Source organism: Mustelus asterias, chromosome 1 (assembly GCF_964213995.1).
Source record: "Mustelus asterias chromosome 1, sMusAst1.hap1.1, whole genome shotgun sequence".
Taxonomy (NCBI): domain Eukaryota; kingdom Metazoa; phylum Chordata; class Chondrichthyes; order Carcharhiniformes; family Triakidae; genus Mustelus; species Mustelus asterias.
In genome coordinates, this window is record NC_135801.1 from 145,581,192 (window position 1) to 145,642,139 (window position 60,948).

At 41.3% G+C, this 60,948-nt stretch overlaps 2 protein-coding genes across 2 annotated transcripts in view; both read left to right on the top strand.

The window, feature by feature from the left end:
- The window catches only part of st8sia3 (ST8 alpha-N-acetyl-neuraminide alpha-2,8-sialyltransferase 3), a 10,596-nt gene extending 279 nt beyond the window's left edge, over window positions 1-10,317 (top strand). Inside the window, exons 2-4 of the mRNA XM_078224579.1 lie at window positions 3,925-4,047; window positions 5,077-5,634; window positions 10,032-10,317. Coding sequence (XP_078080705.1) covers window positions 3,925-4,047; window positions 5,077-5,634; window positions 10,032-10,317 — 967 coding nt within the window. The remainder of the gene's footprint in view (window positions 1-3,924; window positions 4,048-5,076; window positions 5,635-10,031) is intronic.
- Window positions 10,318-22,953: 12,636 nt separating this feature from the next.
- onecut2 (one cut homeobox 2) lies at window positions 22,954-42,120 on the top strand. The gene is made up of 2 exons (XM_078224794.1): window positions 22,954-24,289; window positions 40,981-42,120. Exons 1-2 carry the CDS (start codon window positions 23,167-23,169, stop codon window positions 41,271-41,273), a joined length of 1,416 nt encoding a protein of 471 aa, XP_078080920.1. The 5' UTR covers window positions 22,954-23,166; the 3' UTR covers window positions 41,274-42,120.
- The last annotated feature ends 18,828 nt before the right edge of the window (window positions 42,121-60,948 follow it).

Consider the following 60,948-nt stretch of genomic DNA (forward strand, 5'->3'; position numbering starts at 1 on the left):
CCCACATTGTTTCCCAATTGATTAGCTATTGGTTCTAGACTTCAAATCCAAAATCTATCCCCCCCCCTCACCCCCTTCGGTATTATTTCTAGTAATAATCGTATTGTCCGAAAGAGGCACGCAGCTCCCTGCAACCTGGCAGGCGTACAAGCATCTTTCTGTGTGTGTGTTGATCCTGACATGTTCGTCTCTCCTTCCTCCCCCCCCCCCCCCCACCCCCTCCCAACTAATTCCCCTCTCACCCACCCCTCTCTTCAGGTACCACGATTAAATCGGCATGTTTTAGATCTATACCCCGCCTATCACGTCGTTTCATGGAAAATAACAAGGTTTAGGGGGGGAGGGGATGGGGGGGGGGGTGGTGTCACTCTACCAGATGTTTGCGGCATTCATGGATTGTAGCCCATTGCAGAATGATGTGCAGCTGTCTGTCGCTTTGTTATCCGCACAGTGGCCCTTGCTGGGCCTGGAGCTGAAGCTCCACGGGGTGGAGGGGAGCGTTGGGGGTCCCTCCCTACCTCCCTTCCCGGGGGAGGGGGGGGTTCCTCTGGGGGACAGATTATTTCCCACAGCACCGTCATCCCGAATTTAAGAGAGGGCTAAATGCTTCATTCGGAAGTGTTGCTGTATGACTGTGTGCGTGTGTGTGTGTGTGTACATATATGTGTGTGTGTATATGTATATATAAATAAAACAAAATTACAGTTGTCTAGGTTCCATTGTGATGACCAATATGCTCAATGTTCTATCTGTAAAACAAGTAACATCTACGCTGTGCAAAAGGCTGCAGGGTTGCTGGTATTGGCAGGCAGGACCCGCACAATTTCTGCACAACTGACTTGAACATTCACATTTACAGACGAAATGCAGAGCTTGATGGGGGGAGCGTCACGAACAAGTAAGCATATTCCTTCACAAAATACAAGGGATCTGATTTAGTGCCTTATTTTTTTGTGAGGCCCTTCCAAGGGTGTAATTAATTGCCTCGCCCAGGCACAATTCTAATATTACCTATTCTATGCCTTTCTTAAGACCTGTTATCAAAATTCAAGTTGAAAAAAATTACTGATAGCACAACATTCTTCATCTTACATGGATATCAAAGGATATGTGTTTTAAATATTCCTGTAAGTAATTCGGGGTTTTGGAGTGGGGGGGGAGGGGGGGCGGGGACGGTTGGACGGGGTGGTGGGGGGATGGTTCTTACAGTTTCTGGAATTGAGATGCGACTTTTCAAACGAGCTATGATTGTTTCTCCAATCTTGTATGCCCCATGGTGCTGATCGACAGTGAAGGTTCCTTTACACAGACAGCAACTTACATTTGTATAGTGCCTTTAACGTGGTTAAAATATCTCAAGGTGTTTCACAAGGAAGTAATCAGACACAAAATGACATGGAAACACTAGAATGGGCATCTCAAAGCTTGGTCAGGGAGGTAGGATTTAAGAAGAGTCTTCAAGGGGAAGAGGTATAGGGGAGGGGTTCAGAGCTTGGGGCCTATTGGCTGAAGGCATAGCAGCCAATAGAGGGGGAAGGAAACCAGCATGCACAATGGGTCAGAATTATGACAATAAACCTTACTGCAATCTCAGTAAAAGAGAGAAGATTCGACTACAGATAAATATTTTAACAAAGCCAGTAGAACAATCCAGTGTAAAATCAAGCAAATTTAAAATTAACAACTCGATTAGCAGAACAGGTGATGAGTTCTATTGGTCAAAAATAGAAATGCAGTCGATGATATTAAATCCATTTTTACTGAGCTAGCTAAATTAATGGAACTAGTTTGAGCACCATGCATTTCAAAGGCCCTTCATAAAGAAGACTTGTATCTATATAACATGTTCTACAATCTCAGGACATCTCAAAGTGTTGACAGCCAATGAACCACTGAACTTTTGTAACGTAGTCACTGTTGTAATGCACGAAAAATGGATTCATGACTCAACATATTGACACTGTTTCATATTCACCTATTGTTAATTTGGTACTCCTCCACCTTCCAACACCTTCCATCCTTTTGCCCTTTTCTAACATTCGGAGAATGGGACTGCAATGGTCAGATCAGATTTGATTTTTTTAAAGTTTATTTATTAGCGTCACAAGTAGGTTTACATTCTCACTGCAATGAAGTTACTGTGAAAATCCCCTAGTCGCCACACTCCGGTGCCTGTTCGGGTATACTGAGGGAGAATTTAGCATGGCCAATGCACCTCACCAGCACGTCTTTCAGACCGTGGGAGGAAACCAGAGCACCCGGAGGAAACCCACGCAGATACAGGGAGAACATGCAGACTCCACACAGTGACCCAAGCTGGGAATCAAACGCCAATCCCTGATGCTGTGAGGCAGCAGTGCTAACCACTGTGCCACCCTGCTGCCCATAGCAGATTTATGACCATCTAATTCTGAAACTTATTTAGTTGTAACCATTCTTTGACATTCCTATTCTTCCTGGTGTATTCTCTTTATTTATTCTACACCTGCACAGCTCCCACAAAGGGATTACATCAGGAAAAATAGGAAGGTGTTGGGTAGAGAAGTACCAATATAGCAATAGGTGAATAAGAAACAGCCTGGAATTAGAAGAAGTGTACCTAATTGATAAATCCCCTGGGTCCATCCTGACTGTGTTGCAAATTATGTACACAGTGGAACTCTGGAAGATATCATTTATTTAGACTTCAGAAAGCCAACTAAACCACAAGAAGGAGCAAATAAAACTGAAAATCATGAGAGTACTTAGAACTAGGTTAAAATTTGAGTAAGAAGTATGGAAATGAAAACAGTAATCAGAGGATAGGAATCAGAATACAAGAAGGTTCTAAAGAAGAGGAGGCTAATGATCAATGATTCAATAGAAAAACAATTAAAATAAAATCTATTACGATATGATACTTATCTGGCTGGTGAAAATCCATGTCTGCTAATGCTATATGTATATATATAAATATATATATGTACTACGTAGAGACCATATATGCAACCGGTGAGTACAATTTTGCTGAGTGTGATCAGATGGATTAGGTGCAAAGGGGAATAACAAGATTGACCATAAGTATCAACTGAAAGATTAAAGACATGCAGGTTCTATAGTGAAGAAGGAAAAAATGTGAAGGGGTAAACTTCACTGAGTTTGAAAAAATAATACATGATGTCAAACATTCCAAGTGAGATGACTTGGATTAAAATTGGTGTATTAAATCATATTTATATTCTTAAAAGTTGAAATGCTTGGAATAATCCAGTTTACTGGCAGAGTCAAAGATGCTGGGAGCTTTCAGAATGCAAATGGAAACAAAAGTGAGTAACACCAGAAAAGAGAGCTTGGCTCTTCGGAGCGACCTGTTCCTTCCTTGGCTTTCTTCGCGTTCGTGGGACGGGTATTTAATTCTGAAAAGCTGGGGAGAGCTTCTCGGGATTAAACAAAAGCAAATTGGATAATGGAACCTGTAGAGTACATCCACTCTCCAAGAAAAGGCATTATTGCATGGAAAAATCAGTGGCGGGAAATGTACAAGGAATATCTCCCAGAGGGACAGAGTTGAAAGTTACTGACAGAAAGAATTAAACTGCTAAAATAGTAATTTGCCTGTCTAGGGGTAAATTTTAAAATATTAAGAATAATTTATTGGGGTACAGAAAATGATTTCGAGTACTTGAGGCCTCTGAATGAAGTAATTTGTAGGATTTTCAGCCAGAACTTGGCTCTGATAAGTAAGTTTAGGTGTTTGCTTGGATAGTTGCACAGGGATGGCAACTGGGGTCATGCTTTTCTCAACAAGTTAGTATAAATGATCAAGTCGGTGAAAGGTTGACAGCGAATTTGGCTCTTTTGTCAACTGAGCGGTGTAAATTCACGAGTAGTATCGATAAACTGACAGGGCAATATTCTAAACCGTGGTGGTGATTTTCCCTGCAGGTCACAGTTTTCTTTGAAGTTTCTGGATCCTTCTTTTGTGCCAGTTGGAAGTGGCCTTAACGACAATGTTCATGGCAAACCTGCGAAGTGGACTTTCAACACAACATCTTATTTAAAACAAAGGCAAGCCACTCTGAAAAGTGTAAAGTTCCAAAGAACTAGACCGGAAAGATTATCATTACTTTCTCTTTATTTCATACTTTCAGAAGTTGCAGAGTTTCTTTTATGTCTGAAATGTACAGACTCCCTGCTCTCCCCCTCTCCCCATCCAATAATGTTCAGATAAAATCAAAAAACTGATACAATTTTCATTATGGCGGAGGTGGGTGCCCTCCATTATGGAGGAGATGGGTGGATTGACAACATAGAGGCTCAGGCCTCATGGGGACATGGGTTCAAACCCCAACACCAAACAATTAACAAATCTGGAATTGAAAGATAATCTCAGTAATGATGACCATAAGACCATCATCAAATGTCCTGAAACCCCATCTGCTTCACGAATGTTCCTTTAGCAAAGGAAATCTGTGGCCCTTAGCTGATCTGGCCTACATGTGACTCCAGATGAATGTGATTGACTCTTTACTGCCAAGCCATTAAGCCCAAGGGGCAATTGGGGATGGGCAACAAATGGCGACTTTGCCAGCGACATGTCCCAGGAAAGAATTTTTAAAATGTTATGTAGAACTATTTCGAGTCACTATTAGAGATAAGACCGACCAGGGGGGTGAATGAGATGTTTCACTTTACTATCAGTAATAGGCATATTTCAAAGTTACAGCTTCTCAACAAGAAAGATTTTAATAATTAATGTGTGTGTGTGTGGGTGTGTGGGGGGGTGGAGGGGAGGGTGATAGATAAGTTTGCAGATAACATGAAGATTGACAGGTGGTTGATAGGGTGAGGAAGAAAGTCTCAGGTTGAAGGAAGATATAGATGGGTTGGTCAGATGGGCAGATCAGTAGCAGATAGGATTTAATCCTGAAATCCTTCTCAAAGGGCCTTTTTGTTTCCAAGTTTTTTTTTCTACAGTTTAAACTTACTGAGGAATGTGTTTTTCCCCTGCAGTCCTAGAAGTGTGCATTCTGAATTCAAACCCATTGCCGAGAATGAACTGAAGTAACTCGTTCTTTTATCTTTTTTTTGTTTTAGGAAAGACATCAGTCGTTATGTCGACATTTATAAAAATTTTACCTTGGTTAAGAAAAGTGTGCGAGTTGGACAGTTGCTGCACTATGACTATTCCAACCACAAATACGTGTTTTCAGTCAGCAATAGTTTCCGATCATTACTCCCCGATGTGCCCCCTATCTTGAAGATGCACTACAACACTTGTGCAGTGGTGGGGAACAGTGGGATCCTCATCGGCAGCCATTGCGGAGCTGACATCGATAAGTCCGATTTCGTGTTCCGCTGCAATTTCGCGCCAACTGAATCTTTCGAGAAAGACGTTGGCAGAAAGACCAACCTCACGACCTTCAACCCGAGCATCCTCGAGAAGTACTACAACAATCTATTAACAATCCAAGATCGAAACAAGTTTTTCCTGAATCTTAAAAAGCTGGATGGAGCCATCCTTTGGATCCCCGCTTTTTTCTTCCACACGTCCGCTCCGGTGACAAGAACGTTGGTAGATTTTTTTATAGAGTACAGAGCCCAACTGAAGGTTCAGTTGGCCTGGCCTGGGAATATAATGCAACATATCAATAAGTAAGTATGGTTTAAGGGGAATTTATACGAAGATTCAAATTGAAAGTGGGCAGCACTTTTGACATTACAGGGGGTGGCACAGTGGTTAGCACTGCTGCCTCACAGCACCAGGGACCTGGCTCCGATTCCCGGCTTGGGTCACTGCCTGTGCAGAGCTTGCACGTTCTCCCCGTGTCTGTGTGGCTTTCCACCCACAGTCCGAAAGACATGCGGGTTAGGTGCATTGGCCATGCTAAATTCCCCCTCAGTGTACCCGAACAGGCGCCAGTGTGGCGACCAGGGGAATTTCACAGTAACTTCATTGCAATGTTAATGTAAGCTTACTTATCATAGAAATCATAGAAACCCTACAGTGCAGAAGGAGGCCATTTGGCCCATCGAGTCTGCACCGACCACAATCCCACCCAGGCCCTACCCCCACATATTTTACCCACTAATCCCCCTAACCTATGCATCCCAGGACTCTAAGGGGCAATTTTTTTAACCTGGCCAATCAACCTAACCCGCACATCTTTGGACTGTGGGAGGAAACCGGAGCACCCGGAGGAAACCCACGCAGACACGAGGAGAATGTGCAAACTCCGCACAGACAGTGACCCAAGCCAGGAATCGAACCTGGGACCCTGGAGCTGTGAAGCAGCAGTGCTAACCACTGTGCTACCGTGCCGCCCATTTTTACTTGAATAAATAAACTTTACTTTAGTTCTATAGATATTCTAAGGATAGTTCATGCTATTAATTCCAGTTATAATCTTTGATAACACAAATGCTGGTGTCACTGTTTCTCATTTTAACCTGTTGATGTTTTCTCTTTGTTTGCCCCCAATCTTAGAGTAGTCCAACAGTACAGAAGAGGCCCTTCAACCCATCAAGTCTGCACTGACAAAACTACACTAAATCTACACTAATTACATTTTCCAGCACTTGGCCCATAGTCTTGAATGTTATGATATTTCAAGTGCTCACCCACATATTTGTTAAAGTTTGTGAGGTTTCCCGCCTCTACTACCCTCCCAGGCTGTGCATTCCAGACTCCCACCACCCCCTGGGTGAAAATACATCGCCAAATCCCCTCTGAACCTCCTGTCCCTCACCTTAAAATAATGTCCCCTCGTTATTGACCTTTTAGCTAAGGGGAGCAGCTGCTTCCTATCCACCCTGCCCTAACCCCTCATAATCTTATACACCTCAATCAGGTCTCCCCTCAGCCTGCTCTACTCTAAAAAAAAACAACGCAAGCTTATCCAGTCTCTCTTCATAGAAATCATAGAAATCCTACAGTACAGAAAGAGGCCATTCAGCCCATCGAGTCTGCACCGACCACAATCCCACCCAGGCCCTACCCCCATATATTTTACCCACTAATCCCTCTAATCTACGCATCCCAGGACACTAAGGGGCAATTTTTTAGCATGGCCAATCAACCTAACCCGCACATCTTTGGACTGTGGGAGGAAACCGAAGCACCCGGAGGAAACCCACGCAGACACGGGGAGAATGTGCAAACTCCGCACAGACAGTGACCCAAGCCGGGAATCGAACCCAGGTCCCTGGAGCTGTGAAGCAGCAGTGCTAACCACTGTGCTACCGTGCCTTTATAGCTCAAAAGCTCTATCCAAGGCAACATCCTGGTGAATCTCCTCTTCCTCTCCAGTGCAGTCACATCCTTCCTATAGTGAGGTGACCAGGACTGCCCAAAGTCCTCCAGCTGTGGTCTAACCAAAGTTTTGTACAGCTCCAACATAACCTCCCTGCACTAATAACCTATGCCACAACTAATAAAGACAAGGGCGGCATGGTGGCACAGTGGTTAGCCTCACACGCCAGGTTCGATTCCTGGCTTGGGTCAGTGTCTGTGTGGAGTTTGCACATTCTCCCCGTGTCTGCGTGGGTTTCCTTTGGGTGCTCCGGTTTCCTCCCACAGTCCAAAAGAAATGCAGGTTAGGTTGATTGGCCATGCTAAATTGACCTTAGTCTCGGGGGGATTAGCAGGGTAAACATGTGAGGTTACGGGGATGAGTTGGGATTGTTGTTGGTGAGGCTCGATGGGCCAAATGACCTCCTTCTGTACTGTAGGGATTCTGTGAAATAATCTATGAAGTGTCCTGTATGCCTTCTTAACTATCCTATTAACCTATCCTGCTACCTTCAGGAATCGATGGGCAAGCATTCTGTTTCTATGAGCTTCCTTGTATCCTGCCATTCATTAAGTACTCTGCTGTCTTGTTATTCCTTCCAAAGTGAATCACCTCACACTTTTCATGGTTAAATTCTATCTGCCAATGCTCTACCTATCTGATCAACCCGTCTATATCTTCCTGCAACCTAAGACCTTTTTGCTCATCATTAACCATGCTGCCAATCTTCATGTTATCTGCAAACTTACCTACCAACCCTCCCCCCCGCCCCTCCCACATACACACATGTTCTCATCTATATTGTTTATGTATATTATATATATGTGTGTGTGTGCTTGTGGGTGTGTGTGTATCATGAACAATAAGGGATCTAGCACTGATCCCTATGGTACACCACTGGACACCGGCCTCTAGTCACACAAACAGTCTTCGACCACCATCCTCTGTTTGCTATCATTCAGCCAGTTTTGGATCTAATTTGCTGAGTTACCTTGGATCCCACTGCTTCAACCTTCTCAATCAATCTCCCATGTGGGGCTTTGTCAAAGACTTTGCTGAAATTCATACAAACCACATTAACTGCACTGCCCTCATCTGCATACCTGATCACCTCTTCAGTCAAATTTGTTAGGCATGACCTCCCTCTGACAAAGCCAGGCTGACTATCCCTGATCAAACTTTGCATCTCCAAATAAAGATTAATTCTGTCTTTTGGAATTTTTTACAATAGTTTCCCTACCCCTGATGTGAGACTCACTGGTCTGTAACTCCCTGGTTTATCTCTACTACCGTTCTTGAAAAGTGGAACCACTTTAGCTCTCCCCCAATGCTCTGGCATCTCCCCTGCCGCCAGAGAGGAATTTAAAAAATGGGTCAGAGCTCTTGTTCCTTGGGTTTGGTTCTGTACTTACTTCAACCATATTAATTGGTTACATTCTCCAAAAAACTGTTCAAAACCTTGCTTTCAAATGTATCACTCATCCCATATCGACCAGAAGTCCAGAAACAAAGCTGCTGTGGTAACTTTTTATTCGCCTGACTGTTTACCACGAGAAGTGACATTTGTATCATAGTGAACACCATTTTAAAAAATCATGTTAAAGCTAAAAATAATCACAGGCGTGGGCATTAAAAAGCATTTTATCCGCTAATCGCTCAAATATTTCTCCACATGTTCCAATGCGGGCAGAGCTCAGATCGACCCGCTCTCAGAGCCTGCACAGAACGATCCCCCAACTCCAATTCCTGGGCGCTGCTCGTCACGCGAGCCTCTTTTCTAGACCCCATCGTGGACCATCCATGACATTCTCCCCGCCCTCTTGCTGTATCCAAATACCCTGAGCATCTAATAAGGCCCTGGCACCCTTCCCTCCCCTGGACTCACTGACCTCCAAGTTCCACCACCCGGGAAATTCTACTTTGTTACCTGGTCGCAAGTTAAGCTACTGCCCAATCCACAATCCAGAGAATACATATAACCGTCCCCAACCACCCCCCCCCCCCCGCCCCCACCATCCCCCACCATTCTCTTAGAATGCGGTACAATTCTGAATATTGGACTCATGAACTATTAAGTGTTTATTTAACCAAGGTAGGACAGGCAAATCATTCACCTGCTAGAAATTTGTACAATCATTTGCAATGCTGGATTCAGAATAATGTGTTGAATGTTTATGCAGTCATACCCATGGCGTCCCCCCTACCACCTCCCCCCCCCCCCCCCTCCCTTTAGTCATGTAACCCTTGTCTTAAACGCAGGTCCCAGACTTTTCCACACCTTCTCAAACCATGGCTACATCAACCACACTACGGCACAGGAAACCGAGATGGTTTACACTCGGAGAGAGAGGGGGAAGTGAGAATGTTATCAAAGGTTTGAAGTCCTAATCTATCTTCCGGTGATAAGGGATTTTGTGAGTGCCGGATATTAAGAAAGAGAAATAATTCGTATAGAGAACCCACACAGAGCGTTACACTGGGAATATAAGAATGTAAAAGAGGCAGTGTGGGAACAACGGTGGAAAACAGTGGACGCGGGGGTACACGAAGGGAAAGTGATAGAAAGACGTAAAGGGAAGGAGTAGAAGATACATTAACGTACAAAGCCTGGGGGGTGGGGGGTGAGGAAGGAGGGGGGGGGTCAGAAACGATTCAGAAAGCGAGAACTGTTTTTCATGAAAAATAAATCCACTGTACATTCCTTCCGTTCTAGTTGAAAATTTGTTTTGTGAACTTTTCTGTTGCTTTATCGTTAAACAGATATTGGAAAACCAAACAACTGGCGCCAAAGCGGCTAAGTACGGGCATCCTGATGTACACGCTGGCTTCTGCCATTTGCGAGGAGATTCACCTGTACGGATTTTGGCCTTTCGCCTGGGATCCCAACACAGGAAAGGAACTGCCATATCACTACTATGACAAAAAGGGGACCAAATTCACTACCAAATGGCAGGAGTCCCACCAGCTTCCCGCAGAATTCAAGCTGCTGTTCAAACTACACAACGACGGCTTGACCAAGCTGACTCTTTCACATTGTGCCTCTTAATGGGATGCTTTTTTCGAAGTGCCAAGTCCTTCCTTTGTTTCCATTTTTGTTCGGTTTATGTTTCAAAGTGCATTTTGTGCCCAACGCTTCGTGGAACACAACTCCCAAGCAATTCCAAATCCTGTGCCACTGAGCTGTTCATGAGTTTTCGTGTAATGTGGTAGTAAACATTTATTTTATATTGGGAAGTAGCCGGAAACGAAAGCTTGGACCTTGACGCTTGGGCCATTCCTCTTTTTAAAAAAGTAGCCGAATCAACGTATTGGACCCACATGAACCTGTTTGTAGATATCAACTTACAACCAGAAATTGGTGTATTGGGTGAGAGAAAATGGCCAGGCTCTGTCAATTTATTGGCGGCAAAGTCGGCCTTGGGTTATTTTCAAAATCGGGATGTGGCACCTAGTCAAATTATGGATACGTAATCAATGTTGGCCTTGCTAGCGACACCCATGTCCCGCCAATAAATTATTCAAATGAAATAACCCTCCTCTCGAAACCCGCTCAGGTTGTTTTAGAGAATGCAGTGGGAAAAAATAATAAAACGGGCCGAAAATATATCGCAGTGATATTTGCCCAGACACTTTTATTATCTGATCTTTGGCCATGCTAAATTCTCCCTCGGTGTACCCGAACAGGCGCCGGAGTGTGGCGACTAGGGGATTTTCACAGTAACTTCATTGCAGTGTTAATGTAAGCCTACTTGTGACTAATAAATAAACTTTTTTTGCCTGTGTCAATGGTGCCAAGATAATAAAGCCACACCGTCTGCATTTCCAATGCGCTCCTTACTTCAGATCCTGCTATCTTATTTCGTTTTAAGTTTGAGGTCAATTTCTTTAAAAAAATTGTTTAGCCCGAAGCAGCTAGCGAGCTCCACATATCCGGGCTGTTCTAAAAGAGCCAATGGCCCGTAAAATAATTAATATCCCCAATAACAACGGTCCACGCAGAAAAAGAGTCTCAGCAAAACTCTTCTTATGGAGTTCAGTGGGACCCTGGAATGAAACGGTCCAGTATAGGAGAATGCAAGAGGGTTGCAAATTAATTGTTTATTTAAACATGTCCATAAATGGAAAGCATTTGGTAACTCTCCAGTCCTGTTTATATAGAATATCTTATATGGTTGTCAAAGTGGACACGCAAGTCTTTTGTATGTATGTGGCACTCATTTTCTATCATCCAATGAACGGTAAATGTACTACTTTTGTACCGGTACTTAAAAAAAACAGACGTTTAATTTCCTTCACAGCTTTAAAAGAGACAAATGAATATTGGAGTTATACTGAATACGTTTTTATTTGCTGGTTTAGCAACTACAAAGTTGTTATTCATATATGTATATCCTGCCGCCGTGTTAAAGCAGGGCTTTCAAGGAGGTAATCGTGAATCTATGTTGTATTGCGAAATTGAAGAATTTTATTGATTCTTGTCTGTAAATATTTTTCTCATGCCTGCTATTGTTCATCCATATTAAATTACTTATTAAATTCTGTGAGAATTCTGTTTCCATGGCGTGACCAGTTGTTGATGACAGCATATGACAGACATTTTAGTCAATGCTGAGCGCACCTTTTGGGTGGTAACACCGCAGAGAGTTGCACAAAAACGTGACAGAAAGTGTTTTTTAAAACTCCTTTTGCATTTACAGTATTACGAACAATTCTGCTTTGCTTTAAGTGTATAATTATCATGGCTTGAGTCCTTTGCACTATTATGAAAATGTACAGGTTAACATATCTGAACAACTGACAAAATAAAGGCAATGACCAAAATGAAGTTTCCACCAATGTTCAGACACCAGAGAGCGAGAGAGAGAGTGCCCCAAAATAAATGTCGAGCTTTGGGATTTAAAAACAAGAAGCAGCGCTCCTCGTGTTCTCAACGAGTTAGAAGAACCCGAGTCTGATTGACGTCGGTACATAATTAAAAACTACTGTTTTAATGTTGCCTTAAGCGGGACGGTATAATAACATCTCAACATCGACTTGAAGGGGGGGAGAGCCGGGTTATGTGTTGAATATTAATGTTTTTCAAAGTTATGTTTAATTGCAGACTTTCCGACTTCATGTTTTCGTCTGAATCGGGGAACTTCGAGCTCTGGGGGTTGGATATGGTAGATGGGTAGAACTATCAAGCAAACTTGGTTAGCTGCAAGCCAACTTTAACCCATAAATTAGTCTTACGAAGTACGCCGTCTCTCCCGAGATACAGTGTGCCCACGTACAAGGGATCATCCGATTTTGTGACTCTGTCGGTCGCGCAATTCCACTTTCCATATACGCACCCTAATTGTATTTGAGCGTCAATCTGAAGTTGCTTAATATTGTCCTGTAAGTAAAGCTCCTCAAAATGTTTTCTTTATTTCTCGCTGCACTCCACTTGCTACTATCCTTGCTGAGAGAGGGGAGAGGAGAATGCTGACTGTTGCTTTCTCTCAGTTCAATCCTTGGTTTACTGAGTCAACCACGGCCATCTGATCAATATTTCAAAAATCCATATCATTAAGCAAGGTTCGCGCCTCCCATCAGTGTACCGGCCTTGCACAATGAGACACACGTAGAGGTGAAAATCGCCTAAAACCCGGAGGTGGAAGTACTTTGTTTTTTTCTCTCTCTTCCCTGTTCCGCCTCACCAAAAATATTTTACCAATGCTTAAAATAATTCCTTATCTCGGAAAGGAAGAGACAAGTCCCATCGCACAATCTACAAGAATTACAACATGAGTGGTACCAAATGACAGAAACAATGATTTGACTTCTATTTCTCAAAAACAGACCAGTTCACACGCGCTTTATGAACGTTATTAGTGTCGGGAAGTCTTTAATTCAAGGATAAATTTGCAAATGTTATTTATTTGTAAATTCGACCGGCCCCAAGTCTCTCTTCGATATCATTATTTAAATTATTCTTATTAGAAAGTCCCGTGATTAGTCGCTACTAAAACTAACACACCATGTGATCAGCAAATGTCCATCTGTATCTTATAAAGATGTAGATAGGTGTGTTTTACTTAATTATACCTGATATATTTTAATAATAAGTATAACATACAGCAAGGGTATGGACTCCTTAGTATTCCCGCACTAAAGACTGTAAGGCTAACATAATGTTTTCTCCTTTATAATGCTAACCGGATCAACATACTTCACATGTATTTTCAGGTCGGGTTAAGATTGCAGCTGACAGATACTTTCTACTCGCTCTGTCTAAAGCGCCGCACCTGCTAAACACATACGCCGGATTAGTAGGAATAGAATTACTCAGCAGAATTTGGTTTAAGTTCCAACCACTTTCACTGTCATGCATTAACAATGGTGAACATAGGAGCCAGCACTGCGAGAGGTTAAAGCTGCAATATGGGGACAAACATCAGGGAAGTTCATGCTGTTTGTGAACAGTTAATCAGCATTGCTGTCGACAACAATCTGGACGAGGGAGAACTACAGCACTTGGACAAGGAGAGAAGCTACATTGGTCGAATAAACTGGAGGAAGTTGATAGCATATAATAGCTTATAAGGTATAACATTGAGAAACCAGTGAGCAACTTATTCAGCATTCCTCGGCAAGTATGGGACACACACACACACGCGTGTGTTTATTCAACGTGAATGCTATTAAATCTTCAGCGTTCTTGCGGGAAAAGTTTCTCAACAGCTACACAAATCCTAAATTACAACACTCGATATCGCTTCTCGCATTTCCCTAAGTATAAAATGTACATGAATCTTGTAACTACCAAGTCGTTTTTAAAAAATACATTTTCTGTGGATGCGTTGCCATTTAAATCACAAATTAAATGCCGCCCTTTGATTTACGGGAAATCTGTTAACGGGGGGAAACTTCTATATACTTATGTAGCACTTTCGTTCATTAATAAATGATGGGGAGGGGGACGAGGGGGTGATCTCTATCAGTTATGCTGCATTTGGGTCAGCGAGTCTGTATTCCAGTTGGTGGACAGGTGGGCTGACCATGTGTAGAGCTGTACTCACCTTTGAGAAATTTTGTCTGCGCTTCATTTCTCGATTTAAAAAAAAACTGTTTACCACACAATATACACAAAATAATCTGAACTATTCTTCGCCTAAAAAACTACAATCAGACCAGTGATGGGCAAAATATATTTCACGTCGAACAAACTCTTGTTACTTATTCGGAGGTTTTACCGGTTGAAGATTGTAAAACCAAAGGATTACCTGCGCAGTAATAAAAGATACCGAAATCTTCAGGTAAACCTGGATGTGTGCCTTTCACATATTCGCAAGATACAAGTAAAATTCCACAAAAAGTCTTTCTTTTTGGAAATAACATAGGACTAAAATAATAGATGTCAGATTTGAATGAGCGTTTCTAACAATAGGACGGCATAGTTTGGACATTTCTAATTATTGCAATGCAACTCGAGGACTCCCTTTCCATAACCCCAGTTGCTTTTTATAGCGACCCGACCATCAATAAGTTACACTAAAATAAATAGGGCGTAATTTTCGTTATAGAAATTTAGGTTGAAAAAAACAGCATCCCTTCAATTAACTAAATTATGCACATTAAGGTGGATAAATATTATAAAATACACGCACAGCTAATATGCTAGTATAAAAATCATGGAAATGTGTAGGCCCTTTCAATAATTTAAATCCATCAACCATTCATCCAGAAACAAGTTATTCTGGTTACTTTTGAGCATGCTATTTCAGAACGAATCTCTTGGACAATTTGTTCTGCAGAGATCCGGATTATGTTCTGTGGTGTGGTTTGAATGGTGTAGCACGGCTCCTGTAAAACAAGCAGCCTGAACACTGCCAAACGTTGGTAAATGTTCCCATATGAAAATGAATTCAGGACCGATCAGTTTCTTAACATTTCACAAACGGTCGTTACTTATCCCACCAGCCGTGTTGCAAAACTGCAGCGCAATTAATAAACGATTAAACCGAACCTCAAAATGGATCAGACAAAAGTGGGAGAGAGGAAAATTCACTGCACACAGTGCGAGTAAACTTTAACTTTTCCCAAAATGCATAGATCTAGATGAGAATAATTAAAGACCCCAGTGACGCAAAGTGCAGCGCGACAGTAGAACCGAACTAACTTCCAAAACCTCCCCATTGGTATCTTGCAAACGAAGTTGGTCTAATTGGGGTTAGTCGATGTTCACTATCTTAGTCTGCATTTATTTAAAGGGAGCGTTTTAAATAAATTGCAAAATGCTGTTATAATGCAACCATCAATCTCAACAGAAGGTCGTCACATATCCGTTGTAAATTAAGTTATTATTTTCGCGAGGCTTCAGACCATTCTCATTACTTGATTGAAAATGTATTTAAATGATATTTACCCCATGCCATTAAGCCGGATGAATCCGAGATTTTTTTTTAAAGTCCAATAAAAAGAATGGAAGTAAGTAGACCTCTCTCGGTGCCTGGCAGTAAAAGAACTGCAACTCCTCCATATTTTGCGGATTGCATCTGTCTTACACACTGATCGATAACATGAAATCAAAACTTATGATTAAAACAAGTATTGCTTCAGGCGTTAGAAAATGAAACGAAATTCTTAAGGGTTTTGATTCTACATAAAAAGCACAAGTGTTAAAATAAAAAATGAATGAATGAGGTCAAAGTTCCTGCAGCTTTCAAAGTTTAATTCTTAATCTTCTCTTAGTGTCCTTTGCCAGGCAAGGACGCGTTTTCCCTGTTTAAAATTATACGGGAAGTGTATTCTTTAAAGAAAATAAAAGTTTTGTAAATTCTTGTCACGGGGAGTGGTGGGGGTGGTGGTGTGGGGGGAGGGGGGTGGGGGGCTGCGGTGTCTACAAGTTGTCTTTAAACAATTCCTTAATGTCTTTCACTCCAGTGTTAATGATTAGATAATCGCAGTACCGTGTAGAAGAGAGCTAAGCATTTAAACGACAGAGTTCCAGTTCCTCTAGGTCATTCCTCCCATCCACTAGTACCTATTTATAATAGCAATTCGTTATCCGTCGATTTAAAATGCGAGAAAGCCACAATGTGTGGCGATTAATCATCTTTGCAAGTGAACGGTTCTCGGAAGATCGGATGTCTGTCCGCACCAACTTTAGAAAGTCTCCAAGTTTTTAACTTGTCCACCAAATCATTGCGTTCTTACCAACATCTGTTGTGTTAGCACTGGGGGGCGAGATGGCGCGTGTCCTGTCGCACGGGACCACTGCACAGTTCTTTGTACAGAAATCCAATTTGCCTTTTTCCACCTCCCTTTTAGTTGATAATACAATGAAACATTACAATCCAACACAGTTTCTGGATCTGTCGTAGTTTCATGCTTGTGTTTGGCTGCAGGAAGGCACTGCGTTTCTTGACGAGAACGAATATTATTAAAAGCGCCGCCGTTAATAACATGGCAATATTCCCAACTATTGAGTCAAGGCTGATAATATTAGATTATATATTTGTCAGATGATATTGGTGCCTGTGTAGTGTTGCACAGTGTTAATGCAAACAAAACAAAATCCTCAGGTATATCAAGTACTTGAAATAATTAGCATTAGTTCAGTTCTGCAATGCGTATTTACTCCATCTATATCTTTACAAACATAAAGTTCCTTATCATACGGTTGTGTACAATCCCGACCGGCTTCCACGATTAAGCTTGAGATTTCAAACTATTTGGAAGTCCTTTATTTTAACACCAATATTATTACTTAGTTGGTGTGTGTGTGTGTGTGTGGGTGGGGGGGGGGGGGGGGGGGGTTGACTACTTCCTGACAACACAATCTCAATGTGTTAATTAGAATGAGAATGAAGGGCCAAATCTAAAATACAGCGAATGCTAATCTTGCAGGTTAATTGTTAAAAAAAAGGATGTAATACACTAACTGCGAATTATATTTTGTTTCAATTCATTAATAATCACCTGACTTACAACATGATACCTCAGGTATATGGCATGCAACTTTCCCGGAGCTTGTCATTAGCTGAGAAATAGTTTACATCTTGCTTGTCGGCCTTTATAAAACTTTACACAAACTTTGTGACCTTGGCTGGAACGTCTTCCTACTCTCTATTTCTAAAATGATTACTCACTGCGACTATATAAAATGCAATAAAACATGGCGCGGGGGAAACTGCAAAGGGTAGGTCAGTTCAAAAAGAAATAAAAAATGAATGGGACCCAATAGACTGTTCGATTTCCTCGTTGTCAATATAACAATAAAGGTTAGTTAAAAACAAAGCACGAAATGCCAGCTTCTGAACTCTCAACTGTCTGAATCTCACCAGAAGCACAAACTCTGGTCGGAATTGAACTTAAATAGCACACATGGAAGAACGTTCTCTCAACACTGCCAGCTCCAGATGTAAAACAGCTTTGCATTCGGGCGGCCTTTTAAAATCAACTGCGACTTCGGCTTCCTTTTGTCAGGGACAATAAAAAAAGATTTCACGCGTAGCTGCCTTTTGACAAAGGTACCTCACGCCAAAGGTTGTCTCCATTGCTTGACTTCTTAACAATGGGTTGTTAGGAAAGCTTCTTCGGCTTCAGTGCTGGTGAGGTTTTAGAAGTTCTGGCCCTGTACTCGTCCAGCACCCGGTTATCAGCCTTTGCAACAAATAAACAGGGCAGCGAGCGGAGCAACCTCCGTTTATTTAACCGGTTTTAAAGTACATTGGGAAGAGAGAGAAAATCCCCCAAAATGTTCAAAAACTTTGCACATTCCGAGGATGGAATTGTGTTTCCTTTGACCAGGGTAAATCTTACACAAGGCATGTGTAAATCCTCAGTGCCAAATAATGAAATAGTTTACGGCCCTGTTTGCTTTATATTTGCCCTAACAATCTTGGAGCGGCGTCTCAACTGTTCAAGTGGAAACATGCTTAATCGGTTCAGTTAAAAATAATTGAACACCCTTTTAATTCAGAAAAAGGTTTAGACATGCTACAGAATTCTGCTTGGCAATTGGCAGAAGATACTTTTTCCAAGAGTTGAATTGATTCGAAACATTATTTTTTTCTCTCTCTCTTTCTCTTATCGTGTCCGTGCTAACTGATTAAAATGAAAGACGGAATGAAGAGCTGGGAATTCCTGACACTGAAAAACTGCCCCCCGCACTTTTAATGTTTGCGGAATAAAACACACATCTGATACCAACTTCACAACGGGACAACGCAGACAGCTTTCAAAGCACAAATAAGATAGTAGGCGCATGTACAAATAAATGAAATATGTGTTTTTATTGAAGAATACACGCGAAGTTGGGTTAAGTTTGGACAGATTGGGGTGGGGGGGAATCATTTATTTAATTGCACGCACCAGCAAGGACATTTTAAAATTCATTATTAAACATTTCACCTGATCCAGTCCCCCCTATACCCCCCCAATCCCCAACCCCCCTTCGACTCCTTTCGCTTTCCTACTCAAATGTTTTCACTTCAGAAAGACTGTTTATGGGGAGGGGGTGGCGGCCGGCGGGCGGGGGGGGGGGGGGGGGGGGGCGGTGGATCTGCGTTCTCTGCTGCGCTTATATTAAATGATCTACACCTCGCAGTTCAATTGTAATGCTCATTAGTTAATAGAAACACAAGGTTTTACTTCTCTGGAGGTAGCCAATGAGGACAGCGATGTTACAATTTAACGTCAAATTGCAAAGGAACACGGTGCACTTACCACAGGCCCCGTTGGTATAGTTAGAACAGTCATATATATATATATATATGTTTTGAGTTCTTCCTGGTGCTGATAAGCGCACAGATGCATGCATGGGCTGACTATTTGCAAGTAACGCTGGCATGGGGTCTGCGGCAAACTGAGCCCAATCAATACCCATTGCACTCACATGCCAGATGGTTTCTGAGAGAACCAAATAAAACATTTCAGATCGACCGACAAGCACTCATTTTTTTTAAAACTGTAGGACATTCTGCACTAACACAATTGGCAATCGCTGTGAATATGTTCAAATGAAACAAATCTGTTAATGTGCATTTGTAAATTGCATTTAGAGCTTTGCTTCGTGGTTATTAAAGACCTTTTTTAAAAAAACTATTTAGTCAAGTTCTTTTTAAATGTGCTGCAGACGGGGTTGGATTCCCAGACGAGTATCTCCTCAAATTAAATGAAGGCAGGCCTCAAGTGAAGTAGAGGATATTAAACGGGCTAATAGCCATTTTTATCAAGATGAATATTCGTCTTATTTTTATCGTGCTGTCAAAAAAGGGTGAAAATTCAAGGCTGGTCTATTCCTGATTTACCTTCAACTATGCTATGCAATTTTGAACTCATGCTCGATTTGCCAAGGTGTATTTCTTCAACCAACGCCCCTGCGATGTTTCAGCAGTGAGCTGGGAGCGACCCACCTGAGCTATTAACCTATCTTCGCCCTTCCGGATGTTGGCTGGCCCGCTGTAAAGGTGCAGCATCTCCTGCTTTTAATTCGGATTTCCGCCTGTTTTGTTGGCTCTCTTTTCAAAAATGTTTTTGCCACACTTGGCCAACTTTCAATTGAGCAAAATTTTGTACTCGAGATCATTAGAACAGTTCAGAGAAGCACTGGAATCAACTCGGGGAATGTTTGTGCTTAATCGGTAAACCTATAGCACAACGTGCAGGAAACCCTTCGTTGTAGGGATTGATTATTCCAACAAATCGAACTTCATTGACCATATGCTAATTTTTCACTTCATATCGAAGTAGGTTTTAACTTGGAAGGCGACAAACTGGGAGATATGAAGTTTAGTCACCACAATAAATGCAATGAGATGAGATCTTATATCTGGAAAACTGCATGGAAGCACTCTCCTTCGACTGCACATAAAATGCTGAACATAAAGGGGAGGAGAACAGAATGGTGAGGTAGATCGTTTGGAGAGAGGGAGAAAATGGAAAAACATAGGAATGGATAAGGAGAAATGAAGGGTAGAACAGGGAGGGGATAGTGTAAAGAAAGCGTGAAAGAGAGTGTGGAGAGGAAACTATGCAGAAAGGAGGTGAGAATTTAGAGAAACGGGGGTGGAATATAAAGAAGGGTACAATGTGGAGAATGACAGAAAGAAGGAGGGAAATCTGAGGACAGTAATGTGAAAAAGGGACGAGAGTGTACAGAGAGATTGTAGTTAGGAAAGGGAAATTATGAAGAGAGTAAGGGGCGAATATAGAGGGGAGAGAGAAGCGAATATGGGGAGAATACATAGTAGGGTGTGGAGAGAATATATATAGTGTAGAGAAAGGGAGATGAAATAAAAGAACAGGGTGCGAAGAGAAATAACAGTTTGTGAAGAAAGGTAGGAAAGAGAAAGAGTATAGAGGAGATGTGGGGTCAGTTATTCAGTGAAGTGGAATAAAAGCTTACTTTCAGGAAACAAATATTTAAATCTTAGCAATTAGATTATTTGAGCTGTAACATTAAACACCAAAAGTGACAAGCTCATAAGACCTCGATTAAATTCGATGTCCTGTATTTCCTTTGAAATGTGCAGATTAATGCCATGTATTCTAGCCAATGTTGCATTCTCACTCCGAAAGTAAACCTTAACAAACATATGCGGACGCACCAGACTGGTTGAGTTAGGATACTGCCCTTGCTGTCATGACAAAAAAAAGTTCGCCTGCCACAGGCTGTCCATTCCTCGCCTCTGCGTGACTTTTTTGAAGTGTGACTGACATTGTGACTGACGTTAGGCGCACAACGAGATGCACTCAAATCTTTGTTTTTTTTTACACACACTGAAAATGTTCGATTGTTGAAACATCAAAAAAGTCAATCTCTCCATCCCCCCCCCCCCCCCCCCCCCCCACGAACAGACAGAACAGGTACCGTCCTGACAACTTCTCCCTCCTTTCTTGCAAGTTTCTGCCGGCAGCTGAGCGCTCAGCGGATGGATATTTATCCGTCAGAGCCCGCTGCTCTGCTCTGACGGATGATCAAAAGAAACGGGGTCACGCATCTCAAGCTCCTCTTGTCCATCCCCTTGTCCTTAATTGCTGCCCCCTTGAACAATGGGCACATCTGCGCAACCTCCCCACCTTCTCTGCAAGGTCAACACTTTGAGGTGGGGGGTTGGAGGGAGAGCAGATCAAATGCTGGGCTACGGTTTCCGACTTTGCTTCATTTTTAAAATTCTTCCTTACTCTCAGTGACAGCACCCCCAACCCCACACCCCTGACTCGCCCACTGAAAAGGGAAATGGATAATTTAACAAGTCTGAATGAAAATAAACCAACTAATATATTTGATTCAAAAAACAATTCGTTTTAAATGATATATATTTTTAACAAGTCTTGTCTCATCTTAATCAACAGTAATCAAACTTACTCGATTTTTTTTAAAGAAAAGCAGGCCACTATTTTCTTCCACTGCCTCTCAAATCCAGTTGCTTTATGCACATCATTAATAAGATGCGACTGCATTGATTTACGATTTATCTATGGTCTGCTTACAACTTGTATCATTTACATCTAGCCGAAACCTGACTGGAGCAGATGTTATCTTCATGTCAGAAGAACACAAAACAATAATACTTTTTCAAGCCACAGATTTATGACAAAATGTAATAAATTGAGGAGACCACTTCGATCTGGTCTCTGTCGCTTTACTTGAAGAACCTCGCCGGTGGAGTTTGCTGAATGTTTTGGAGGTAAATAAGTTGTCAGCCGTTATCAGGCCGAAGATTGGGAAGGAGTGATTAAATTTGAATGGAGTCCTCAGAACCGGGATGCCTACAGTCATTATTTAAAAATAAAACACATTGCCAAAGAAATGGAACATTTCACCCAGGAGGGGTTAAAAAAAACAAATGGAATGTTTGAGGGCCGTTTCACGGGGAAAACTGAAGGTAGCAGGCAACAAATTGCAATGGATTTCAAAGTGTTTTTTGGGGGTGGGGGGTTTATAAAAAAAAGGGAAGCGTTGCATTTACTGTCATTTTCACGGTTTTAATTCAATATATCCGAGACATTTCCAAAATCCGCAGACAGGAAAAATATGAAAAATATTTTTAAATTTAAAAATGTTGTTTTCTTAAATAGAAACGCGTTATCAAATTGATCTATAGACTTTGTAAAGTTACAAATACTTATTCTGTGCCTTCCCTCTGTGTTTCAAAGTGTTAGATTAGCATAGCAAATTAATTAGCAGTTGTCAAATTGACTAAAGTAAATAAGTTTTTGAAAATGACTATTTGTGTTACATACCCCCAAAAAATGACGTCGAATCAGAGGGCCTAATAACGAGTAAGAAAGTAATCATTGGGGCTAAAAGTGGAAGAGAAAGCTGACTTACTTGGTACCCGGAAGTTAATCTTGTTTAGAAGTGGGGGAGGGAAGAAACTGCTCAGGCCGCTGTGGTTGAAGGCTGGTTGTCGGGGAGGGGAGGCAGACTGTACACAACCCGTCAATCGGAGCTGATAAGCGGACATCCCGCCCCTGACCGCCGCTGCCAGTGGACAAGACTCCCAGAGCTCTCTCTGACCAGGCGGGCGGAAAGGGAGAAGGCGAGGCTGCTATAGGCTCCAGGCTGCTGTCCATCAGAGATATCCACCCACCACGCACACACACACACACATACACACACACCCTGAGCTTAGCAATTTAGGTTGAACCAAGAGAAACGCGGCTGGCTCCAGCTGTCTAAACAGTCGACGTAGGAGGAGGACAGGTTCGGACATGGCGAGAAGCAGCACTGGCCCGTCTCAGAGAATCGGTGGTGATCTTTGCAACCCGTGAGGCCTTAACATTTTTTAATCTTTTTTTTCATATATGTGTGCGTGCGTGTGTATATGGATGTGCACATATGACATCTATACATGCATATATATAGCAAAAAAAATTGCCAAGCCGAAAGAAACAATTAGGATTTTTTTCAATGGACTGAATGAACAACGCGTATAGATGTATAGCCAAAGAAGTATATACCATGAACCCGGAGATTACAATGGACAGCATTGGGAATTTGCATGGTGGAATAAGCCATGAGCAATCCACGGGCGATCTGATGAACAGTCACCAGCGGCAGGCAGTTTCAGCGGCTCACCGGGAACTGACGAGTAGGTCTGCCATGGTTTCCAGCATGGCTTCCATCCTGGACGGGGCTGGGGATTACCGGCCGGAGCTCTCCGTCCCGCTGCACCCGGCCATGAGCATGGCGTGCGAGTCACCGCCCGGGATGGGCATGAGCAGCACTTACACCACCCTGACCCCACTCCAGCCCCTGCCTCCCATCTCCACCGTGTCGGACAAGTTCCACCACCACCACCCGCATCACCATCATCATCACCATCACCACCACCACCACCAGCGGCTGGCGGGCAACGTGAGCGGCAGCTTCACCCTGATGCGGGACGAGAGGGTCTTGCCCGCCGCCATGAACAATCTCTACGGCCCCTACCACAAGGACATGTCCGGGATGACACAGAGCCTCTCCCCCTTGTCCAGCAACCCCCTGGGGAACGGCCTGGCCTCCATCCACAACAGCCACCAGAGCATCCAGGGCTATGGCTCCAACAGCCACGACAAGATGCTGGCCGGCCCCAACTTCGACGCTCACACGGCCATGCTGGCCCGGGGCGAGCAGCACCTGTCCCGGGGGCTGGCCGCCCCCACGGCGGGCATGATGCCTCACCTGAACGGCATGCATCACCACCATCACCACCACCACGGTCACTCGAGTCACCACCAGTCTCACGGGCCCGTGTTGGCTTCGAGCCGGGATCGGCCTCCCTCCTCCTCGGGCTCCCAGCCCAACAGCTCGGCTCAACTGGAAGAAATTAATACCAAAGAAGTCGCACAAAGAATCACGGCGGAACTCAAGCGCTACAGCATCCCGCAGGCCATCTTCGCCCAGAGGGTGCTGTGCCGCTCGCAGGGCACCCTCTCTGACCTTTTAAGGAACCCCAAACCTTGGAGTAAACTTAAATCGGGTCGGGAGACCTTCAGGCGGATGTGGAAATGGCTGCAAGAACCTGAGTTCCAGAGAATGTCAGCCTTAAGGCTTGCAGGTAAGTCAAGAGCGAACAATGCAATGTGGGTCCAGTTTATGAGGGAAGAATTGGTTTAGTTACTGCTACTGAGATAGGGGTGGGGGGGGGGGGGCGGGGGTAACAGTAAGGGTACAGAGGAACCACAACCATTGCTGTTAATATTTGCTATCCTCTCAGTTCCTCCACAAGGGGATATTGATTGGAGCTGTCTTTTTCTTTGTGGTCAGCTGCACCCGTTAGCAGCACTGAAAGGTGCTGGTTCTCCATTGCACCCACTGCGGCTCTCACTTCAGCCTTCCCCTTGGTGTGATGTTCGCACAATAGCTCTGTAATGAGGCAATTCCACATTCCCTCAATGGAAGGACACACCCACAACAGTAACGTGGAACGGCATCAACATCCGATTACCATTCAATTAATGCACCTTAAAATCCACTGAAGGATATAGCGTTCATTCTCTCTCTCCCCCACCCCCTGTGTTTGATGAACAGCCGTAGTTACACTATGCAAAATCCTAGCCTGTTTAATTCATGAGAGGATCACCCCCCCCCCCCCCCCCAAACATACACACATCCTTTGTAACACCGCAGCCTTTATTCTCTTAACTGTTGTAGAGAGATCTGGAATAACTAAAAACAGACCATTGTTGTCTGCGCCCTCGCTCACGCCTCAGCTCTGCATCGGACTTGAGATATTGGACCGATTTCTCACACCATACGGTTACTTCTCAAAGGCAATGGAACGTCTCCTGCAACGCAATTATTTCTTCACAGGATTCTGCCGCTGGGCTTTTTTGTTGTTGTTTTGCCCTGTACAAATGGGTGAAGGAAAGTGTAACTAGTCTAAATGCTGCTTCAAGGCTGGAGAAGTTTGCATGGTGCCCAGTGACTAATCCCTGAGCTATTTTGCATCTATTTAAACGAGTAGCTGAGAGAGTGCAGTGTGATAAGTGAAGGGTCGTTTTGTTGTGGTGAATCTCAGCCATTCAGTGTCAGTGGAGAGTGGGAAGCCGGCGGAATCGCATCTCTGCCCTCTAGCGTCGGCACTTGCCTCTCCAATCTCAGCCCCTTCCCATTGTGTCTGTTTGAACGCATAAAATTGTATATGTCTGCGGCCAGGGACTGTTTAAGACAATTGAAGTCAATGAACATTCCTAAATGTAAAGGCCGACCAAGGGCATTTTGCCCCTTAAATCTCCTTTAAGGCTTTATTATACATACCGCCCTACAAAACAAATGAGTGGAAGTTAACATCTGATTACAATGGGGGAGCATTCATCACGAGAGTTAATTTCATTTCAATATATATGTAGAAAATCCGCTCTTACTTTCCCCCGATAAAATATCACCGTCCCGAAACGCACGGCGCGGAGACCAGTCATTTAACCTTCGCGCCCCAGAAGGACAATGGAAGGAGCATGCATTACAATATCTAACTCGATTGCATGTCTTTATTGGACTGCGTAACGTGATCGCACCAGTGAATATGCACATTCTGAGGAGATAATTCTGTTTTAAATTGAGGGGGGAGCTTGGGGGGGGGGGGGGGGTGCAAGCAGTGATTCGCGGCTATATTAGTTACCAGCACAGATCAGAGGAAAATGCACCTCAGGTCTGTACGATGTCTTGACTTTTATATATAAGAAAACATGCAGGTATAAACTTCATGCTTATGTTTATTTACCTGAAGAGCATTAACAGCCGTGCATTATAGACACTGTTTGTTTTCATGTCGCCCGCTGTCAATATCTGCTTGGACAAATCACAGGCGATGTTGGATACCGAGGTCACGTGGTGTAATTGCTGTAATTACTTTTTCCAATTAAACTTGGCTTTACCTTGTATTTAATTGATAACTGTATCTTGATGCAGTAAGCCACAATACCGCGGTGCACTGTGTGCGTGACTGCCTGCAAACATTTTTTCCCCTTACATTTATACTTTATCATATAATTTACCACAAGGTTAGGAGATCCTTTTATCTTTCTTTAAAAAAAGGGTAAGAAATTTGATTGCTTTTCAAGATTGCAACACATACACGGGAGAGAGGGGTGGATATGGAATTATTTTGAACCATTTAGTATGCCCTGCCAGGCAAATATGTTGAGATATTTGAGATCAAAATTGGCGAGTATCACCGTACTGGAATGAAGTATATACAATGGGTATGTGTAGGTGTTGAGCAACCTGGGTCTGTCTGAATGATGCTGTAGCTATTAGTCTATCTATTCTCCCGACCTGAAACGGTAGGAGAGACATTTTGAAGCAGTTTACCTATCAAATCGTGTTTCGGATTACATTTTCGTTTTTTTTAAAAGACTAACACTATGATTGCTAAACAAACAAAAGCATCAAACCATAAAACAAAGCCACGCATTAGGGGCTGACAGAGAAAATAAAATAACCATACTGCAATTTAGCATTCGCATTTAATGCAGTTGTGTTACTTGATTGCGCTATTATTAAGGAATTTCGCTCCACAACCCTCGCGATCAATCCTGATTTGAATAATTAAACTGGTTTTTTTTGCTCGGCTGATTTGGCATTTGCAGACTGAATCGCAAACAAAAACAAAAGAACAACAACTTGGGCAATGATATATTTTTAAATAGTCCCTCTCATGTGAATCAACCCGCCGTGGGAGCCGCGTCCATTACCCTAGAATAAACGACTTCAGATGCTGCTGCCCCACCAATGCTGTAGCACGAATCGCAAGGTATATATTCTCACAACACTTCATTAACTCCGGGCGAACGCAGAGTAGGAGATTACAAGAGCAAAGGGACAACAACAATTCATCCAGCCCACTTGAGGCGAGCAGAGTGTGAGATCTTCCTCTAAACGATGTTGCTGCTAATTTTTGAAACATTTTATTTGTTAAAATGGTTTTTTTTGGGGGGGGGGGGGGGCGGTGCCGTAGCTGAGTTCTCCTTTTCTTTTCCTAAAATCAAAAACATTGTCCAAAGAGATGATATGCTTTACTGGCAGTGCTTTGAAAAGAAGCCCAGAAGCCGCAGATATGAATTATTAATTAAAATCTCTGCACGGCTGGTTGCTAGCTGCAACGTCACCCTTGCCTTGGTTTTAACTAGGCAAAAATCTGGGCACTCATTCACCGCTGGAGCTGATAGCCTTGTCAACCACTATCTTCCTCTCTCGCCACGGCTTCATAAATGATTTATAGTTCCAACTCCTGCTGGAGGAGAATGACAAATAAAAAAGGACCTGCTTCTTAACTGAGGATAGACAACAGAGCCTGGACGCCGAATACAACTCGAACCGCCCCCGACCTCCCCCCACCCACTCCCAACCCTCCCCCCGCAATAAATTCGCCGCATCCCCAACACCAGCGTGTTTGTGTTAATCCCGTGGTTGTGTTTCCAGTCACTGGGGCCAGTTATTAGTTTGTTGGCGCTGCAATTGGCAAATTAATAATTGAAACCCTCCCTAGCTCCTGATGTTTGCCTCTGGCAGCCCCTGGTGTGAAAGAGTAACACCTCCCTAATATTCATGAATGCAAAGGGATTCCTGAGAGCAGTCAGGGCATCAGGGCAAGGGAAGATGTGTGTGTGTGGGGGGGGGGGGGGGGGGGCGGGGTAGGAGGCGGACTGGAAGGAAAGATATGGAACCGTAGCATTTATTTTTATCACAGCATTTCAATAATGTGGTTATGTCACTATATAAAAAAAATCTGTGTCTATGGACGTGGATCGATGAGGATAATCTTTAGAAGATTAAAAGGGCATTAATGCTGGTAACAATAACACAAACCTGAGGACCCGGTTAGACATTGATTTGGAACCTGATCCGACGTTGTTCCAGTAAAGCTGCCATAGTCTTCCTGGCATTGTCGTCCACATTATATTCCCTTTGTCTCCTGATAGTTTGAGCTCCCCCCTCGCCCCCATTTCAAAGGCATTTCGTTTGCACAGCCAATGACAACGATAGCTCACGTGTTCTTTTTAACTGTAGTACTATCTATTTTAGGATCGATTTTGTTTTGCGTGTTTTTGTATTACGATTAAAGGTGTTATTGTTCATTTGGCTAATGTGGGGCAGGTAGCGATTTAAGGAATCTCACTAAAATATTCATAAAGCAATTTTGTCAGCACGATAATACAGAAAATCGACTTCTTTTAACAAGAGAGGAAAAGATCCTTTAATCATTCTTCTCGATTATTTATTTCTTTTGCAAAGGCGAAGTTGAGGTTATCAAGAGTCGAGAATGATAATCACACGTGAGCTCAGCGACAGTTTTGCACTCCAACGTAAATTAATTTCTTAAAATTATAATCAATACTCCGGCCAAACAAATCCAGCCAAGAAGATTTTTTTTTACTGTCTTTCCGTCTGATCTTAATATGCAAACATTTTACAATTAAAGCCTATCTTGCTACAAAACTTCATATGCATGCAGGAGAATGTTTAAGTGACAGGAACCTAATTAGCACAGCAAAAATGCAATTCAGATGAACAGCTGGTATGTGGCAACCTCGCTGGCTCCTTAAACGCTCCAGCAGCATGCAGATTGCATTCCAAAGCCCTGATTAAATCCAGATTCCAGCATGTCTCAGTTTAAACTTCTTACATTTAAGCATTAATTAGATACTTCTGGGACTTCCAAATAGGTATCGTTAAGAATCGGGCGGCAGTGTAAAAAGAGATTTATGCTGGAGAAGGGGGCGGGGCGGACTCTGCCCTCATGTCATCCTGTAAAACCGAAGACAGTTTCCAAATGCTGTGTGCAATATTATTTAATACTGGTGCAGAAACCTCAGCGAAGACTTGGGCGTATCTGTTCTGATTCTTTTCACAAATGACATAGAAATGATCAGTCCCCTGGTAATTAATAATTTGCCTGTTAGATTCGAAATGTTAAAAAAATACATTATTTTGACTCGTGAACAGAATTTATTCCATCAATCCACTTAATACAAAACCTTGCTTGACCATCACAGATTGTGTGTCGGTCATTTTAGCCTCTCCTATATTCTATTTATAGTACCCATAATCAGCCGCCCCCGAATTTGGAAAATATAGTCTATTGTATAATTTTAGAACAGCCCTATGCACCTTATTCAAAATGTGTGTGTGGTGTATATTTCATTGCAACACGGTACCTACACAAATGTAGATGCCCTGAGCTAACCTGCTCCTTCCCACCGCCCAACTGGCGTTCTGTTTATTCTTCCAATACAAATCATTACTAATTGTTTGAAATTCTTTATGACCTTTTAAAACCGCCTCTTTCTGTACCCATATATTAATTTGTCATGAAATGCCAGGAATTGTATCATATATAATCCACAAAAACATGTTAAAAATGTACATGGGAACCGCATATAGAAACGATTTGCATTTTCAAATTATACAACTAAAGCTTAATTTTCAAACATAGAACGCATCTGTTCAGAGTTGTTTACAAATATCTCTTTGCTGCAGCCTTTGGTGTTTTTTAACGAAACGGTTGGCATTTTAAGCAGAGCGGAGCGATGTCAAACATTATGCACGTGGGCTATGCATTATATACAAATTTTAATGGCATAATTATATATCGATATTTATTGTCCTCCCGGGATCTTCCCTTATCACAAGGACATGTAACACAATCTGAGGAAACAACTGAATGCATTATATAGATGGCCCCGGTATTGTGCTAATGTCAGTTTCTTAACTCTGGCCCAACACAGCTGTGGAGATGCCGGCGTTGGACTGGGGTAAACACAGTAAGAAGTTTAACAACACCAGGTTAAAGTCCAACAGGTTTATTTGGTAGCAAAAGCCACACAAGCTTTCGAGGCTCTGAGCCCCTTCTTCAGGTGAGTGGGAATTCTGTTCACAAACAGAACTTATAAGACACAGACTCACAGCTTGACTTTACATACACTGTGTCCTGACCCTGTTTGTGCACAAGGTGAGATAATTAAAACGTTTTCCTGAAGAAATACTTGCATTAAAAAAAACTAGTAGAGTGCAGTTCAAAAGTGTAGAGTGGAGTCAAGTCCTTATCACATTGCGTTAACATCACAATCTTTGCATTTTAGGTGATTTAAGATAATGCGCCTCTTCATGTAGAATATAGTTCTATCCTTGACATTGAAGATTTCGAGATAAAGATCAGCCCGTGTTTATTCTGACAAACTCGACAATCTTTTCAGGATTGATTTATGTCGCAGGCAAGTTTTTTGTTCATGTCGCCTTCTCCACGCTCCAGTTCTGAATGAATTCTGGGGCTTTCTGTCGATGGCTTATTTTTATTTCATAATTTCGAAATTGCTGGCGAAACGTGCTTCCGATTATCAATCCCCCTCCGTTTGTCGGGCGGGGCTCCAAGTTCTGTTTTATTTTCTCTTTCTTTCCAAGAGCTAGATCATAAGGAACTTTGCTCCCTCATCACCGGGTTAGTGCAAACAAGCCTTTGTTTTATCTGTGATGTTGGTGACTCGCTGACATCGATTTTCATTTTGTCACAACCCGAGTAAAAAACAATGGCGAAGTCGCTCAGTGAAGCTCCCCATTTGAGGTTTCATCTGCAGCGACATTCATTTGATATAGGAATAGGGAAAACCTTCGCCATCGATCGGCATTGATCCAGCCTTTCCCTTTAAGGAAACCGCACGTTTAAAGAAGCTCTTGCATAGATTTACTGTTTACCCGGATGCTGTTCTTTTTAATACTGTATTGTCATTCGATTTGTTACTGCTGGGAAATACAAGAACACCTAAAACAAGTGTTCCACAAGCAGGAGGCACAGACAGGGCAGACAATGACAGAGGGGCATTATTACCACAAGGACTTTCAGAGTAGGGCAATGCAGCAAGATAGATAGTGAACGCTCCAGCGGACATTCTGGCGTCTTATTACATTTAATCCTTGTGTGATTTTACTTTATAATAATTCTGTATACATTGCAGATTCCAGGCATGTGTTATATAGGTCGTCTACTGCGCATGCCAGTTGAAATCAATATATGTGAGAGATAATATACAACATTTCTGGAATCCACAATGTACATGTAGTATAATCTTAAAATAATTTGTCGCTCAATCATATCGTTCACTTTAGGTGTATAGTTACATCCAGGATAGATCTAAATATATACTCTGTCAGAGAGCCAACATTTAGATATTATGATGGAACATTGTATTATAGTTTAATTTTCTGTATATAACATGCTTGTTTTGTTGAGTATTTCACAAATTCACACATTTTTTTCTGTCCCTTAACGTACATTCTGCAATATATGTTTTAGTAAGTCAGTAATGGAAATGCATCACTTAATTACTTTATTTCATTTCGGACTTGAACCTCCCTTCCCGCTTGTCGAAGGAGAGTTAACGAATAATTTAAAACTGAAAACATCAAGACTTAACAGGCGCATTTATTATATTTTGTTAGCAGACTTCACTGTAATGTCATGCCCTTTAAAGCTATGTGTTTAGATCATAGAGTCATAGCAGGGCTTTACACCACAAAGAGAGACCCTTCGGCCCATTGTGTCTGTCGGCCATCCAGCACCTATCTATTCCAACCCCTTTTCCCAGCACTTGATAAAAGCAAATTACTGTGGACGCTGGAATCTGAATCCAAAAGGAGAAATGCTGTAAATTCTCAGCAGGTCTGGCAGCATTTGTAAGGAGAGAAAAGAGCTGACGTTTCAAGTCCATGTGACCTTTTGTCAAGCTTTGGCAGATGCTGCCAGACCTGCTGAGGTTTTCCAGCATTTTCTCTTTTGGTCCCAGCACTTAGTCCGTGGGCCTTGTGTGCGATGGTGTTTCAAGTGCTCATCCAATTGCTTCTTGTACTAGGTGTCATTTTATCATGATTTCTGTTCAGAAACCATACCCCAATAAAAAGTGGTGGAGGAAAGTCACGCGATCGATACTTAATTTAATATGTTTTACATTTAAGCACTGTGGGAAAAGCCATTTGCTCAGCGTAAAACGTGTTGGCGTCAAAGGCTGTGTCAGGCTCGACGCTGGTTGCTTTAAATTTAAATAAGATGTAAACACAAATGTGTCAATATATTCGTGGGTCGTGGGTTGTTTTTTTCCCCCCTTTTGTTCCACTCGTTTATATGAATATGTGACGGTCATAACATTCAGGATCCGCCAATGCAAGTCTGATTTGAATAGCCAATATTTTCAATCCGACACCATTCACAAGAGCAAGCCAGAGTGAGAAGGGGATGGGGGCATTTGTGATTACTCCAGGCTGCTCTGTTTAATTTTACAGCTAATTAGAAACCACTATTGATTTCTCTTCTTTCGTAATCCTAATGCGATGCGTGGTTTCGTAATCCGTGTCTTCTGAACTCACGTACGGTTAAAAAAGTTGTTACACTACAGCAACACACAGGAATGGAGAGGCCGCCTCACATAACAGCATGTTATAATGAACGTGCGAGTGTAATCGAGCGAGGCAGAAGGTATCTCGCCGAAGACAAAGGAACGAAAACGAGAAAAAGACCGAGAACTCAGATAGGCAGAGAGAACCGACGCAGATTAACAGAGACGGCAAGACACGTCGCAGACGGGATTTTGGAGAGATGGACGGAGAATCTAAATTGAGCTCGAACTAAATCGTTCTACAACAAAAAAAAAGATTGTGCAGCCGTTACATACCTAGGGCAGGGACACAAAGATATCGTACTGCAACCCTATTCATTTACCACTGGGATTTTTAAGAAGTTGAGAGATTGCTATTTCGCACTTTTGATTAAAAGAAAACGCGCGGGCGACTGGGCGAAGATAATAGGAACTTCATAAAAAACAATATCTTAATATAAAGACAAAATACTGCGGGTGCTGGAATCTGAAACAAAGACAGAAAATACTGGAGAAACTCAGCAGGTCTGACAGCATCTGTGAAGAGAGAAAAGAGCCAACGTTTCGAATCTGGATTTTATGCTTTTAAAGTTTCAAAAGTTCATTTATTTATTAGTCACAAGTAAGGTTTACATTAACGCTGCAATGAAGTTTTGCATGCAATATATTAATTATACAACAAACCTTTTTTTTAATACCATATTGTTATCAGTGCATTTTCTACGTTGCCAGTCTGTTTTTTTTTATACCCCAAGCCTTTGGAGGAGCGTTCTCACAAACAAACCAGATTACATTGACAGAAATTCTCTAACGAATAATGTCACAGTGGGGGGAAGCTATTTAGTCGTTTGTTCTGAATTTAGGCGGAGCTGAGGGGGGAGATAATCGCAGGCTAGGGGTTACCACTCCTCCAGCAGTGAACCTGAGCACGAGTACACCGTCGAAACATGCTTCGGCCCAGGACCCTATAAAAGGTTCACTTGTTTTCAGTGAAACGGAAACGCCGAGAAATTAAAACGGCGAACGGTCATTGTTTTGTAAATGCCGTGGCTTTTTGCAAGGTTTGAGACTTAATATAATAATCATAGACTTTTTTCACGATTCAGTATTCAAGACCGAATTTTAAACTAAAAATAACAAACATTGCACTTTTTCGCTTCGTTTCGAGAACGAACGGCATTTGATTTGAACAAAAGAACAAAACAAACAATTTAAGGAGTGTTGTTCCGGTTATAATGGGTTTATTAGTCTTCTACTGAGTACAAAGGACAAGGTTCACCGTTGGTTCTTGCTACTTGATTTCTTTGATTTCAATAATTGCAAATAGTTGGGGAAATTATAGGGGTTAGCACTCTCACACTGTGATATGCAGATTGCTTTATCCCGCGTCTTGACTTTTGCATTTTTCACAGTGGAGCACAGGGATGACATGTGCGCCGTTTAGGCTTGGTTAGGGAGCGAGATTAATTAATCGCCACATCGGAGGTTATAATTAGCGTTTCGGCAGCGTCATCGGATTGATTTTTTGACTATTGAGTCTGACTAAGAAATGTGTGCTTGCTTACCCATGCTGCATACTGTTATATCATCGACACGTGTTTCTGCTGCTTTACTGTGTGTTACACAACATATGGATCAGCATGTCAAGCACATTTCCGAAACTGAGGGATGCAGATTACAGAATACTCCTTTCCCGAACAAGGACTTTTGTATTTGAGTGAAACTGTTCAAAATGTGTAAAACACCGAAACACGTTCAAAATACACATGCGATGCGATAATATGACTGGGGGAAATGTTGCAAAATGGACAACTTTAGTGAAACCTTCCAAACATATAATACAGCGAACCCGGTAGTTTCAAAACGAGATCGTTTGTATAACTGTAGGATGCGTTTAAAAACGTACATCATTTCGACAGCTTTTACAGCCCAACCTCTCTGGACGGGACAGTTCCAAATATTTGTGATTATTTTACTAAAACGATATTTTAAAATATATTTTACCATTGGCCTGGAATTAATTAAATCATTCCGGGAAAGGCCTCCCCGAGGGGCGCTGGGGTGGGGCTGGGGGAGAGTTTCAATTGCAAAATACCTTTCCTGTAGATAATACGTGACTTTCTTGCATGGTTTTCAACCATTAGATGTTAGTTAATATCTGATAGTCAGTTAATGTGTGCTGGGCGTGTGCCCGCCTCGGGTTAGTGTTCTAGAATGACTATAGAAAAAAAGAGTAGCAAAGTACTTTTAATGACATGATTATTAATACGCTCACGCGTAAGTATGAGTAAAAGTAAAACCCATGTCTTGCAGAATCTTACCCCGACAGGTGCCAAGTGACAGCTAAAGGGTATAATTAATCGACTGGCTGATTGATTAACTGTTTAATTGGATGGCGTAAGAGGAGCTATCTTTTTTATTAGCGTTCTTGTTAACGCTGACTGTTGACAAGGCTGACTGTTTAGTTTGTTTTCGAGACTGTTTACACGCGAGTGCCTTCTCCTTGGTCGGGGTTCAGGTTTTCATATCAGAGGAATGATCACCACGCAGTTTAGGCGCGATTTTAACGCCAGGGCTCTCTCGCCGCGAAGCTCTACGGCAAATGTTTGGAGTTGCTGGCACGCTTGTTCGCTCGCCGCCGAGGTCAAACCCAGAGCCGGCTCAGAGTCTTAGCTCTGACATTTGTTTCTTTTCCCGGGGTGAATTGTCCCAAGTGCCCGCCAGCATCAAGTGGAAATGCGCAGAGTTGCATGCAAATAATTCGAAACCTCAGGATCCGCAACGTTGAAGAGAGATGGGGAGTTTTGGATAAGATTAACCATCCATCCTATTCCCATCCGTCTCTTCCTGCTGGAATTTTGTGAGGATCTTTTTTTCCCTCTTCTCTCGGCACAATGACAGTGGCAAATTCTGGTGGAAACACTTTCTTGCTACGGTGACATGGGCAATCATATTTTCCAGACTCCAACTTGAAGAATCTCTGGAATTATTTCATATTTAATTCTACTGAAAAAGATCCGTTATTGTGTGCGTGAAAGCGACCTTTGCCGCGGTGAAACTGGGAGAAGACAGTGAGAGGAGCTGAGTTCGAGAGACCAAGCCTATTCTCGTTTGCAACCCTGTTCTGTGCTGAGTTCGCTGTTTCTCAGTTGAGACCGCGGTAGAGATGCTACGGTTGACCTCAGACCTCCGCGCCTTCGCGTTAGAAAGAGAGGGTGTGGAGGTTCCAGTCTTTATCACTTATCCCGTTACCTCTTGTTGATAGTGTGAATTTGATTTGATTTATTATTGTTACATGTATTGGGATACAGTGAAAAGTATTATTTCTTGCGCACTAGACAAACAAAGCATACCGTTCATAGAGTACATGGGGAGAAGGAAAGGGCGCAGAATATAGTGTTGCAGTCACAGATAGGGTGTAGAGGAAAATCAGCTTCATATATGATGGGTCCATTCAAACGTTTTAGGTAAGGAGGGAATTGAGCTCCGTTATGAGGCCACACAATGTGGGATGTGTGCAGGTTCCAACATGAACATGGAAGTACCGAGGGCTCCTGATATCAGGAATTGAGAAGCAGAGAAACTAGACATAAAGGCAATTCTTTTCTCTCTCTCTAAAATGCACACTTGACCTGAGCTCACTTAGCTGGTGGTGTTTTATTAGTTCCCGTCTGCTGTCAACGATAGTCAGCTTCTGAAATAACTTATGCTCATTAACGAGTTGAGTGGTGACCAACAAAATACACAACCTACACGAGTCACTATTTCTATTTCCTATTGTCACTGCAGCTTAGTCTATTAATGGTGGCGGCGAGTTGACTTCCGAGGGCCGGCTGTGTTGAATAATAAGTGCCTCCAATGTTTACTCACTGTCACCCAATCAAGTTAGGAATAACTTATTCACCAACTGCAGTTACGCCATCGACCAAATTTACTGGCGGAGTTGATCAATAACCGATAACCATATTGATTAGTTGACTAGTGTTGACATTCTTGATGTATGTAGACTGATATAATTCTTTTTAGTTAATCAAACTTTTAAACAGTGATGCTGCTGCCTAAATACAATGCACCTATACTTATTGAAATTCAGCCCAGTCCAGATTGGAGTAAAATGGTCAGATAAGATGGGCTTCAATGCCGATAGCCGATAGGAGGGAGGCTGGTGTGGAGATCGAGTCCGCGCATACATTCAGTGGCTCCACATGGTCTAGACAGCCAACACCATCAACAGAGACTTGGAACTGCACCTCCTTCGCCAGTCTTGTCCCACGTAAGATCCTGGGCATTGCATCGCCAATGAAGAAATGCTGCAGAGGACTGACAGGAGGGTGCCCACAGGGCACTGTGACAGAGAGAGCGCTGAGGCTGGCAGAGAATGGCCAGCAGCTGGGCCGGCCAAAGGAAAGCCTGGCCAAGTACCCCTTCCCCCCCACCACCACCACCAGGGCTGGAGAGAAAGAGATTTGATTTATCATTGTTACATGTATTAGTATGCAGTGAAAAGTATTGTTTCTTGCGTGCTACACAGACAAAGCATACCGTTCATAGCGTGCATAGGGGAGCAGGAAAGGAGAGGGGGCAGAATATAGTGTTGCAGTCATAGCTAGGGTTTTGCCATGGACCCTGCCATCTTGGCGGAGTCTTGCTGCCCATTGGAGAGGAGCTAGGTTGCTGCCCCAAGTCAATGCTAACAGAGGTCAGGCAACCGGAACTATGATTTTTCATCTGAATTATTCATGGGCGATTAGGAATTCAAATCCTGCTCTTACATTTCTCACGTGCGGTTTCGGTCGGAAACTGAAATGAGGATTTGTGTGTGGTTAACATCTCTCCCAGCTTCGCGGTTTACTCGTAAAGCCCATAAGATGTTATGCGGCCCTTTGAACTCAGGTTAGTTATTCACTCTGTTTGTCAATCATAAATGTAAAGTAATGTTCTGTAGTTATGTCTGTGCTCACTTGGGCTTGCACACTGCTGCTGCAGTGCTGTCACTGAGCATTGTGTGTGCAACGCTGCCATCTCCTGGTCATAGACTCTTGACACACGCTGGGAGTGGTGAAATATTACATTTTTGACATTAAAAATCAATTGCAATTACGTTTCCTGGAAGCTCCGCAGATATTGTATTTAGCATTCCGTGCGGGAGATATATGTAATACTATCAGTTTAAGAAAAGGGAAGGGATAAAAGGAACAATTGCATCCAATTGCAGAGGTACGTTCAGCACCGCGGACAGGTCCTAGAGGAGAGCCGGTCCCTTGAAAATACTCCTTACAGCAGGGGGCTATAAAACGGTATTTGTAAGAACGGTGACGTTGACATTTTAGTTGTGCTTCGCCACATAAGATAGTCTGCTTCCCTTTGTGTGTTGTGTTATATCTTACTGTTGGTAAGATGAATTGGAATTGGTGCATAAATGCCCTTGAAAACGAAGTAAAACAATTCAATTCGCACTATTTTCTTCATACCACTGCTGAAGGCGCTAAGCAATGCTGGAATATACTTCAATGGGGACGGTTCCTCATCCATTCTGCCTTGGTAAATACACCTTGTCAGTATGGGTCATTGGGCGAGCATACCGCAGAAGCTAAACCTTACTCGCTGCAAACTCTCCCCGGCAGGAAAAAAAGAAAAGGGGAATTATAATTTACCCATTCCAAACCCAAGGTCAGCTGCAAAATCTGATCCGGAACAGACTCCAGATCCAATCTAAGAAACCCATGTGTTTCTCCCTCTTCCCTCGGGACATGTCTTCAGAGTCTTAGGCTGTCAGGGTTAAGGGTGTTAGGCTTAGTCAGGATGCTCCAGCCGCCAGGCCTCTTCCGCAGACGTGATGGACCCGCTGGCCTCTTCCCGCCAGTCATTTTCCTACGTTTATTACATCATTTTCCCATCTCTAAGAGTGTGCAATCTCAGCAGATGGGAGAGAGCATTTTCCACATATGAAGCCTCTTGACTCCTTGGTGACGCCCACACACAGTCACCCACTGGTAGACCTCAGGCCAATTCATGTTTTGCTCCCAGAGATAAGTCATCTGAAAAATCTGTGGAAGTAAGGGGATTTGATCCACAGACTCCTGGATCTTGAAAATAAATTCTCTCATTGGCCCTAGGCGCTGCTAGCTAGGCCAGCACTTTTATTGGCTGCCCGTTTGTGCTTGATTGAAAATAATGGCTGGAATGTTTCTTAATAGGGTGCACTGTTGAAGTGACCACAAATTGCAATCGACTAGATATCACTGAACCCATGAGAATTTCCATTTTTAAGCTATTCCTCACCGTAAAAACCTTTGAAAAAGTGACACCTTGTTGAGTGTGTGTAACTGTTTTTAACAATATATCAAGCCCACCGTGGGGCGGCCCGGTGGCACAGTGGTCAGCACTACTGCCTCACAGTGCCAGAGACCCGGGTTTGATTCCCGGCTTGGGTCACTGTCTGTGTGGAGTTTGCATGTTCTCCCCATGTCTGTATGGGTTTCCTCCAGGTGCTCCAGTTTCTTCCCATAGTCCAAAAATATGTGGGTTAGGTTGATTGGCCATGCTAAATGTTAGGGGGTTGTCAGGGGGATTAGTAGGGTAAATATGTGGGGTTATGGGGATAGGGCCTGTGTGGGATTGTTGTTGCTGCAGGCTCGAAGGGCCAAATGGCCTCCTTCTGCACTGTAGGGATTCTACGATTCTAAATATACATGGTCAAACTCTATGGCACTGCAAACCTATGTTTATAGTTGTGTTTTGTCACATTTTTCCATTGTGATAAAACAAATCCAAATTGTTCTTTAAAAAGTTAAGTTTGTTTACATTAATTTAGCCTCCACCTTAATTCCATCTTCAGGCAACACGGTGGCACAGTGGTTAGCTCTGCACAGCGCCAGGGACCTGGGTTCTATTCCCAGCTTGTGTCACTGTCTGTGTGGAGTTTGCACATTCCTTCTAATCATCAAATCAAATCATGTGCACATTCACCACTGAACAGGCCCTCTAAGAACACCATTGATGCATTTCAGTTTGCACATTCTCCTCGTGTCTGCGTGGGTTTACTCCGGGTGCTCCGGTTTCCTCCCACAGTCCAAAGATGTGCGGGTTAGGTTGATTGGCCAGGTTAAAAATTGCCCCTTAGAGTCCTGGGATGCGTAGGTTAGAGGGATTAGCGGGTAAATATGTGGGGGTAGGGCCTGGGTGGGATTGTGGTCGGTGCAGACTCGATGGGCCGAATGGCCTCCTTCTGCACTGTAGGGTTTCTATGAATCTATGAATTTCAAACGAATCAAAATGTGTGAGTTCCCTCTGGGTGCTCACAATCGATTCTCCCACAATCCGAAAATGTGCTGGTTAGGTGCATTGGCCATGCTAAATTCTCCCTCAGGCACCAGAGTGTGGCGGCCAGGGGATTTTCACAGTAACTTCATTGCAGTGTTAATGTAAGCCTTTGTGACACCAATAAATAAACGTTCCTTTAACTTTACCTTAAATTCCAAGCGCAATTTTATTTTCCGTGAGCAAAATGATACTAAAAGTAAAGATTAATCAGTCCACCTGTCTTCTTTGCTGTTTGTGAGAATACTTCAACGTGATTGGCTGCTTACCCAATTTGGTGACATCATTGTTGCTAGCTGCCTGGAAATCTCTTTGACCTGGCCTCAAATTCAAACTAATGCCAGGACAGGGAAGATTCATGGAGACCGCTTTGTGAGCAGCATCCTTCGAGATCAGCATTGAGCACCGAAGCTTCACCGCTGATTGCAGAATCTGCACCAATAGGTGTATCACACCAGAACTAGAGCAGTGTGGGAGGCAAGTACGGGGTGTGGTTGGAGCTAGCCACATTTCCCACTTACGGTGGTTATCTAGTGATTCTTGGAAATTATGCATGTTGGGCTTTAGGAGAAAATAGTATTGGATTTTGGTTAACAATTCATTGAAAAGTCTGGAAGAGTTATTGCTTACACATTATTAATGGTCAGAGTACCAGAAAGCACTCAACATTCTTAGAGCATGTCCTGAAGCAGGACTGAGAACCTTTAAAAGAGAAGAAAATAGTTAAAAGAATAAAACAAAACACACAGGGAATGATTGTGTAGTAATCAGTGCACACATTTATTGCAGTACTTAGGTTTACCTTAGTGCAGACATGTTTTGCAATCAAACAGTTAGAACACTGGTCAACAAAATAAGTGCCTTGATCATTTCCGTGTTTATTGCCATCAGTTGATTTCCACTCCACCCTAGACCCCCCTTCCCAAAACGCATTGAGTAATTCTAAACCTCAAATAAATCAATATGATATTTTATGGAAGATTCACTATTGGAGAAACAAACTAGGGTCAGTCCGTTTCTATAAATTCTCAACATTATTCTCTTTTCTTTTTTTTTATCCCAGCGTGTAAACGCAAAGAACAAGAACAGAACAAAGAGAAGAGCAATACACCAAAGAAGCCACGGCTAGTTTTCACTGACCTCCAACGCCGAACTCTTTTTGCCATTTTCAAGGAAAATAAACGCCCTTCCAAAGAGATGCAACTCACGATCTCACAACAGCTCGGTCTGGAGTTGACCACCGTCAGTAATTTCTTTATGAACGCCCGGAGGCGAAGCTTGGACAAATGGCAGGACGAAGCCATGTCGAGCCCAGGGGCATCATCGTCGACCTCAAGCACTTGTACCAAAGCATGATTGAGGACAGTGCACCTGAACAGGGCACAACTCAACACCTTTTTTTTTTGCTTTTGACGAGGCTGTTCAGTGGTGAGTGCATAAGCACAATCTTGATCAATACATTCAAACCAATAAAGGGAAGACACATATTTCTTAATGTGTCTGGCTTAAGATTTCCCCTTGAATCAATTTGGAGTCCTTGCTATAAACTGACAACGAAGCTGAGAGTCTACTTGGTGAATTTCCAGAGATCATCAGACATGGCACAACGAGCTATGTTGCTGAGCAATAATATGTCTAGTGCTTTGCCTGAAGAGTTTTAACTGTGCTAAAATAATCATTAGATAATGAGTTGATTTCAGTTATCAGTTTCTGGCAATGATATGCAGTCATTTTTGATACGGTAAACTAGTACACTGAAAGTAATTGACCGGCCATTTTGATTATTTTTAAATAGAAGCCTCAGTAGAATTATTGGAGAACATTTTGTACAATCATGCAATCTCATCACTAACCAGACTGTTTAAGAATGGGCTGTTAGTGGTAAGTATGCAAGCACAAAATATCAAAGTCATTTTCAGAGACTTTCAGTCCGTCATTAACACAACACAAATCTTGAATGATGCTGGTAAACGTGCCCTCACTGCTATATTCACCCATTGGGTGGAGCTGTTGGTGGTGGGAATGCAAGCACAACCTTCAAGCACATTCCTTCTAATCAACAAATTCCTGAGATTTTGTAATACCCATTCATGTGGTCTGCTTCATTTTGTTTTCAGAAGATACCAGGGCCATTAGGTTTAGAAGGCAGTTGTTTGCTGCAGGAAGAATAAATACTGTTTGTCTTAATAGCTGTAGATTACTATGCATCCATTCTATTCAATACTTATATTCTATTTTTGGCCAACACTGGTTTACTACTGCAAACGCACTGAGTAGCCCATGTGTAAAGGGGTGGGGGGGGGAGGGGGGGGGCTGCCCATGGTGAGTGCAGAAGCACAAACATTAAATAGCTTTATTTTTCCTGAAACGCAACATCATCACCCCTTCTTCCAACATGTGCACATTCACCACTGAACAGGCCCTCTAAGAACACCATTGATGTGTTTAAAGGCAAGCCAAAGGCTTTAAAGACTCTCGTGAAGACACTTGATACTTTTTTTTCTATTTATTATTAAATCGAAACCAAAGAAACTTTTTTCTGCACCTAATTGTTCTGCAACAAACTTTTAAACAAAAGAAGCACGTCAGGAAACAACATACGCACTGTGTTTCAATGGTTGTCTTAGTCGTTTTGGGAAGCAGAGTTACGAAAGGGTTAACAAGAAAAATAACAACAACAAGGGAGCAATGCCACGGATCATTGCTGCTTCATTTGACGACACTTGCCACCTCTTAAAGTTGAATATTGTCTTTAACGTGTGCCTATGCAGTTTTTCAGAAACGTTGTACAGAACAACAGAAAACCTCTTCCGCTTCAACCAAAGTCAGCTTCACAGAGACATGGATCTGTTTGTAGTTTTTATGCATTACAGTTGAGTGCTGTTTGCACAATTGGCCTGTCTTTCAATGTTCGTCTTATTGAGAGAGGGAAGTACCCACTCGGTTTCACAATTTCCTCCCAATTAGCGATTCCAATGGAACAGGATACCAACCAATGGATCCAAATGGCTCCAAGCACAAGATGTTAGGGTGAAGATTAAACACCTCTACCAAAGATAGTAACCCACTCCTATACCTCAGTAAAGGTAACTAAATATGGGAGGGTTTTTTTTTACTGAATGTTGCATTACATTAGCTACTAAACATTACCATGATCTCAGCCATATATATTAAGCAAGTATTCAACATAGCCAATGGTTCTACTCAAGTTTGGATAATTTAGGTGAAATATAGCTTTTAATTTGTAATTTTGATGATTTAATCTTTTGTAAATTAATGCATTTCATGCAATATTAATATATTCCAAATTATTTGACTTGTGTTGTTTATCTAGTGTAGTATGTATAAACTTTTTATTTTGAAATGTGATAATTATTTATTTTAAAGATTCAGATTCAATTGATCCCTAGATTTTAAAAAGTTCACTCTTCATCTTAAGCACAATAGAACCCCCTGGTTATGTTTGTTGGTGAATTTAGTAAATGATTACAATAGCTAATACATCAATTGTACTTTAACCTAAATATCTTATGAGTTTCTCATTCATTGATAGACATTTAGCTCAGCGTCTTGTGCATGGAGTCCATGCGCACGTCCAAGATGAGTTCAACTTTGAAGAATATCAGGAGTCTACGATAATTTTACAACAAGAAGACAGTGCAGTATTGGTATACTGTAGTCCAATAGCTTTATCCAAGCATGTGGAAGCTTTTATCCTTAAACAAAGCTATATCCAAAGAAACCAAACCGATCGGACCAGCAAACTGAAGGTTGACCCCACAGAGAGAATGACAGTACTTTCACTGTGTGGCTATTATTGTTTTGTACCAACTCAGCTATTAGAAAAATGCCATATTGTGGTAACAAGTTCAGACAGTTGACAGTGATGTTTTCATTGCTCGTCACAATACCCACAGGCCGTGTAAATGATTTAATTAACACAAGTTGATTTCTAAACAAGTTAGCAATTTTTAAAGTGCTTGTGACTGTAGTTTAGAAATCAAAAAGCTACATCAGCTTTATTATTATTTGTATTATTTTTGGTATTTATTGTGAACTATATATTTAAGTGCTGAATTTTCTCTTATTTATCAAGTATTAAAATGAAAGTTGCAGTGCTTCAGATAGCCTTTAATCATATTGTCTGTTTTATTTTATAAAGTAACAGAGATTAATTCCTTTAATGTTGATTTATTTTGTTAGAAAAAATTACAAATTACGACTGGGAGTAAAATTGCACATGCATTGATATACACCTAACACAACTCCAATCCTGTATCCTATAAAATTCATAGAAAAGGTTCGGTGATTTTGGTTTTCAAAATTCTATTAACAGACATTCTTTAGAGTTGAACATTATATTTTTGTGGAAAAACTACCTGAGCCAATATCCCAACATATTTTAATTATTGATTTTTAGATTTTGGCGCCTTTAAGCACTGCAACTTTTATTCTCAATTTTCAATGCCAAAGAATTATCCCACTATAAGCACTGAAAGATATCCCTTCAGTCTTATTATTAATGACATGGATGAGCAATGATTTTAGATGGAACAATACAGTATGTACTGATGAGAACGTGAATACACAACAGAAAATACTTTAATGATCTTTCCACCATTGTTTAGCGCTGTGTCCAAATGGCTTTAGATAGCTTCTTTCGATTGCGGAGAAGTCTTTAGCGTTAGTGACAAGAGACAGAAAAAAAACCCTGAACTCGCTGCTTCCAGGTATGAACTATGTGTAAAAGCTCTTTCTATTTCTAGTGAGAACCAAAGAGGCTACCTCACTGAATTTTTCCATTTGTAATTTTAATCGCGTCGATGATACCAAAGATACCAAAGATTTCTTTCTCTGCACGGTCTGCATTTTGCTCCTGCTCATGTATAGAGTGTCTCTTAAATACAGCTGCAACTCAGATACCCCAAAGATCTAAATGGTGGTCGCACTCATTCAAAATGTGTGTTTTTTCTGTGCTGTAAAAAGATAATTTCCTCATTAGAATCCATCATCAAGAGGCCAAATATACCATGTCCATTCAGTGTATCAGTGAACAATAATTTTTGGACTTACAATCAATAACTTTTCAAAGAACAGCTAATGTCACCAGCGCTTTGTTGTATTGTGTTTATTATCAGTATAGGTGCAAATTATGCAGCAGTTTTGATCGGAATTTATGTAAAATAATTTTTATTTCACTCTATGGGAATGCTGCTTTATCAAATTCTATGAAACCAAAATGAGTTAAAGCTTCTAAAATAAACCCAGGAATCTCAGCACAAGCTAGGGCCTGTAATTACTCTCATATTGTAGCAAAGTGAAAAGTGGCAGATATAACTGCTGTGATGTCACTCAAATTCTTTGTTCAGCTAGCACTGTCTGTATGCTGATTTTGTTCATATGCAATGCCCTTTTAAAATTTTATTATTAACCTGCAATTCCAAATTCCAGCAAGAAAAAACCCTGAAGTTAATATTTTTTAAAAATTGTACGCTGAACTCACTACCATTGCATAGGCTCTTCCAGCTGTCCTTTATGATTTATAGAGGAATTTTGGGTCAATTAAAACATTTGTGATTTGCTGGCTGTTCTAAATAGCGCTATTGTCCCTCTTATATAATTAATCAATAATTATAATTGTACTAACAAGTAATTCAAATTTACTTCATAACAAATGGCACAAGTTTGTTTAGGGCATTAAATTTCTTTCGATCTACTTGTATAAACTGTACCCTTGCAAATTTCAGTTAATCAGTTTGCTTTTGCAGCACTGGGTGGAGGGGGTGGGGGTGGACCTCCGCTATGTAATGTTACCAAAGTCATTACATTTTCATTTAGATGAGAAAAAACCTCTCCTGTGCTGTAAAGATTGATTTGCATTCAATTGAATTCATACTGTATGTACTAAGATAATACCAAACCAAACCAGTGCCTAGATTGTCTGATGCTTTAGATCTTTATTAGCTGTAACATGCGCACATCATGTTGCATTTATGAACACACAGAAAAAAAATAAACAAACACACATCCCGAATCAGTCACCACCATTACCAAAATACCTGTACTCAAAAGAAAAACGAAAATCTAGATGCACGCTTTAGTTGCAAAGTGTGATAAACCACGGGACGAGTGCCTTGCTTGAACCAAAGCGGTGTTTCTTTCCAGTTTCTAGACCTCTGTGCATTTTTTTATTCCTGTGAATACCTCAGCTTCGAAAAGGCCACCAATTTTTTTATTGCTGGTGAGCCCCTATACTGTGGTGCTTTGCAATGCAACCATGCAAAGAACTAAACAAAGATACCAAAGTTTTCTCTCTATCTCAATCTCTATCCTCTCTTTCTCTTTAAGATACCAAAGCTTAAAAAAAATCTGATTGAGTAGGTTAGCAGAGCAGACCGTGCATTCCTTACCGAATTTTCTCAGATATACCTCATAGATAATAGTGTCTAGGGTGATGTTATTATAGCATATGTAATAAATTATTCACTCGTTTTTTGGTAACTGTGACTATGATATAAAAAAAAGCTTTATACGTTTTAAGTTGTGATTTTTGTAATAGGTGACAGGTGCGCTTATGGAAGGATTGTAAATGTTTCATGGAATTTGGGGAAGTTGCAGAACGAGCCCAAAGTTTACAGTTTTCATATTCTAAAGAAACAATCCGTTGTTTTTTTTTCCTTTGTGTGTATGTATGTGTTTAAAATGCATTTATTTCCACATTGTCCTACATAGATTTATTGACTAATTGTTATGTGTTAAAAATGTAGTGTTAAGATTAGCAACTGCCAGTGCTATAATTTTATGCATGAGGCTGTATAAATTTAGCAAAGGTGATGCATTGTGATTATTGAGAGTAATATTTTTTAATTTAAGAAAATAGATTTTTTTTTCTTTTTTTAAAATAGATTTTATTTATGCATGAGAGCCTGTTATTTGTTAGACATTGTGGAACAGTTGTGTATATATTGAACTGTGAAAGCAAACGCAGTTGAATTGATTACACGGGAAAAGTTGGCGCACAGTGCTTGGGATGGGTTGATGTGTCAATTTTTTTTAAAGAGTCAAAATTAAGACTTACCAGAAACAAAAAATCAAATCCTACTCAAAACTGATAGGGTCCTTCAAATCATACTACAGCCACTTACAATGGCTTTCAACAGTTGGACATTATTATAGTGAGAGAACGCATTTTACAGATCATGAAAATACCCAAACAGAATTAATTCAGTCATACGGTAGAATTTCTGATGTATGGATGTTTGTAGCTAGAACTCTTGGTCAATCTGATCAGGGGAGAGGTGATTTTGTTTTGTTATTTATTTGCCAAAGGTGAGGATGGGGTACATAAGTTTTGACCAGAGGAGAGACAGTCAACAGATGCTTGTTCATTTGTATGCTTTTTTTTTCTCTTCCAGAAATCTATTTGTGTTCTTCCATAGGCCAACGAATGACTCAGTGTATAAAAAATGCACTTCTGATCATTTTTTTCAAATTTAGATTGGGACAAGACTGCTGTTTCCAATCTCACTAAATACTTTTAAATCAAAAGGTTTTTTTTCCTTATGATTTTAAAGAAATGATGAACATAAGAGGAGATGTGAGTTGATGCAAAGATTGTTTCGTGCATTAATCAATACTGAGTGAAAGGGAGTTAATTATTATTGACTAATGCATGCCAGGATTAGTTCTTCTTTTGCATTTTGCTTAAATCCAATTCTATCGGGCTTCAGTAAACAACATGTGACAGTTGTTGAGAATGCCAGCATTCTACAACTCCAACATTTACAAGAGTGACTGATTTCAACATTTTTAAAGGTTGCCTAGATGGCTACTTTTCAACCTCTTTGGAAAACACATTGGGGGCAACCTTAATCGCACCTGGCTGTAGGGAAACCTAATACATTGGTATAATGGTAGTTTCACACACAGCCTGATTTACTCATTATTGCAGTTAATGAAGAATAATATGGGAGGGGTATGCAACTGACATTCCACACAACCCTGTACATTTCCCACCTGCTGGAAGAGGTGAAAATTATGCCCATTGTGTCCTACTAGGTATGCTTTTCTGTGCCTTGATCTCTAATGAGTTCACTACTATACTTATTTTTTCATCCTTTCCAGTGTAAGTGCACATGTACTTCCCTTCACTATTCTTGCGGTTTCCTTCTTTCCAATAATGGTGCTGTCTCATGCTGCGGCATTGTTACTCTCCAGGATGTCCCAATTGCATACTTCATGAATGAGTCTAGGTGACAATGCAGACTCCCCTCTGATTCTCTACCTAACCAGAAGAAGAGTATCTTTTGGTACAGAACGTAAATTTGCAATGTCTGCTTCTTCCTGCAGATGTGTTGATACCATTTGCACATTTGCTTCATAACTTTCCTTTGCTATTGTTTTCTATTGTTCTTCTGTTGTGTTTTCTATTTCAATTTCAGATTTCTGTTCCTCCCTGTTTGATAATGTCATTGAAACATTTGTGGAATAGATTGAGGGGAGGACCCTCAATTTGCCAGAGAAGCAACAATGTGGAATAAAGAGCATGATTCTCATGACACCATGATCAGTGGAATGAAGTCAAGCAAAGCTCTCTTTGGAACTGTATGAGGATGTGGAGGCTTTGGAGAGGGTGCAGAGGAGGTTTACCAGGATGTTGCCTGGTATGGAGGGGAGATCCTAAGAGGAGAGGCTGAGGGATTTGGGATTGTTTTCGCTGGAAAGGCGGCGGCTAAGAGGGGATCTTATTGAAACATATAAGATGATTAGAGGTTTAGATAGGGTGGATAGTGATAGCCTTTTTCCTCTGATGGAGAAATCCAGCACGAGGGGGCATGGCTTTAAATTGAGGGGGGGTAGTTATAGAACCGATGTCAGGGGTAGGTTCTTTACCCAGAGGGTGGTGAGGGATTGGAATGCCCTGCCAGCATCAGTAGTAAATGCGCCTAGTTTGGAGGCGTTTAAGAGATCCGTAGATAGGTTCATGGACGAAAAGAAATTGGTTTAGGTTGGAGGGTCACAGTTTTTTTTTTTAACTGGTCGGTGCAACATCGTGGGCCGAAGGGCCTGTTCTGCGCTGTAATGTTCTATGTTCTATGTTCTATGTTCTATTTCCGAATGAAACAGAAAATTAAAACAAATTGGCCAATTCATGAGGTGACAAGTCTATTTTTGAAGTTATGATTTGGTGCCATTCTTACTTCGATGCCAAATTATCATATTAAAGCTGACCCACTCAAATAAACAGAACTGTAGTTTCTAAATTGAGGATTAAACATTATCCTGGTGCTCTCATGGTGAATCAATGGATACATCTAGCACTAAATAATACCAGCCAGGAAGATCCCAGTCCGATCTGGACAGCATGGTGGCACAGTGGTTAGCACTGCTGCCTCACAGCACCAGGGTCCCAGGTTCAATTCCGGCCTCAGGTCACTGTTGTGTGGAGTTTGCACATTCTCCCCGTGTCTGCGTGTGTTTCCTCTGGGTTCTCTGATCCCACAGTCCAAAGATGTGCGGGTTAGGTTGATTGGCCATGATAAATTGTCTGTTAGCGTCAGGGGGATTAACAGGGTAAAATGCGTGGGGCTGCGGGAATAGGGCCTGGGTGGGATTATGGTTGGTGCAGACTCAATGGGCTGAATGGCCTCCTTCTATATTGTAGGGATTCTATGATCCTATAAATCTCTGACCTTTGCTGAATTAGCTGATTTCAACTGTGCTGGCAGTTGCGAGTGCCAAAATGAGCCCCACATCAGCCAGTTTCCCACAATTAATCTAGTAACCCTGATAGCTGAGGAATGAAGGCCCAATCAGGCACGGGTACAATACATCCCCTTGGTCTTGTAGCATAACAACACCAACTGCTAACTTCATATATGTGTTAGGCTCCAGGGAGAGGCTAGGAGCCATTGAACTTTTGTTTTGCAAGGAAGATAGCCTTCAGGAGTGGAAAGGAAATGGTGGAGAAAAATTGGGGTAAATTTAGGCTGGAGGCTACATCCAAGGGTTTCCTCCCACCCCCAAGTTGAGTTATCAGTGATGATTTCCAGTGTTTGTCATTTGTAGCAAACTCATAAATGTGTGAATAAAACGTATGTCACTACAAATAGTGAATAAAGGAACTAACCTCCAACTAATCTGATTTTCTTCTGGCTGCTTATTTCCTTCTAAAACAGAAGTTTACATAAGATACTTAGCTCTGATTCTTCATCCAAAGAGTGGTGAGCCTGTAGAATTCATTACCACAGGAGGTAGTTGATGCCAAAACATTGAATATATTCAAGAGGCGGCTGGATATTGCACTTGGGGCGAATGGGATCAAAGGTAATGGGGAGAAAGCAGGATTAGGCTTTTGAGTTGGACGATAAGCCATGATTGTAATGAATGGCAGAGCAGGCTCGAAGGGCCAAATGGCCTCCTCCTACTCCTATCTTCTATGTTTCTATGTAGAAGGTCACAAAAAATCTATAACAGTTTAGGTTAAAGCAAAACAAAAGGAGGAACGTTAGTTTAGTCTAATAAACAAAGTTTCCTGATAATATCCGAGTGGGATTGCAAATAAAAGTGAAAAAGTAACAAAGGGTTTGGATATATTAGGAAATTGATCTGACAAATAGCTGGTGTTGTTTAAGTGGATAAGACTGAGGAAGGGAAACAAGATGTAGTAGGATTATGAGCCAAATTAGATGCATGAGAAGGGCCTGGGGCTACTTGCAGTTAATGACCTAAATAAAAAATGGGCATAGTTTGTGGCAAGAGTAAAGAAAGGAAACGTGACTTTAGGTTATATAGGCAGAAGGATTAAATCCTTGGAAGTGATAACATATGTGGACAAAGCATACAACTAACTTCATTTGGAATAGCTTGTACAATTTCACATACCATTGGAGAGGATGCAGTGAAGGGGAATTGATGCCTTCGATTAGCTAAGCTGAGGTTTAAGGAGAGGCAACAGAAACCAGAGACCTTATCGAGGTACTGAAGATTCTAAGGACAATGGTGCATAGAATAGGTTATGTTAAAAGAGGAAAGCTTCATACATTCACATACTGAACTCAGTGTTATTTTAACAGAGGTATTAACATGTTTAAATAAATGGGTTAACGTATTAATTAAAATAGTGTACAGAAAATGTCAGGAGAGCTTGTTGAATCATTGTTTGTTAATATCACTAACTGATTGGGCAAGTTGAATGCTCATAAACATAACCATAAACATTACAGTAAAGATTATATAAACCAAGCTCAGACTTAACAACTTCACACAGATAGTGGTGAATATGTGGTACAGATTGTGGGGACAACGAAGGGTGAAAATATTGTAAGTTGAAGAAGAAACTGATTTTATTTGGCAGAGAAAGTGATTGCGATGTGAGGGAAATTGAGTAGTATTTCTGGGACTGACTTGATGGATCAGAATGGATCATAACTTAATCAGCTTTGTCTCTTAGACTCAACTAGTGCCTCCTCCTTTTCTTTTACTTTACTCTGAGTCAAAGTCACTTGCTTTAATATTCTATTTAATATAAACAGTCCTGCATATTACAAAATTCCTGTGGCTCCTGGTACGCACTGTAATGATTGACAGATTTTTTTTGTGAGCAGCACAAGCACATGATACTGATCAATATATTAAATTCATTTCAACGGATTTTACTTAATGTGTCGAAAACTTAGGTTATGGCAGGTTGATTCTGAAAAACGGAACCCTGAAGTGAAGGCAGAAAATAAAATGACATATTGTTACAACTGAAATGATATCCTATCTTTCAGCTTCAAATGCTGTTCAAACTGTTGTGTATTTCCCATATTTTAGTAATTTATTGTTTATTAAGCAACTGCATATTTTTGGTGCACCATTGAGCGCAGTAAACCTACTCTGATCCATACTCGATTAATAAAATAGGAATCCATAAAACAGTATTCTCCAGCTCCAGCTACAATAGTAATTATGCATGGATATCAACTACTGGATAAAACCAGAGGAAAATAGATGCAGTGGGTTCAGTATACCTTCAGACCAGTTGTACTAGAATAGATATTTTCTACGTAAAGTTTCACTAAAATGGTCCCAAGTCTAATTATAGCTTAGTTTTAACTATAATAATGTAATGTTTCTCAGGTGGTCAGTCTGATAATGTCACAGAAGCAATTGTGTAGATTATTTACATCCTCAGTTCACAAACTAGCTTACAATATTTCTGAAAAGTTTTGGAAACTTAGATCCCAAATGTGATCCAAGAGATCCCACCGTGGACCTCAGCATCCATCTCAGTGACTCCCATTGACTATCTGGCTCTAGTAAGAAGTCTCACAACACCAGGTTAAAGTCCAACAGGTTTATTTGGAATCACGAGCTTTCGGAGCGCGGCTCCTTCATCAGGTGAGTGATCACTTACCTGATGAAGGAGCCGCGCTCCGAAAGCTCGTGATTCCAAATAAACCTGTTGAACTTTAACCTAGTGTTGTGAGACTTCTTACCGTGCCCACCCCAGTCCAACATTGGCATTTCCACATCTGGTTCTTAGTAGATACATTAGTTTAATGCTCAACTTTAACTTGTTTAAATTTTATGAGTAATGTTTGATTAAAAAAATAAATACAAGGCAAGAGATGGCAGGTTATGTTGAAAAGTTAATTAATAAGTGGATTGCCAAATCTTTTGGGACTTACAGTAAGTTCAGTTGTGACATCAAAAGCTGGTGTATATTGACAGTACTGCTGTTTGATGTCACAATCTTTGCTTCTGGACATGAATCATGAATTCTTGTTATATCCCATAATGACATTTTAGTTTATTACACTACCAGGAAATCCAATTCTCTTCAAACTCATTACTTTTGTTATTTGATATTATGGAAAATCAAAAATAATCTGAAATATATTAAAAATACAATTAAGCATTTAATTGATCTGAAACAACTTTTTGAAATTCTGTCAGGTGAAAGGTCACTGCTAATGTTTTGACTGAGTCTGTTATGGTGTAATTTAGTCCATTATTATCCCTTGCAGATCAAAATTTTAATAGCTATGTTTATGCCAACATAGTGGAAAAGTGGAGCAACAGTTTCCCAACATATAATTAATTTCAAAAACTGTTAGCTTTATGCCACAGATTTGGCATCCCATTTATTTATTCGTAAAGGTTTCTTGGACCCAACAGTAATAGAAATTTAGGAGCAACTCAAGTACGATTTAACAATAGAATATTTTCTATGATGCCTGCTAAATTTTCAAAGACAATTTTCAAAGCCCATTTCCTGGTCACGGTATGGTCCTGGGCGGCACGGTAACATAATGGTTAGCACTGCTGCTTCACAGCTCCAGGGACCTGGGTTCGATTCCCGGCTTGGGTCACTGTCTGTGTGGAGTTTGCACATTCTCCTTGTGTCTGCGTGGGTTTCCTCCGGGTGCTCCGGTTTCCTCCCACAGGCCAAAGATGTGCGGGTTAGGTTGATTGGCCATGCTAAAATTGCCCCTTAGTGTGCTGAGATGTGTAGGTTAGAGGGATTAGTGGGTAAATATGTAGGGATATCGGGGTAGGGCCTGGGTGGGATTGTGGTCGGTGCAGACTTGATGGGCCAAATGGCCTCTTTCTGCACTGTAGGATTTCTATGATTCTGTGGTCAAGTTTGCCATACAGAGATTTGGATGTTCTCGATCAGAACCCATATAATGGCATAATTTCCAGTTTATCAGGCCAAGTACTCATTATAGACCCTGTCTAATCATTGCAAATGCTTCCCATTTAGATGAAATGTGGAAAATAATTTTCAATATTGTTTTATTATTTTATTGACAAAAACAAAATAACTACATGTCATGATTTGAAGTCTTCTGGTGTTAAATTAGATATACATTAATTAAAAAGTTGCACATAGAAGAAATGCTCCTTTATAAATACGTTATAGAACATAGAACATAGAACATAGAACATTACAGCGCAGAACAGGCCCTTCGGCCCACGATGTTGCACCGACCAGTTAAAAAAAAACTGTGACCCTCCAACCTAAACCAATTTCTTTTCGTCCATGAACCTATCTACGGATCTCTTAAACGCCCCCAAACTAGGCGCATTTACTACTGATGCTGGCAGGGCATTCCAATCCCTCACCACCCTCTGGGTAAAGAACCTACCCCTGACATCGGTTCTATAACTACCCCCCCTCAATTTAAAGCCATGCCCCCTCGTGCTGGATTTCTCCATCAGAGGAAAAAGGCTATCACTATCCACCCTATCTAAACCTCTAATCATCTTATATGTTTCAATAAGATCCCCTCTTAGCCGCCGCCTTTCCAGCGAAAACAATCCCAAATCCCTCAGCCTCTCCTCATAGGATCTCCCCTCCATACCAGGCAACATCCTGGTAAACCTCCTCTGCACCCTCTCCAAAGCCTCCACATCCTTCCTGTAATGTGGGGACCAGAACTGCACACAGTACTCCAAGTGCGGCCGCACCAGAGTTGTGTACAGTTGCAACATAACGCTACGACTCCTAAATTCAATCCCCCTACCAATAAACGCCAAGACACCATATGCCTTCTTAACAACCTTATCTACTTGATTCCCAACTTTCAGGGATCTATGCACACATACACCTAGATCCCTCTGCTCCTCCACACTATTCAAAGTCCTCCCGTTAGCCCTATACTCAACACATCTGTTATTCCTACCAAAGTGAATTACCTCACACTTCTCCGCATTAAACTCCATCCGCCACCTCTCGGCCCAACTTTGCAACCTGTCTAAGTCTTCCTGCAAACTACGACACCCTTCCTCACTGTCTACCACACCACCGACTTTGGTGTCATCAGCAAATTTGCTAATCCACCCAACTATACCCTCATCCAGATCATTAATAAATATTACAAACAGCAGTGGCCCCAAAACAGATCCCTGAGGTACACCACTTGTAACCGCACTCCATGATGAATATTTACTATCAACCACCACCCTCTGTTTCCTATCCGCTAGCCAATTCCTGATCCAATTTCCTAGATCACCCCCAATCCCATACATCTGCATTTTCTGCAGAAGCCTACCATGGTGAACCTTATGTGAGAATATAAAAGTTCGCAGGTTCAAAAATCGACAAATTATTTATTTCAAATTATGATCAATTTATGAAATGTTAATCTGGTGCTGTGATGTAATTTTGTCCCATTTATCTACAAGTATTAGCTTCACAATTTATGCTCACATTCAAATTTTAAAGTGAGTAGATAAAGTCACACAAAATCATATTGTCTGGCGAAATCAGTTTTGTGGACTATCCAAACATTTGTAAAATGTTCCCATGTTTTTGGACAAGAGCAGCCCTATGCACAATTCATCAAAAATTAGGCCGTAGCTTTACTACGCTAGGTGCAATCTTTTCCTAACCATAGGGTCAAGCACCAGTGCATTATCCCATGCTCCAGAGTTCAAGAACTTCAAGCAAATTATGCCAAAATGGGGAAAATTGTACATCCTGAGAACATTAAAGTCAGCTGGGCACCTGAAATTGGTGTTGAAAGCTGTGGGTTCAGTATCTCAAGAGGGCATCTGGCCACTGTGGACTGTGTAAATTTAACTCCTGATATTTTGGTGCCATATCTCTGTGTGGATTTGAAAAGTTACTCATTGTATACCTTTGCATTCAGGAAGCATTCAGAGTTTAATAATTTCTGGAGAACCGTGTTAATCACTAAACAGACGCAACCAAATTTAAACTAAGCATAATTCCAGGAAACAAGTACTAAATCTTTATTCATTAACTTAAATATTTATTGTAGTTTCTAACCATTATCCAGATGGATAAAGGTTTACTCTGAGTGTGTGTTTTGGTTTTCTATTTATCTCTCCTGTCCTAACAGCAATAGTGGTTCTTTCTGGATTATAGAACCGTGGGCACCAGGAGCTTTCTGATGCCTTGGCCAATGCTGTTTAAGATTAGCTTTGCGCTGACCAGAGATTGAAACTGAAATATTCCTGATTTGAATGACTCAGTAAATATCAGATTGCATCTCTGCCAATTAAGCCACCAAATGTGCTCCGGGTGTAGGTTTATGTCAATGATGTCACTGTACTGCAGTTTTTACGGCTCACTTGTTAATAGGTTCAACCAAATATGAGTCATGTTGGTTCCTAGAATTCAAAATAATAAACAGAGCTTTTGATTTCAATCGGGGTTCAAAATGAGTGATATTGGATTGGTCGTGCGTAATGCTCCCCACCAATTTCCCTTTCTAATCCAACGTCATCTCTTTTGCATGGTTGCCAAAGTTGAAAGTTCCATATTTATGGGACATAACATTTTGAAGATGACTGTGCTTTGCGATATAACCAAAGCTCAAGCATTTAAAATAATTTTCTCAGCTCCTGATATAGCTGAATCGAACAGTTATAACTTTCAAAGTTGTCTTTCATGGCCAACACATAGAATCATAGAAAATAGAAGCAGGAGCAGGCTATTTGGCCCTTCAAACCTGTTACGCCATTCATATTGATCAAAATCAATATCCTGATCCCGCCTTCTCCCCATATCCCTTCATCCCTTTAGCCCAGGAGCTATATCTAATTTATTTTCGAAGTCACACAATGTTTTGGCCTCAACTACTTTCTGCATTCCACAGGCTTATCACTCTCTGGGTGAAGAAATGTCCCCTCATCTCAGTCCTAAATGGTTTACCCTTTATCCTCAAACCATGATCCCTAGTTCTGGACTTCCCACACCATTGGGAACATTAAATCTACCCTGTCTAATCCTGTTAGATTTTTATAAGTTTCTATGAGATCCCCTCTCACTCTTCAATACTCCAATGAAATATAATCCTAAACGACTTAGTCTGCCCCCATATGACAGACCTGCAATCCCAGGAATCAGCCTGGTAAACCTTCGCTGTACTTCCTCTATAGCCAGGACATTCCTCCTCAGATAAGGACACCAAAACTGCACACAATACTCCAGGTGTGGCCTCAACACACTTTGTACAATTGCAGTAAAACATCCCTATCCCTATACTGAAATCTTCTCACTATGAAGGCCAACATACCATTTGCCTTCTTTACTGCCTGCTGTATCTGTCTCTGACTTAACATGATGACTTTACCAATAAAAATGATCTAACATGATTATTGTACAGCTCTATTTGTTAAACATCAAAAAGCTGAAATGGAGCAAGAATACTGTCTCTTTTCAAACACATGGATCTGAGTTCACTAGGAATTTAAAAAATAATTTTAAAAAATATTGAGGATTGTTTTAAAGGTATTTTTAGTGATGCCATTGTGGCACAGTCTTTTAACCCAGCAAAACATTGAATGAAGTTGTATGTATGAACATACATTTGTCAATTTCTAGTCCATTTCATAAAACTTTCATGATTTAGATAATAAACATGCCATCCTTTTTCAGAATGCTCTACTCAGACATAATTAAAATTAAAAGATGTGCGGGTTAGGTTGATTGGCCATGCTAAATTGACCCTAGTGTCAGGAGGATTAGCAGGGTAAATATGCAGGGTTATGGGAATAGATCCTGGGTGGGATTGTGGTCAGCACAGATGTGATGGGCCATTTGGCCTCCTTCTGTGCTGTAGGAATTCTATGATAAAATGACTATTGGATGCTTTTGTTTGTTAATTATGGATAATTTTTAAAATAATCTTACCATTGTTTGAAACTAAGTTCATTATAATCAAGACTTCATTGTTCTTACTGGATTTGGATGTCTCTCAGCAGAATATTTCAGTATTGCAAGCAGCAGTTTCCCACATGCATTTTGTAAAAACTAATCATAGAATAGAACTCTTACAATGCAGAAGGAGGCCATTCGGCCCATAGAGCCTGCACCGACAATAATTCCACCTCGGCTTTATCCCCATAACCCCACATATTTACCCTGCGAGTCCCCCTGACACTAAGGGTTAATTTCAAATGGTCAACCCACCTAACCCACACATCTTTGGACTGTAGGAGAAAACCAGAGCATCCAGAGGAAACCCATGCAGACACGAGGAGAAAGTGCAAACTCCACACAATCACCTGAGGCTGGAATCGAACCTGGGTCCCTAGCATTGCGAGGCAGTAGTGCTAACCACTGTGCCACCATATAAAGTTAAAAAAGTGACAGGCTAGCGATAACAAGACTACATGACAAAATATACAATAAACTGAAACCAAACTGAGATTTGATCATTTAATTCTAAATTCATTCAATTATATAACCGTAACCAACTTAAAGCCTTCTTAAAAAATTTTGATTTCTACCTTGTCACCAAGACACGGCTGTTTCAGCAGCACTTGGACAGTCTGTGTTAAAGAATTTGCAGAAATCTGCTTCCTCCTATTTTCTCATTTGAGTGTTGTGTGGAGCCAATGATATAATTCAATGCTGCAGACTCGCACCACTTCAACCAATTACAGCTGTAAATCCAACTCCTCACGTTTGAATGCAAGCCCCTGAAATCAAAGATGTGTTAAATTTGAAAAATTAGGAATGTTGAATTTTTCAATTGTGTAGGCTAACCTCTGATTGATACCACTCTTTTCAAGAAGATCATTGTTGGTATGTGATTCTTTTTTTCACAAGAATAAGTCAGGATAAATCTCACCCCTTCTTGGATTTCTCTATTGAACATAAATTCACCTTTCTTACATTAATTTCCTGAAACTCATTCACTTACAGCAGTTAACACCAAATTGAAACACTTAGCCAATGTTTCTCACCTTTATCTCATCCATTAACTTCTTATGGAACCTTTAAGGTAAGAACTCACCATGACATTACAAACAGTTCTCCAGAGTATGTGGAAGATTAGCTAACAAGATATGTGTATTCTGGTCCAACTATGCAGTCTCTTTGAAAATCAAGAAGGAAAACATAGAAAAAGTAATTTCAGTTCAAGTTACTTAAAAAGGAAAATAAAAGAAATTAGGTTCCCATTTTCTTGCGTTGTATATAATCTTGATTTATTGAATTATTTTTCCTCCAGTAATTTCAGATGTTGACTCACATCCAAAGCTGTTCTAACCTGTGTGTTCACCCCAAAATGATTTCATTCACTTATGAGAAAGTCAACCCTTGGACTGGCAAGTTTGTCAATCCTGAGATGCTCTAGCTGGAAACATGAGTTCCTCTTAGGATTCTCCAGATCAGCATCCAAGCTACTTCAAAACCCTTTATTCCACCTAAGTGAATGAGTCATATAATCATAGAGATTTACAGCATGGAAACAGGCCCTTCAGCCCAACTTGTCCATGCCGCCCCTTTTTTAACCACTAAGCTAGTCCCAATTGCCCGCATTTGGCCCATATATCTCTACACCCATCTTATCCGTGTAACTGTCTAAACACTTTTTAAAAGACAAAATTGTACCTGCCTCTACTACTACCTCTGGCAGCTTGTTCCAGACACTGACTGTGTGAAAGAATTGCCCCTCTGAACCCTTTTGTATCTCTCCCCTCTCACCTTAAACCAATGCCCTCTTTTTAGACTCCCCTACTTTTGGTAAAAGGTGTTGACTAGCTGATCTATGCCCCTCATTATGTTATAGACCTCTATAAGATCACCCCTAAGCTTCCTACGCCCCAGAAAAAAAAGTCCCAGCCTATCCAGCCTCTACTTAGAACTCAACCATCAAATCCTAGTAAATCTTTTCTGCACTCTTTCTGTCCAGAATGTATTCCCCTCCTTTAATCAACATCTTCAGCACAAGAGGTTCTGCAGGGGAAAGTGGACTCCCTAAATCACTGTTGCCTTGTACAAGCTAAGGGATGCATTGTGCTTTTAAAGGAATATATGGGGGAGTACTACTTCTTTTAAATTCCTGCTACAGATTTGAATCATTTAGTGACTGAGACAACATTCCTTTGAATGAGGAGTGCATCTGACCATCAGTGGGCTAGCGAATGGGCTGAGTGACTTTGAATATTGTATTATATGATTATATGCTGATACATAGTGCCTCTGGGCCTCAGCATCCAAGAGGTACAAGAAAAAGATGATCCCAATGACTATAGGATCAGCCGTATTTCAAATTATTTTTGCAAAGTCAATTTCTCTCCTTGAATTAAAAATAATAATCAAACAAACACAATTGGGCATTGAAATAACAGTAGGATAAAATCAATCTGGAATGCCCTTTAGATACATTTATTTATATTTATTATTATTCAATTTTTTTGGTATTAAAATCAATTTACACTTAGTTTTACTAAATTTGATCATTATCTGGGGAGGCACTGGTGTAGTGGGATTGTTGCTGGACCAGTAATCCAGAGACCAGGGTAATGCTCTGGGGACCCAGGTTCAAATTCCAGTAAGGCAGATGGTGAAATTTTAATTCAATAAAAATCTGGAATTAAAAGTCTAAAGATGACCATGAAACTGTGGTCGATTGTCCCGAAAACTAATCCAGTTCACTAATGCCCTTACCTGGTCTGGCCTACATGTTACTGCAGATCCACAACAATGTGGTTGACTCTTAAATGACCTCAGGGATGGGCAATGAACTCTGGCTAAGCCAGCAACACTCATATCCCATGAACGAATAAAAAAAAATCTGAAAAGGGGAAATCTGCAGGACTGTGGGGGAAAGGCAGGGGTGTGGCATTAACTGAATTGGTCTTGCAATGGGCCAGCAGAGAAATAATGGACTGAATGGCCTCCTTCTGTGCTGCAGCCATTCTATGATTCCATTATTTTATTACTTACGTAGAATCCTCACCACTACCCTCCTCATTAGGTGGAATACATCAACTCTTTATCCAGAATTTCATTCTGCAATGATATCAATGTGATTTATGTTGACAGAAGCAGTGTGAGATCATCCCAAGGAAGCTCAACTGCTGTAGTTTCAGCTTTCCACCCGCTGCAGTATATTTAATATATGTTGGATTATTGAAAAACATTAATTATGAAATAACTTTTAATCCTTTTTTTGTTTAATGCTATCAAAGTGGCAACTCATTCTGTTGCCTGAATTAAAACTGTTACTGGCCTTTAGATGCTGTGAAGTGTCGTTTTGTGTATGAACGCAAAGCAACA

Coding starts and splice junctions, on each gene's coding strand:
- onecut2 (XM_078224794.1), top strand. CDS start 23,167: ATGAACAACGCGTATAGATGTATAGCCAAAGAAGTATATACCATGAAC. Junction 24,290..40,980: donor GTCAGCCTTAAGGCTTGCAG/GTAAGTCAAGAG, acceptor TTTTTATCCCAG/CGTGTAAACGCAAAGAACAA.